At 35.1% G+C, this 57,955-nt stretch overlaps 4 protein-coding genes and 1 non-coding gene across 7 annotated transcripts; 3 read left to right on the top strand and 2 right to left on the bottom strand.

Moving 5' to 3' along the window:
• Positions 1-44: 44 nt before the first annotated feature.
• Positions 45-2,572, top strand: LOC113692968 (putative F-box/kelch-repeat protein At1g15680). The gene is made up of 2 exons (XM_072051635.1): positions 45-1,574; positions 2,283-2,572. Exons 1-2 carry the CDS (start codon positions 291-293, stop codon positions 2,307-2,309), a joined length of 1,311 nt encoding a protein of 436 aa, XP_071907736.1. The 5' UTR covers positions 45-290; the 3' UTR covers positions 2,310-2,572.
• An 18,943-nt stretch (positions 2,573-21,515) lies between these two features.
• Positions 21,516-23,944, bottom strand: LOC113692368 (uncharacterized). The gene is made up of 2 exons (XR_011815862.1): positions 23,515-23,944; positions 21,516-21,941 (listed from the first exon to the last, which is right to left on the bottom strand). It is a non-coding gene; the product is annotated as an uncharacterized protein (transcript).
• A 3,341-nt stretch (positions 23,945-27,285) lies between these two features.
• LOC140008489 (uncharacterized) lies at positions 27,286-29,489 on the top strand. Of its 3 annotated transcripts, XM_072052978.1 has the most exons (4): positions 27,286-27,440; positions 27,739-27,890; positions 28,051-28,280; positions 28,368-29,489. In XM_072052978.1, the coding sequence occupies exons 1-4, from the start codon at positions 27,433-27,435 to the stop codon at positions 29,355-29,357; spliced, it is 1,380 nt and encodes a 459-aa protein (XP_071909079.1). In that variant the 5' UTR covers positions 27,286-27,432; the 3' UTR covers positions 29,358-29,489. The 3 variants fall into 3 exon arrangements, with proteins under 3 accessions (XP_071909079.1, XP_071909078.1, XP_071909080.1); XM_072052977.1 differs by having other exon boundaries at positions 28,051-29,489; XM_072052979.1 differs by having other exon boundaries at positions 27,346-27,470; positions 28,051-29,489.
• A 2,842-nt stretch (positions 29,490-32,331) lies between these two features.
• Positions 32,332-47,524, top strand: LOC113692646 (vacuolar protein sorting-associated protein 53 A). Its single transcript, XM_027211111.2, has 24 exons — positions 32,332-32,664; positions 33,509-33,603; positions 35,022-35,078; positions 35,233-35,383; positions 36,253-36,323; positions 37,565-37,689; positions 38,142-38,302; positions 38,519-38,660; positions 39,347-39,410; positions 40,849-41,022; positions 41,123-41,164; positions 41,590-41,694; positions 41,790-41,849; positions 42,444-42,521; positions 42,702-42,809; positions 42,911-42,976; positions 43,633-43,710; positions 43,797-43,930; positions 44,012-44,105; positions 44,307-44,384; positions 44,598-44,660; positions 45,405-45,473; positions 45,588-45,683; positions 46,919-47,524. The coding sequence occupies exons 1-24, from the start codon at positions 32,607-32,609 to the stop codon at positions 47,210-47,212; spliced, it is 2,463 nt and encodes an 820-aa protein (XP_027066912.1). The 5' UTR covers positions 32,332-32,606; the 3' UTR covers positions 47,213-47,524.
• Positions 47,525-49,183: 1,659 nt separating this feature from the next.
• On the bottom strand, positions 49,184-55,958 carry LOC113692520 (putative clathrin assembly protein At5g35200). Its single transcript, XM_027210941.2, has 15 exons — positions 55,847-55,958; positions 55,690-55,759; positions 55,239-55,336; positions 54,158-54,299; positions 53,983-54,083; positions 53,629-53,712; positions 53,427-53,477; positions 53,282-53,347; positions 53,143-53,208; positions 52,976-53,056; positions 52,201-52,278; positions 50,768-50,947; positions 50,609-50,684; positions 50,406-50,521; positions 49,184-49,748 (listed from the first exon to the last, which is right to left on the bottom strand). The coding sequence occupies exons 1-15, from the start codon at positions 55,946-55,948 to the stop codon at positions 49,410-49,412; spliced, it is 1,650 nt and encodes a 549-aa protein (XP_027066742.1). The 5' UTR covers positions 55,949-55,958; the 3' UTR covers positions 49,184-49,409.
• Positions 55,959-57,955: the final 1,997 nt, after the last annotated feature.

Below are 57,955 nucleotides of genomic sequence, written 5' to 3'. Positions count from 1 at the left end.
ATGTGCCCTACCCGACAAAGTAACAAACTGATCGTGGCGGCTTTTCCTATAATGAGAAAAACAATCGAAACTGTGTATAATGTCTTCCCTTCTCGGCTTGCCGCAACTTGCAGTCCATAGGAGGCTTTTTGGATGCCATGCCATCAATCATCAAAAAGTGAGAATTAGAGCCGTGCCTTGCATTTTGCGTGGAACTGCAAATCGACGGGCCCCATAAAATCATCTAAATCCTCTAGTTCGAGTAAGAAGACAGCATCTGGGATTGTAGTCCCGTTCCTCCGCCGGCGGAGATGGATAGTGGTAGAGAATGTGGTACTGGATTAGCTTCGAGGTCAGGTTTACCTTATATTCCAGAATCGGTGGTGGTTGAATTGCTTATCCGTTTGCCAATGAAGTGTGTCTTTAGATGCAAGTGCGTCTGCAAACAATGGCGCTCCCTGATTGACGCTCCTTCCTTTGGACATGCTTTTGTTTCAAGAATTGCATCACCATTTACGGCTGCACAACCAAAACTCTGGACTCTTCTTTATAAATGTATACATGGGGAAGAAATTCGTCATGAGCACGGGTTTTTCAGGAATTTATTTTCAAATGATGTCGGTGTAGCCTGTCTTACCAAGTCTGATCTTCCTCCTTCCGCACAGACTCATGGAACTGATGTATACGGAATACTTGATCACATTATTGCCATGGACGGTAACGGGCTATTGTTATGTGGCTCAAATTCCGGGTGGGATTTTGGTCGGTATTATATTCTGAATCCCATCACTAAGCAGTATGTTGAAATTCCACCATCAAAGCGTCCCTTTGCTCATTGCTGTGTAGGGTTCATCAGCCAGGTGAAACACAGTGTTGTCACTAGTTACAAAGTAATACGACTTGAAGATGGTGGGGGAAGAACCAGCATCCTCAAGCTTGATATATTCTCTTCTGAAACTGGTGAATGGAGGGATATTGAAATTCCTTTTCAGCAAGTACTTCAACTTTTCCCTCTCTGGAAGATGCCTGTTGTTTTAAAAGAAATATTGCATTTTATGGATAGGAAACTTGGAATTTTAGCTTATGATCCTTATAAAGGTCCTCATTCTTATCGGATTATACAACTTCCGGGGGACATAGACAGAGAATGGAGCAAAAGCGTTGATACAAAAGGTATACTCTTTGATGTCCATCATGGGCATTTGAGATTTTTTGTAGGCTCTAATGCTTATAATGATGGATATAGGGTAAGTATGTGGACGCTCAGTGACTATGAGGAAGGGCTTTGGTTATTGGAGCACCGTGTCAACCTAAGGGAAGCTGCATGTGATAGTTCTTATCTTCGTTCATCACGTTTGGTGCCAATAGCTTTTCACCCATTTGATTCTGATACTGTGTATCTTGGGTATGAAGGAAGCTTTCTCTCCTATGATTATCAAAGTCAACAATTGCTAGAGCTGGATGATAATGTCACTTTACCAACGGATAATGCAACTTTGAGAAAGGAAATCCAATGGTGTTTTGTCTACCGCTTCATGCTTCCCCTGTGGCCAGTCTCAATTCAGGCATCTACCATCAAGGTCCAGGAAAATGAGGTATGATTTTGCTATTCAGGAGTTTTAAGTTTTGCGGATTTGCCACTGACAGCTTTATAGATTTAGTTTAGTTGTCATTTATGTTCCGAGACACAATATTCGGTAGACTAGGAGATATACATGCCATTTTTTTTTTCTTTTCTGTGGATAATTGTGAGTCCATTGATAGATTAATTTGCATATGAATGGTATTTCAATATTTTTTTCATTATTTTATTTTTCTGCAGCTGCATAGTGGGCAAGTGTGCCCTTTATCTAGTTGTCAGTTGTCACACTTAATTGCTGTTGTTGCTTTGATCTCCCCTGTCCGAACAGAAATTATCAGATATTAAGATGCCTAACATTGTAGTTTTGTTTCTTCCTCTATGATCACTATTTTCGTGAAGTTAGATGTTTAATTTGCCTAAAAACAGACTACTTATTTGTTTGTTATTTGACTGCAAAGGGGTTGTAGCCATTATCTTTGTTGATAAGAGCATGATTGTGAGAAACAAACAAGGGTAGGCCATTGACAATCGATGATGGTTACTCTTTCAAGTCCTGAAGTTTTAGGGACACATAATGGAAAAGGGAAAAACTAATGTGTCACTTATGACTTGCTTGTATTATTCCTACCCCTCTTTTATATATGCATTTTTTTTTCCACTCCCCTTTTCGTTATGTGGTTTCTTTATTTACTAAAAGCTTCTTTCTTTCCTCTATATACAGGTACCAAAAGCTAGTTGCTGTCTCTAAAGGTTAGTGATCCTTGAAGTGATTTTGGTAGGACTTTGGTCAGAAAAATTAAGCAGATGATGGTACAGACATTCTCTATTTCATGAAAAGCTTCTATTTCAGTATATTCTCTTAGCTATCATCTTAGTTCACCTTAATTTCGTCCGCATAAATGGGTGCAAGGTCTGAGCTCCGAATCTGCTTCTTCGTCAGTTGTTACTGGCCTGGAATGAGCTATTTATGACTCGCCTGTCGTGGAGATGAAGGATTTGCCATAGATTAATTGTTACTGAAGCATATTTAGAGTGCTCTTCTTATATTGGAAGATGTAATATCTGACTTCTAGATTCCCTCGCATGCCTCGGACATTTGATGGCAACTTTGTCATTCTTAAACTCTGGTTCCTCCAAGATTTAAGCAGTTCCAAGAAAAATTCTGATATGCATGATTTTTTTGTATTTTTTTGGCGTTTTCGATACATGAAAAGCTCCTATTTCTGTATATGCTTCAATGGTTAGTCACTTGGTTGTTTCGAGATACAAAACTAGCAGCATTGCTATACTATGGGAAAGAGGAACGCTAGATTCATTTCCCTTGGATTCCGGAGCACCCTTTGATTAACTTCATCTGAATAAGAAGGCGACGGCAGGGTTTACAAACTTTACATGTCATGTCGCACAGGTTGGTACGGTACGTGGCCCTGAGAAAGGATAGATTCAGAGAACAGGAATTGAAATACGGTCCTTTGATGGTTTTTTAACTACAGGTTGTTCTACTGTTGCTTGCTGTTTGGAGGGGAAATTTTGGACATGTATCCCATATGTAATAGAGGGTCAATCAGATCAGAAACGGGTTAGCAGGTCGGATTGAGATCAGGTATAACAGAAACCTGCTGATACTTGACCTTAACCTGAAATTTTTGGGTTGGCAGATTAATTTCAGGTTGGCAGATCAATTTCAAGTTGATCTGATATGACGTGAAATATAATTTTAATTCACTAATTTACCACTATAGTTTTTAATAGAACTACTTTCACACAAGGCTAATTATATAATCAAGTAACAAAAATCTCGATAAAACAATCCCAAATCAGATTTGAAATAAATTAAAATAATGTAAAAACGTTTTATCCCAAATCAGATCTAAAATAAATTAAGATACTATAAAACTAGAAAATAATATAATACGTTATTTGTCCAAATATAATAATTTCAACTTCACACAAGTTATTAAGTGATTAATGCCTTTGGAAAAAAAAAAAAAGAATAACTTAGTTTAGTTAGATAAAATATTTTTATATTTATTAAATTCTTTTTAATGCTTAAATGGGTTATCGGGTCAACCCATGGTCCTGTGGATAATATGAATTCGACTTATTTTTTTTTTCGGGTTCATCGAGTTTCACCCAATTCTGATCCGAACCCGCCAAACCTTAATCCAAACCAATTAATTTCGTGTTAGATTCGTACCATGTATTTAAGTCGTGTCAAAAATTACCAACCCAAATATATAACATGGCTATTTTTCCAGGAGCAGGGTCCATAAACCAGAACATTCGAAAGAACATGCAATTGTTTTTGCGGTGATGGCTAAGTAAGGATATCCCCGCCCCGGGTCGGCCTCCATGTACTTAGTTTACTTAAACGGAAGATCATTTCTCAAACTGAATACAGCTTCAAAACTATGACGGCAGTTGTTATCTTCCATGTCAGAAAATGTGTGAGAACAATTATCAGTATTATCGGACTAAAGCAAGATATTCTCTGATTGCATGGAATTTCTACCTTCCTTGTGCATTCTCTGATTGAATGGGTCATTATACATACTGCTTTCCACCAAATTTAAGCTTCCCAAATTTTCTTCTATTACTTCTAGTAAACGATTAAAAAATTGTTAATCCCTAGTTTAAACGCATTAAGGGAACGTAGCTGGTAATCTTAAACTTGATGTTTTAGTTGTGATCCCAATTCAAAATCTGGAAGTTAGGCAATGCCGTGAATTCCATTTTGTATTGGGAGTGACCGTACCCATGATTAAAGTTTTTCTGAACCACAGTCGTCCTAAACTGCTAGCTTGGCGACTTACGAGCTGCAGATTTTTCTGCATCGACGACGCCTGTCCACATTTTTTTACCTTCATGGGAAGGAAGTGACGGTTAAATGTGGTGATATCTTTGTCAATCAGGTGTCCTGTCTTGCATTTGATTTGATATATTTCATTAGAGTATGACTTGTTTACTGATTTATTTTACTTTTTTTTTTTTGTATCAAAGCCATTAGCTATGCTAGCAAATTGTGCCATGCTCCGTACGCCAGCCCCTATTTGCTGCTCAATGGGATAGGCATATCAATTTGAAGCAGACGTAAACCTCTCCTCTTTCGTTTACAGTAGGTGAGGATATCATTATTGTTTTCTTCAGTTAAGCTTTTCAAATTAATCTTAATATCAATAACTCTGTATGTGAGTTGAAATAGGTGATAAAAAAATCATTATCACAAGGTATATTACAAATTTATTGGCGTTTTATTTTTTTTTTGGTGTAACCTGTCTTTACTAACCAGTAACTTCCTCTTGTATTTGATTGTTTGTGGCTGTCCAGAGGAAATATAAAGACGGTCCACTAGCAAGTTTTTTATATCTCACCTTTCACTTCCCTCTCTTTACCTCTTTTTGTGTTCTCTGTTGCCTAAATCTTTAAACAAAACTCTGTAACACCCAAGCCGTCGGCTTGTTGGATAGAGAATACCCTTCGGAATGGGCTCAATAAGGTTACATGACCACACTTTTATTGGCACCTAAGTCAATAACATGAGAGATCTTACATTTAAAGAAATTAAGAATTTCTTGAAGCTATTGATGCTGGTCTTTATATTCTTTTTAAATTTGACAGGAATGACATAATTATTCTGTTTCGTGAACTATGAGAAAAAGGGGGGGTTGGGGGCGCTTTGGCAAAATATAATGGATACTCTGTCAAATTTCCTTTTTCAGTTTCATTTGCATGTAGGGATACGCAAAGTAAAGGTACTTTAGACATTTTAACTAACTCTGTTATTGAAGAAGATTTTCATCAATTTGATATTTTGGTCTAATGTTTAGAAGGTCACATATAAATTTTTGAAAGGGTTTGTTATAGTATATCGCCCTACGATTTCTAAGTTTTGGGATTTCAATTTTAGTTACTAGATGATTTCTAATACAAGGGATACTCTGTCAAATTTCCTTTTTTTAGTTTCATTTGCATGTAGGGATACACAAAGTAAAGGTACTTTAATTTAGACATATTAACTAACTCTTTTATTGAAAAAGATTTTCATCAATTTCATATTTTGGTCTAAAGTTTAGAAGGTTATATATAAATTTTTGAAAGGGTTTATTATAGTATATCGCCCTATAATTTCTAATTTTTGGGATTTCAACCTTTGTTACTAGATGGAAGTTTCTCACTATCCACAAATTATTTGCATGATCTCATGCCAAGAGTAAAAGCTAGAAAAAAGAAAGTGATAAAGAGAACAGAACTTTCTAATATGCATTTTAAGTGCACTTATGCTTTAGTTTAGCAAGGGATGGCATGGGTTAGATGGAACAGTGGAAGGGAATATAAATAACAAATTCTGAATTCGAAACCTTTCACTTATGCTAAAAATAAGCTTTTGTTTAACAAAAATGTAGTGCCAAAATCCAGATACAAAATTATTAAAAAAAAAAGAAAAGAAAAGTTTATTTAGCTTTTGTTTCCACTTTTAGTTTCATTTGCAGGTCGGAGTTCTATTTTGCATGTAGGTATAGAAAAAGTAAGAATTTTGGTGCTCACATTTGTCGATTATGAGTTTAGTTTTCTTTCCATTATGGATTTTTCAGAATTGTAGTTTTCTTTCCATAATATTAGAAAAATGGTTAATTGACTTGAAGAACAATATTTTTCCCACGATCAAAAAACACCACCAATGCATGCCAATCACGCACACCAGCAATGTCTTGCCACATTTGCACTACAATATCTTGCATCCTTCCACTAGCCAAGACCAGCAGTGTCGTGCCACATTTGCACTACAATATATATGATCCTGTCATGCACAACCCAATCCAGTGCTGCGTGCTTGACATCCACTATCAAAGCTACTCCAACCAAGTACCTCGTTTCTATGCCCTTTAGTCAAAGAAATAAATAAAAATTTTGAGATTATTAGGGCTAAAAAGACGAAGGGCTTTAAATATGAAGGTTGTGCCTAGTTTATGGTGAACTCACTAGTTTGCTAGTGAATTCTTTTCTCTTGTTGTGTGTGGTGTGCGTAACTTATCCGGGTAAAATATTTTACCTATTTCAATACACTCAAACAGCAAAAGTAAAGGAAAATATTTTGAGTTCAAACAAACAGATCTTTAGTGGTGATGGTTTTCATTGGCGTTTTGGTAATTGCCAATGTATATCAGAGTGAATTTGATGCATGAGAAGCCTTAGTTCATTGATATATTTATGAATTCATATTCAACCTTGTGCATGTTGTAATTTGTCAAAGAACATCAAACTTATAGGCTATCGAATTTGCTGGGTTTATGAAGAAATATTGGTAGGTTTCTTAGCTTTGCTTGTGCTTTCATTAATAGCAAATTGTGCGAAGATTATGCATCAATTGTGTGTTATCATCTACACAGCTTACCTGGGCATTTTCTAGCAATTTGTTACATTTCCTAATTATTAATTTATAGTTTTTTTATGACACCATTTGTATTTGTGAATGTGAATGTAATACTTTAAAGGCAGATTAACATTTATAATAGATGTGTATCTTTTGGCTATGTAGTAGCTATTTAAGTGATTACGTGTTTTGGATAGTTTCTAGTTAAACTCTAAGATTGACTGCTAATTACAATTAAACTAGTATACACTTGGTTATGTGTTTCTCGAGACATTTCTAGTTAAACTCTATGATTGAATGCTAATTACAATTAAACTGGTTACTAAGTACACTTGGTTATGTGTTTGTCGAGACTCTTCAAGCATAACAACCACGTTAATCATGATAATTGGATTTTCAGAACTTCGAAATGAAACAAAACTCTTCAAGATGACAACCAATTTAGTCATGATACTTGGATTTACAGAACTCTGAAGAAAAAAAATATAAAACTAGAGCGAAATTGTGAAATTGGGATGATTGAAAAGCTATGTCATTGTCTAAATATTTTTTGGATTTGAAAATTGAAGGTTGTCTTCAGAGCTATGGTGAAATCAAGAAATTTCTCTGTTTTTGTAAGAGTTGGATTCTAGTCCCTCGAATTGAATGCAGAAGTTCCCTAATTCTTTTAAACATAAAATCAACAACTTAGAGTTCTATTAGATCTAACTAATTGAAACACAACAACAACCTAAAGTTCTATTAGATCTAACCAATCAAAATTCTTGACTCGATATCACAAAATCAAGATTTGGAAGTTTCTATAGCTTCAGAGTCCATCCTAACATCAATTTCAGATTTTGAAGCCTAATTCTACCATTAATAGCTGACCTACCATCATATACTTCTAAAAAAATCTTGCCCATCTAAGAGATTTGCAAGATTGTTAGGGTTTTCTTTTTGTTTCCCTGTCAAACCCTACCCCCATTTCAAATGTATTACATGTGTGTAGTGTGTGTGCATGTGTACTATATTGTAACACAATACATGCAATCTCTTCGATGTACAAACATTTTATGCACTCGCATTTCAGAATCTCCATAATGATATTAGGTTTGGCTAACAAATGAGATTGAATTGATATCGGGTTTGGTTAAGATGGTTCTCAAGTGTTAGTTTCTTGTGACAAGGAGTGTGATTAATTTTGAAAAGCCTAAACGCAGAGAATGCAATTAATATGATTGTATGCATTTGTATGGTAAGTTTGGCAGTGCTAGTGCCTAGCTGTTAGAAGAATCCAATAATATTTCTAACAACTAGTTGGTAAGAAATACTGTATTTACAGTAAACTTATAGATAAATGTTTATATACATTATTTCCACAAAAAGTAATTTTAAATTTGACAATAAATATGAAATAAAAATGTACGGAAGGATTCCATTCAATAATTATTTATAATATGATTGTTAGTTACTATTATAATTTAAGATATTTTAGACAATCTAGTAAACAAAAATTAAGAGATAGAAAAGTGGACATACAAAGAAAGGTAATAGTGATTAGCGAGTTGTTATTAGTTGTATGATAAGTTATTTAAAACTAATTATAAATTAGGAATAACTTAAAATAACATAACACCTTAAGAGTGCTCATACTTTATCAATAGTAAGATGATGATGATAATAATAAGAGCAGTGTTATTGCCAGAGCTAATTATACAATGTCAGAGCAATTTTAACTTCAGAAACTAGTTTTGTCAAGTAGATTTCAAATACTTAGTTACAAAAAAACAAAAGATTATACAAGATGACATTTTTGGAGATTTAATGAGTTTTTTTTTTTGCCTCAAGAATAATTGTAAGGGTCTTGTATTTTGGATTAAGTTCGAAACTAATATCATTTGTCTTCAATTATCTTTTTTGGACATAAATGTACTTTAGGCTAATATCAATTTGGTACTAACTCCATTATTAAAGAAGATTTTCATCAATTTAATATTTTAGTCTAAAGTTTAGAAGGTTACATATAATTTTGAGTAAATCTTATATACACTGATAGTATATGCACTGTCACCGTTTGTTTCATAACATATATGCAAAAGTTAAATTTCAAATTCAAATTTTGCATAGTTGTCATTCATCTAACGCTGACAGTGTGTATACTGTCAGTGTAAGAAAGATTAATCCATAAATTTTTGAAAGGGTTTATTATAATCTATCACCCTAAGGTATGATCTGATCCTCACTTTACCCTCTAACCTTTAAAGTGTGTCACTTTATCCCCTATATCAGATAAAATTGCCCTTCCATTATCTTGATTTTGATTTTTCCTTGTCTTCTCTCTTTTCTCTCTCCTATCTTCTTGGCATCATCTCTTTATTCCAAAGCCCGCAATTTCTTTAGATGAATAATTAATAAAAAAGAAATCATAAGTATTAAAAAAGGGAAAAAGAAACAGAAAAAGACATATGTGGATTAAAGAAAAAAGAAAGGAATTTTAGATGCCCATTTTTCGGGATATGGATATAGAATCTACTTAGAGAGATTAGAAAGGAATTCAATTATGTCTTTTGCACTTTGTAGCTCTCAATTCTTTAAGTTATAATTTGAGAGTTGAAATTCCTCAACTCTATGGCACATTATATTTAAATTAATTTCTCCGGATCAGATAGATGAAGAGATTAATTTTTTAAAAAGTTAACCAAACTGAAGCATGGGTGACGTAATGTAACGATGGTGGTTGTAAGAAATGGCATTGATGGATGACAACTATAGTCGCAAATGATCTAGTGATGGAAGTGGCAATCCATCAAATATAGCTTTGTTTTTCTTTCTTTGAAAATAATGATAGCCAAGAGGGAAGGAAAATAATTTGATAGAGATAGGGATGGAATGACTAAAGAAAGAAGAAAAAGAAAAAGAAATTGACAATGCGAAAAGGAAAGTAAAATGAAAACAAATGAAAAAGAAAAGATAAGAAAATAGAATAAGAGAAGGGTAGCTTGGTCTAAAAGGGGGTGAAGTGATAAAAGGAAAAAGGTTAGGAAATAAAATAAGAATTATGCATACCTAACGGGAATTGATTGTAATTAACCTTTTTTGAAATCATAAATGGCTTGTATTGAAAAGGTGCCAAACTGGACGCAAAAGGCTAAAGTTCAATTTCACCCAACAAACCAATACAAGAGAGTGACAGTTAATAAGGCATAGCCACACATTAATTCTAATAGGGGAGTTACCAAAGGAATAAGTAGTAGTCTGATTTTCATCCAATTATATGACACAATCATTTTAAATAGGGGCATGTGTGAAAACTATAATCACTTGGACATTTACACCCATAGAATAATTTAAATATTTATCGAATTTTGACAACAAAAATTATCAATCGACCTTGGCTTCGTTTGAATGGCTTGGCTTGGTTCAAACTAAACCGGACACATAAATTGGACCAACCACATATAAAATATTTGACCGTTTACAATTCAGGCCAAAAAATAATCCATAGGTTAATTACAAATAATTTTTCTATGATTTCGTGCAAAGACTGAGGATTAAAGAAAAGATTGACAAAGATTATCGAACTTTGTCATTAGTAAGTAAGCTTATATTCTTGTCCTTTGCTTGAAAGGATACTTAAGCTTTTTCCATCTTTCAGCAAGAATTCTTACCCCACAAATCTGGATAGAAAATAGGAAAAATGAAAATAAATGACTATTGGTAAAACACTAAAATCCGGGAGAAGTCTGACCATGTGTCATCGCTACTTTGGTTGGGATAATGGTTGCTGTGTTGTTACTAAAAGGAGACATTGAATCAAGATCTCCTCTATTGCAACGTGGATAAGGCCTCACAAGTTCCGTGTCAAACAAGTTTCTTTGGGTTATAAGTTTCTTTTTGAAACGAGGAATTCAATTTTGATATGTCGAAAGTGACATGGCCCAAAATCAAGAAGTAAAGCAGAAGGCAATTGACAGAAAAATAATGATTTCTGAAGTATTGCGTAAAGTAGTAATATTTCTGATGCCGCAAGCCTAGTGTTCCTGAATTGTAACTATTTCAGATAGGGTATCAAGCATTAGTTAATCATAAGAATTTTACTCCTGTAGGTTAATCTAATACTATTGGATCCTCTGTCTAACTGGGAGTGGAAAAGCTTATATTCAGCAAGATGTGAACTCTCTAATAGAAAATAAGAGGAAAATTTTAAAAAGAAAAGAACATTGGTAAAATGTGACAAACAAAAAAAAGGACAAATTACATTTTAACCCCTTGTGATTTTTGCAAAAATCACATAACCCCCCCCATGATTCAAAAAATTATACATAGACCCCCTGTGGTTTGGGTTGAACTATCAAATAGACGGAAAGTACGAATCGTGACGATTCGTGGGCAAAATGTCCAACTTACCCTAATATAAATACAAAAAGGAAGCAGATGAATTCAGATTCTCCCTTGCTCTGGTCTTTGTCGTCAGAAAGAGAGAGAAAAATATGACCGCCAAATGAAGGAAAGAAAATTTAATCCACAAAATTAAAACCATAGATCTACCAGTGAAGATCAAAAAGTAGCAATGAAAGAGTTTCACAAAAGCTATTGTTGCATTTAGTAAGTTTTTTTTACATCAATTTAGCATATAAGATGCACTTGAGCATTTTGAACAGAAACTATCGGTTGAAAATTTAATAAATCAGTGATTATAATGCTTAAGCGTTGATTAATTTAAAATTTTGCTGCTTTGGGACAACCTGTATTATCATATTTAAGCATAGAGTATTTTATCAACTAGAATTGAACTTATGCATTAAGATTAAGGTAAAAAAAATTGCATTCGAAAGTTGTAAAATCACCGAAATTTCAGCTAAACATGGGTAGAATATGGTTTTGTTAGTTTGAGAAATGTTGATTAGTGTCAGATTTGGGTCAATTTTGGGTGGCTTGATTGTCAATAATATAGAGTGATTTGGTTGCTGATAAAGTTTTGGCAATTTGGACATTGAATAATTTTTGCTTGTCGGCTTGTTGGCCATCATATGGTCCAGTGAAGTATGCGATATGCTATATGTCCCTTTCTTAATCAGATTGTATATTTTTGTAATCATGTGTTTTCATTGAAGTGTGTAATATATGAAATGTCCATTTCTTAATCAGATTGTATTTTTTTAGCTTATCATGTGTTTCACTATTTCTAATGCAGGGTTTGAAAAAAATGACAACTTCAAAAAGACTTACTATAAAATTGCATTTTGGTGGTATATTCATATGAGAACCAGAAACTGTCTATACTGGTAACAATGTTGTCATATTTAAAAATTGTGAGACAAGAAAATTGTCCAAGAATATGTTGTGTAAATTGTATAGTAGGTATGGTGATGTCCCGAATGTGAACCTATATTTTGAAATACCAAATTGTGGGTTGTATGTTGAAGCAGCTGAAATCAAAGGAGATAAAGAAATAGAGTTAATGTTAACTGCACATGAAGGAGTAGATGTTTGCAACATATATGTTGAATTGCGTGATGAAATGTCTAGTCAAGTTGCTTCGGTTAGAGTAAAAAGTCATGTTAAAAGTGCCCCCACTGATGCCCCACAAAATGTGGCATCTGATAAAGATACCCCTAAAAAATTAGCAAACAGAAAGGGGAAACAAATAGTCAAGAAGTCAGTGAGAAGACCTACCAAACTAGCTGGTAACAAAAAGCACAGCAAAGCAGAGGCTAATTCAGCAAAGGAAAAAGCTGAAAAAGCTGTAGAGAAGCAAGATGAAGTTGGAAAACAGCCTGCAAGCGAAGATGATTACGGTGATACTACATCTAATAGTTTAGAAGAGCCTGAGTGGTTGAAAAAGTTATTAGAAGGACCAGGAAATGAGGATATTTTTGCAAACAGAGCAAAGGCTAATGAAATAGAAAATCAGCAGCAGGCAAAAGGCATAGATGAAGAACCAGCAACAGCAAAGCAAACATATACAATGGAGGATCTGCAACTACCAGGCTCTTCTAAGAACAAATTTGAGGAAGGGGAGAATTCTAAAACTAACGAAGAGTGGAATGAATTTGCTGTTGATGATGAAGAACTGCTTGACATTATGTGGGGAGATGATGAAAGAAATGGGAAAGGTAATGGTTGTCGAGATTTTAATGCTGCAGTTGAGTTCAGAAAATCAGATTTTGAGGTGAAAGTTGGGGATAAATTTAAGAACTTACGGGCCTTTAGAGAAGCACTTGTGAAATGGAATGTCAGGAAAGGCTACACCATCAAGTACAAAAAAAATGAAAGAGCAAAAGTTATTGCCATGTGCAAAAAGGGTTGTTCCTGGAAGATATGAGCAAGCCCAATTCAAAATGAAAGAACTTTTTAGATCAAATCAATAAAGGGAATGCATATGTGTGGAACAGAATACAACAAACATCATGCAAATGCAAGATATTTGAACAAAAAATATTTAGACAGGTTTAGGGATGAACCAAATTCATCCATTGAAGGGTTTGTCAAAACTGTGAGGAGAGAGATTATGGTAGACATAAGCATGAGACAGGCTTATAGAGCTAAAAGATTGGCAAAAAATGCACTACAAGAGGATGATATAAGACAGTATCATATCATCAGAGATTATGCTGCTACCTTGTTGATCCGGAATCCTGGTAGCCATATTGTCCTGCAAGTGGCTAGACTGGATGAGAATGAGGTTGCGACATTTGAAAGAATATATTGGAGTTTAAGTGCAATAAAGAATGGGTTTCTAGCTGGTTGTCAACCAATAATTGGATTAGATGATTGCTTTTTGAAAAATTCATTTGGTGGACAGCTTTTGACAGCTATGGGTAGGGATGGCAATGATAACATGTTTCCCATTGCAATTGCTGTAGTGGAAGCCGAGAGACATGACTCATCGAAATGGTTTTTGATGGAGTTGAAAACTGAATTTGGTGTTGAAAATAGAGCTCCATAGACATTCATATCTGATAGGCAAAAGGGGTTAGTCAGTGCAATTGATGCTGTGTTTCCTGAATCAGAGCATAGGTACTGCCTTCGTCATATATATCAAAACTTCAAACAGAAGTTCAAGGGAAAGGAGTTGAAGGAGTACTTTTAGGCAGCTGCGTCTGCTGGGAACATTCGTGACTTCAAGACAGCAATGACTGAATTAGAAAGGGTTGATCCAAAGGTTGGAGAAGCTATGAATGCAGTTGGTTGGTTAAATAGGATTCATGCACATTTATGGTCCAGGTCACATTTCAGCTCCTCATGCAAGAGTGATATTCTTGTTAATAATTTGAATGAGTCATTTAATTTCTTTATACTTCCAGCAAGAGAGTTTACAATCATCTCCACGTTTGAGTGGATAAAAAGAAAACTGATGCAGAGGCTAAATGTGAAAAGGGAAGGCATGCAAAAGTACCAAGGGAACCTCTGTCCAAACATACAAGAACGACTTGAGAAGAACAAGCTGAATAGTAGGTTCTGTATAGCTCATTATTCTCGAGATGCTGGGTATGAAGTGGATTGTGAGACTAGAGGATATGTTGTTGATATAAGATGTAGGATATGCGCATGTGGATCATGACAACTAAGTGGGATTCCATGCTCACATTCTATTGCTGTCATTCAAAATGACAAATCAGAGCCTAAACGCTATGTTGATCATTGTTATAGCAAAGGAGCATACTTGAACACCTACAACTACACTATAGCTGCAATGCCCTCTGAAGAGTATTGGGATTCAAAAGGAGCTGAACAGGTGAATCCTCCAAAGATTAGAAAATTGAAAGTGAGAAAAAGAGAAACTGATGAAGTTAGAGGCACTATATCTACAAGAAAAGGACTTGCTGTGCACTGTAAGAAGTGTTTTAAGCCAGAACATAATTCTAGGACTTGTAAATTCCCAATCCATCCAAAGTCCAAGTTTTATAAGATAAATTGTAGTAGTAGTTAATTTGTAATCAGTGTTACCGTCTCTTTTCTATTTATCATGTCATCTGTACTTAATTTGTTACCATTAAAATAGGTGCCTGCTGGAGCTAGTGATGCTGGAAATGCAAGTAGTGATGTTGCAAATGCTGGAAATGCAACTAGTATTGGATCTGTCTTACAACAGGGTTCAGTTTCACAGGTACTATTAATGATGCTGGTTATTACTGCAATTAACTGACTTAAATTTATCTATTTATGCAGCCTTGTGCAACTTCTGCTGCTAAACCAGTTTTTGAAACTAGAAGATCAACTGATGAACCTGTTTTGGATACTAGAAGAGCTGCTTCTGCTGTTGAACCCATTTTGGATATTAGAAGATCAACTAGAGTCAGAAACCTTGTACCAACAGTTGCAAGTGTGTTTGGAAATTTTGAGGGCTAAGAAAGCTAAACGTGTTTCTAAAATTTGAGGGCTAAGAGAGCTAAACGTGGGAGTGTAATTCAACTAAGTTATTTGTCTGCTTCTGCTTTTTGTTAATATGCTGTTGCTACACTTTTTGTTGAATCTTGGTGTCTGCTGGACTTTTTGATTAGCTACTTATGTACCTTATTTTGTTTTGTAAAAACTGGTTGATGTATTACCAGATTTTTGTGAACTTCTGGACAGCTATATTGTCAAACGAATCCAAAGTTCAGCATGTGAGTACTAAAGCAGGTTCATACCAACTGGAAATCGTGTTTGCTTATTTATATCTATTAACTACCAAAGCAGGTTCATTCATTCATTCATTGAACACAACAGGTTCAGATTTACAACACTTTCATAGCCATAATTTACAGCACTTTCAGATGTAATATTTTCACTTAAACATCAAAACAAGAAATGATAGCACAAATATAGCAAAACAAGCACCCACGCAAATCTTCATGACTCCTAAGCTTTCTTCAATGTTTTTCATTTTTCTCAAATATAAACCATCATCAATGCGCAAGCCTTCCAAATTTGAACTATCAATACTTGATCCTCCACTAAATATGTCTCTCCTTGTAACATCCAAATCACTAGTGTAATTTTGTCTTATTCTCCTTGTTGGATTGTACCATGTGAAAAATTCACAAGTTCTTGTCGCACAAACAAAATATAGCTTTCATTTTGAAGATTTGTCGGATTCAACAATTTTTATCACTGCTTTTCTCCCACATGAACAATGGAAGTATTGGTACTTTAGATCTTCAGTACTTCCACCAGCACTGCTTGAGCATGACATCTAGAATTTATTGAAAAAAAAAATTAATAATCCATTCAAGTTATATTTCAGGAAAAAGGAAAAGACTGCACCTTGATGTTTAACTCACTTTCAAATTTCCTTCATTCTCTATCTTGGTTTGGTTTCTTCACTAAATGTACTGCCTTCACCAATCGGTAGTGGAAAGTCAGCTGCAAATTACTTTCGGAAGCTGGAAGGAGATGAGGAGCACGGATCTAGGTGCCAAAGTGGTCAAAGAAGGAGATGAGGAGCACAGATACATTTTATTGGGTGCGTCAAAGTGGTCAGGGTAATATGGAAATGTTTCTTACTGCTATCAGTATAACAAGCGCGTTTTGCCCACGAATCATCACGATTCGTGCTTTCCGTTTATTTGACAGTTCAACTCAAATCACAGGGGGTTTATGTATAGTTTTTTGAATCATGGGGGGTTATGTGGTTTTAGTGAAAATCACAGGGGGCTAAAATGTAATTTGCCCAAAAAAAACTTAGCAGCATTTTTCCAACCATTTTTTATGTGCAAGTTCGAAGTCTGGATACAAATTGACTCCCAGAATTGATTCAAGTGAAGTAAAATTTTGCAATCTACCATGTTCGTTTCAGATATGTACATCGTATTTGTGTGATCTAGATCATCCTAGGACTAAGAGTGCTATGAAGGCTCAAGAATGTCCTTTTACTATTAGGATTTGCACATGTAAGCTGCCTACAACAGAGTCCCAAGCCTGACCTCTATATATGCCATGAGATGCTTCTTTAAATCATCCTAAGAAACAATATAACTTTGCAAGTACAATCTTGCTTCATTGATTCTGGTCGTTAGATTAAGTTTTCAGGTTTTTTATTTTCTTAGTTTGTTTAATTCTCAATTTCTTATTATGTTTACATTCAACTAATTGCTTTCAAGCAGCCCTTTGTGTGCAAATCATGGCCACAAGACTAGTGATACCACTTAGTATTGCTCATCTTTGTCTCCTCAACCTTTCAACCCGTTTTGCCATCGCCAACCAGCCCTGAAATTAAGTAATATTGATAGCAAACTTTCTGATAGACTCTTAGAGAAAGGGTGCGGTGCCATGGCAATTTTTGGGGTCGGAGAATATCTAGATCATCTGTTAAGTTCTGCACCTTCAGAATTAACCCACAACATCGCTGTTGTCACCGTCTTTTGCCCTACAGATGAAGGGTTTATCAAACAAGGCCGCCTTGGAATGGCAACCACATTACTACACTATCATGTTGTGCCCTTCAAAGTTGATAGGTAGGCACTTGAATCTTCTCCTGATGGCACCCCTTTTCGTACATTCTTCGTTCCCGGGCCTTCTACAGTAAAAATCGTTGTTCCTTATACTAGGAAAGTGTATGAATAACGTCACTATTTTGGATTGGAAAATCTACAATGATGGGAAAGTGATTGTTCATAGAGTGGAAGACTTTTTCGATCCTGATTTCCCTCTACTGCATCCATCTATAGTTGCAAAGGAAGATTCATGTGCTGAATGTAAGGCTGCAAAAGAATCGATTCGCTCGAGTCAATTGATCGATCTTAAGTCAAGCTCGAGTTGGTCAAATCGAACTCGATCTCGAGTTCAAGTATGTGTATATATATATATATTTCATTTTAATAGTAAAATTACATATATATCCATAATATTTTATTATTTATTAAGAAAAAATATTATTTTATTTATTTTTTAAAAAATAAAAATAATTTTTTTAATGTTTTTTAGCACGAGCTCGACTCGACTCGAATTTGAGTCGAACTCGAGTTCAAGTTTTAAATTGGCAGCTCGTCGAATTCAAACTCAAGTTCGAGCTTGATAAAATTAAGTCGAGATTCGACTCGATTAGCCCAAAACTTGACTCAACTCGGTTTGTTTGCAGCCCTAGTTAAATGCAAGAAGAATTTGAATAAGCATTCTAATGAACATCCAATCTCAAGCAGTAGCAGTAGCAGTAGCTCCTGGTTAGTGGGAAAAGTTCATATATCCCCAGTTGCTAAGGTGCTATTGATTGGCCTTTGGCTGCTTTCACTTGGCTAAATGGTGTGTTTTACATTGCACTTACAAAAAGAAGCCATGGTTGGTTTGAAAAATTCTACTGAAGACTAGTCTAAGTATTCTTGCATGAACTACTAGCATTTGGCATATAGTAAGAGTTTAAGTGTCCTCAGATTGTAAGAATTGTAGATAGGTGGTCAATATGACTGAATGGTTGTAGCGATATCACAAAATCAAGATCTGAAATTTTCTATAACTTTAGAGTCGATCCTAACATCAATTTCAGATTTGAAGCCCAACTCTACTGTTAATAGTCGACCTACCATCATATACTTCTAAAAAAGATCTTGCCCATCTAAGTGACCTATAAGATTGTTAGGGTTTTCTTTTTGTTTCCCTATCAAACCCTACCTCTATTTCTCAGATTAGCTCCACTCCTCAGTCACCAAACACCAAATCCTGTAAAAATGGTGCAGATTATGCATATGTAGCTAGCTTCCATCACCATTTTCTTGCCCATGTTGCATTGAAGATAAAAGCTTTCTTAACGCTTTGTCTCTTCCCTTCCCCAACACAAAGTCAGTTGTACTTATACACAAACCCACCCACGCCCTACAGTCTGGTAAAAAAATTTTCTCTCTTTATTGGATTAGAGAATCAAAGACCTTTTTTGTTCTGTGCTATCTTGCATTTTGTGCATTTATTACTGTAACTTCTTTGGATTTTATTTGTGCTTGGTAAAACCCACGATTTTCTTTTAAGAATTCCCGATTTTTGTTTAGCTAGTATTGGTTTGTGGGCTTTGTTTATATGCAATTACTTTGTTACCATATACCTAATATTAATGTATAACTTCCATAATTTTAACAACAATTAAGCAAATTCGGGTTAGTTTGAAGACATTGAAGGGCTTAGTTGGTAATCCCAAACTTGGTCTTAATTGTGCCCCAAGGAACGGGAATTCCATTTGACTAGGAAGTGACAACCACTATACTAATTAAACTTGGTCTTAATTGTGCCCCAAGGAACGGGAATTCCATTTGACTAGGAAGTGACAACCACTATACTAATTTAACTAACTTGCTTATACTTTTGCTTATGTGCTTTTCCAGATCTAGATCTCTACAACCATGACAACTAGATTAGTGACAGTACCTGGATTTTTAGAACTGCGAAACAAAACAGGTCCGAAACTAGAAAATGAGCCTACATATCATGGACAAGAAAGTTATGTTGTTGTCCAAAACATTTTTTGTCTTGAGAGTCAAAATGTAGTCTTTAAAGTTGTAGGAGAAATCAAAGAATTTCTTTGTTTTCATAAAAGTTGGATTCTGGTCCGTCGAAGTGAAGACGGAAATTCCCTGGATTCTTATTGCATTGTTAATCCAGCCACAGAAGAGGTTGTTGAGTTGCCAGCTTATGAATACTCTTTTTTCCCTACTGCTGGATTCTTATTGCATTGTTAATCTAGCCACAGAAGAAGTTGTTGACTTTTCAGTTTATCAATACTCTTTTTGCCCTACTGCTTTTGGTTTTGATGTGAACAATGAGAATTGCCATATTGTAACACACTATGCACAATCTCTTTAACCTACAAACGTTTTATGCACTCGCAATTCAGAATTGTCATAATGATATTAGGTTCAGCTAACAAGTGAGATTGGATTGATATTGGGTTTGGTTAAGACGGTCCTCAAGTGTTAGTTTCTTTTGACAAGGAAGGTTATTAATTTTGAAAAGCCTAAACGCAGAGAATGCAATTAATATGATTGTATGCATTTGTATGGTAAGTTTGGTAGTGTTAAGGCCTAGCCGTTAGAAGAATCCAATAATATTTACAACAACTAGTTAGTAAGAAATACTCTATTTGCAGTAAACTTATAGATAAATGTTTATATACATTATTTCCACAAAAAGTAATTTTAAATTTGATAATAAATATGAAATAAAAATGTATGGAAGGATTCCATTCACTAATTATTTATAATATGATTATTAGTTACTATTATAATTTAAAATATTTTAGACAATCGGAGAAAAGTGGACATACAAAGAAAGGTAACAGTGAAATAGCGAGTTGTTATTAATTGTATGATAAGTTATTTAAAACTAATTATAAATTAGGAATAACTTAAAATAACATAACACCCTAAGAGTGCTCATACTTATCAATAGTAAGATGATGATGATAATAACAATTTTTAACTTCAAAAACTAGTTTTATCAAGTAGATTTCAAATACTTAGTTACCGAAAAAAGATTATACGAGATGACATTTTTGGAGATTTAATGAGTTTTTTATTCCTCAGGAATGATTGTAAGGGCCCTGTATTTTGGATTAAGTTCCAAACTAATATCATTTGTCTTCAATTATCTCTTTTGGATATAAAGGTACTTTAGACTACTATCATTTTGGCACTAACTCTGTTATTGAAGAAGATTTTCATCAATTTAATATTTTAGTCTAAAGTTTAGAAGGTTATATATAAATTTTTGAAAGGGTTTATTATAGTCTATCGCCTTAAGGTATGATCTTGGAATCAAAGAAAACTAGTACGTGATTCTGAGTTTGAGTGAACACACCAGCCTTCAGCCTAAGAAATTTAGTACCGTAAATGGTTGGAAGGTAAATTAAATGAATTCATGTAAACTTGAGTGGCAGTAGTACTGCGTGACGTTACCAGAATTTGACAAGAATGCATCTTTCATTTGCATTGACAAAGACTGTGGTCTTCATATACAACTGATCCGAAATTCAAAATGGCTGTAGTCTTATTTCTTAATAGAATCCTTGATCATGTGGAAGATTCATATGCATAGTAAGTTCGAGTTTAAATAATTGAGTGAATAAATCAACAGACGAATTTTAAAAGGAGACAGTTCTTCCGTGTTTTTTCCTTTTCTTCCAGCCAAAAAGACCAAAATAATTGCCATTCTTTTAGGAACTATCACCGGAAAAAACATTTATATTCCTTTGCGAAATTGCAGAGCGTTTCTGGCAGTACTGCATCCTCTCCCCTAAAAAGAATTGTTGCGATTTGTGGTGCAATTGCCAAAAGAGAACAAAATTATATCCGAGTAAGTACCTGAGATATGTAACAAGGTCAAATAAGATTACTCGGTAATACTTAGATGACCATGCCACTGCTACAACACTTTGGACTCCAACTTCTGATAGAAGAAACCTTAAAACTCTATAAATAACAGATAACAGATACAACATTTACAATTTGATCTAACCCTTAACAAGAGTTTAAGATTAGCTTAGAACATGCACCTCCTTGTTCCGCAGGAACTCATAATAATGTTCTATTCCAGATAGCCAGAAGTCGTCTATTTTTTAGTTGATTAAGATGTCATTTGATCATAAAAGCAGTTAAAGTACAATTGTCATATATACTGCATGATGTCAACATACTCAAGTGGGGCAAATTTCAATGAATTATAAATCCCTTTTGTTGACAAGGCTGCAAGTAGCCGAAAAACATGCTCTTTACTGAAATAACATCAAAGGATATGCTGCCAGAACTGAAGATACTACAGTTATTAAGCTTGCCTTGTCAACAGATTGCTGAAAGCCTTACCAATATACATAGCTATGGAAGAGGCCCAAATTTGCTTGCAACCATACAACGTACTAATGTTGGATTAACGAAGTAGTTAGACTACAGCTGTACCATAATAATCTGAAAAAACAAAGGCAGACACTCTAAAATTTGGTCCACTTTATGATTATGACTTAGAAGCTGAGCTGATATCATAACTTTTGATCCTACAATCTCCTCTGTACAACCATTGATCCTGTGTTGCGCTGTGAGGATCATCAGCTTTCTTCATCCTCAACACAAGCTGAAAAGAACAAAAGAATGCGCAGATAATTGGAAACATAATTATCAATTGCACTAGTGCAGCAACTGAATAACATCAAGCACATAAAACGCTCTCACAACACTTGAAACAAGATGCATATGCTGTTCAATGTGTGTTTGAATCACCACAGGATAAGTAAGAAAATGATAAAAAGCATGAGAAAGGCCTGCAGTATGGAAAAAAGGGGGAAAAAAACACATCAAGAGGAAAGCTCAACTTCAAAAACCAAAAAAAAAAAAAAAAAAAAACACTCATATGGCCTCAAAACCAAAAGCTCTACCAGACAAATTGTAGGCTTATGTTTCTGCTCTCACTCGGTTGATCATGGTAAGGATCTATCTGCAGGTAGTGAGACATTGTTAAGATATACTTGTAACTCTTGGACAAAGAATACAAAACTCCGCCTTGACATGGCGTTGTCAAGGCGGGGGTGGTGTTGTCGCACACTTGCACTTAGCTTCACTTTGGGCATGGAACATTTGTTGAAAAATGCAGACCATCATATTCAGTTCTTTTTGGATATCAAATTTTTGAAAGCTTCAATTTCAATTTTGATCTAAGTTTTGAAACCACTATCATAAACCAACTGGAAGGACATTGCATATGTTTTTCTACTAATTTATGTTTTCAAAAAGTTCCTTCGTTCAACAATATTTAGTGGATTCTTTTAGTTCAAAACTTGGAAAACATCAAATGGGAAAGAAAAGAAAAGCGTAGACAAAGCAAAAGATCGATCAAACGCTTGACAGCCTAATCTTAGCTAGTCTAAACAGAATCTCTCTCAAAGTTTAAGCACCATTAATCACCAAACAGAAACTCTCATTCAAACTGGTGGCACCCTTCAGCTCTCCCAATTTCAAGCCCCCCCCCCCCCAAGGCCCTTCATCCCTCTGCCTCCTCTGGATCCTACTCCTCCACCAACAACTTCCAGCGGGGTATCTTGAGGCGAGAACTGGGGCACACTTACATCACTAAGACCCTATTACTTCTATATTTAAAGCACAGTTCGCCCAAGGACTCCAGATGCTTTCTGTCTAACCTCTAACTTCAATAAAATGGGCATGCAAAAAAAAAAAAGGAATGAAAACCTTACTCTTAGTGAACCTAATTTTCCAGGCTTATAATATATTTCTGACATCAACATTAATACTACAAAGTACAAAGCAGTAAAAAGTAAGAAGAACCAGCAAGATAATCATCATAGGTCATTCCTAAAACCCAATTCAGATCAACAAATGCTCAATCCAATAATCATCATAGGTCATTCCTAATTCCCAATTCAAATCAACAAAAAATCAATCCAATGGAAAAGAGAAAAATCCAGGAAAAGCCCACTTTTATGACTACCACAACAGTCGAATTAGGAAAAGTCAAAGGCAATCTGTCACTACTAAAACCCAATTTTAATTAGCATAGAATCAATCAGAAATCAAGTAACAATCGAAGCCCAGATAACAAGCAGTTTTGCTCCATGCAAATTAATAATAATAAGGGTAGCAGTATCTCTCAAAGTTTTGGTGGGATAGGTAGAGAAAGCACAGGGGTATAATACCTCCACAGCAGAAGCAACAATAGCAGCAAGAGAAGATCAACAACAATTCTCCGCAGATTGCAATCAATTTTTTGCCCTTTGTAGGACGGTCTACACTATTATCATCTAATAACTTCTGCCGATGATCATCATTAGCATTATTACTACTGCTGGTGCCGGACGGGGAATGTTGCTGCTGCTGCTGCTGTTTTTTCTCTAAATTCATACGGTGGAGATTGAGCTCGAGTTTCTTCAAGTATGCAATCTTGAAAGAGTCCCTCAATCTCATCGATGGCCATAGATGCATCTTCTTGTTTTTCCTCAATTTAGCTGCTGAAAGATTGGAACTGGAAGCTGGAGGAGTTTGCTGAAGAAATATCGAAGTGTGCAAACAAAAGCGGGGTTCGGTAACGCAACTCCGAGTTGATGTGACCGGTGACCAAGTCAAACGGGTATGTGGGACCCGGCAGGCAACAAATTATTTGTCTCTTTTTTACTCTAACGTGAAATCTTCTTCCGAAATAGAGAAAAAAGAAAACAATTCATGGAAATTCATTTTTTATTTTTTTTGCCACAAAAAAAAAGAAATAGATGGTGTGCCATCATTGACAACGTTAACAAAAAGGTCCAATGTTAACATTTTTATCTTCTTTTATATAATAGATTTTATTCATTTATGTTATTGGGAGTTAGAGAAAAATTTTTAAAATAAATAATGGTATGTGATTTTGTCGTTTAATTCTTGAAGTAATAAGTTAGATTGAAATAAATAATTGTGCAGTCGAGCATTTTTATATTTTTTAATATTAGCTCCTTAATTTATTTTTCGATTTGCTTAAGACTGGATAATTGAATGGTATTAAAATAATTTAAATTGTTATGATCACGAAGAATAAGATAAATTAACTATCTAGAAGAGAATTTAAAATAAACAAACTCAAGTATAATATACCCTTACAATAGTGTAAACAAATACTTTTGAGTGGAGTCCTAGTATATGAATTAACAAAATAATAATAAACATGTAAGCCATTGCTATTTTGATATAACTAAAAGGAAAAAAAAAAAAAAAGGACAAAAGGAACATGTACCATGCGCTATCCTCGATGGCAAGCGAAACCACGTCGTTAAATATTGTGATTTGGATTCTGGGAAAGCTAAGAATCAAAATGAGATGCAATGGTCCTGTTTGGATTACTATTTTCTGGATTTTTTTATAGAAAAATGAATTGTATCGATTTGATATATATAAAGTAGAAATATGATTGAAAAATGTATTCACGAAAAATTTTTTGTAAAATTTTTTTGGTGAAAATGAATTCTCCAAACCAAATTGGATTGGTAACATGAAAATTAGTCCTAGTACACATTAAGGAGTGGAAATAATAAAATGGGATATCTTGGAGTGCACCTGTTAAGATGGATAGACATTATTAAGTCCTAGCACACAAATATCTACCTTGTATATAAGAATAAAGATGGATAGACATTATTAAGTCCTAGTACACAAATATCTACCTTGTATATAAGAATAAAGGGAGGTTTAGTTCTTTGCCTCCTTGTTGTCACTTGGCTTTCTAATAATTTGACAAGTTGCATAACTCTAATATTTTTCTTGCACATAGTTTTTTTTGCCTTGTATATAAGAATAAATGGAGGTTTAGTCATTTGCCTCCCTTGTTGCCACTTGGCTTCCTAATAATTTGACAAGTTGCATAACTCTAATATTTTTCTTGCACATAGTTTTTCTTGCCTCTTGCATATTGCTTTTTTTTTTTTTCTGCTCTTTCTTCATGCCAAACCGAGCAAGTCTGGCTCCTTTATTCTCCTTCTGAGTCCAATAAATTTTTTTAACCTTAATTATTTGATTAAGTGAGTGTACTGTCTAATTCATCACCATTAGATTAGTTTTAATATACTAATACTACATTACAACCCTTGGATCAATTTTCATTCTATTCTAATTGTCTACATATTATATTAGAAGACATGGGAATTTAATGTAGCACTCCCATTTCTTGACATATGACATAACTCTCATTCGAAAAATCTATGATTTTTCTCCTATTTTTTATCTCCCTACTTCTATCTTGATGGATCAAGACAAAAGATGTACCATACAGGATAAGACAAAAGATTTCAATTGCAAGTCATTTTGCATAACTACAAGAACTTGTATTGTTTTTATATATTGTCTAATCTATGACTATAGAATCAAGCTTTATAGATTAATGAAAAACTTTTAATCCTTGGATATTGATTAATTATGTTTGATTAGTAGCTAACCAACTATTACATTTAAATAGCTCCTTTATGTAATCAATTAAAATCTCTTTTTCTATTTCTTTATAAATTGTTTCTAAAAGTTGCACGGAAAAATCAGATTCCTTCCTTCCCAATTGTATTCAATTGTGCACCTGTTTCATTGCTTGCCTTCATTAACTTCAAGATCAGTTATGGATTTAATAGATGCTATGCTTATTGTCTCCTTGATTTAGAAGAGCTAACTTCATAGATGGAATTTCTTCTGATGCTCAATTTTTCTCATGCTTCTGTCTATTATGTACTAAAAAAGTTTTGCTGTTATATGTTCAAATAAGTTATGAAGGGGGCCAAGGTTGTGCGAGTGCCGAGATACCTCTAGTTGATTGGATAATTTAATGAATCGGCATACTATTCCTTGCAGTGTACGTGTTAAGATGTTGATATACACTATTGAATTGATAGAATGATTTTTGAGTGCTTTTAGTAGCAATAATTGAAATTAAAATGTCCCATACTAGTCAAGAAACAAATTAACTTTTGATATTGCTCATTGAGTGAATATGTAGTATAATGCCTATAAAATCTCATGTGTATGCTATGGAAATCATGACTATATAGTATTCTTAATTTTGGGCTAAGAATGGCTCTAAAATGTATCAGGAATTCCACGTAAAGACATTCTTGCACAGGACAAAGTGCAATCGAGGCGAATGAAGGGACTCAACGTCCTTCGATCGAGTACAGAAATGGCGGTGTTACAGGTACCTAGCAGCGTTTTTGCAGACTAGAACAACATTTTATCCCTCTACTCCAGCGATCATTTTTAAGCCAAGGCAAACACTAAGTGGGTAATATTGAGGATCACTAATTTGTTCTAGCTTCGATCGAGTACAAGTTTCAGGACATGGAATGAAGTACTTCAAGAGTGTGAGACAAGACTGCTTTTTGTCTGTGCAATTAAGTGAACTTCAAAGCCGGCCTGCTTCTCTCGGAGCATACAACTCTAACAAGAGGCTCGTTTTTGACAGAAAAGCCTTTATTACGGGAAACATTTGAATCCAAAGGGGGGGCCGGCTAACATCAAGAGTTATAGAAATTAAACTTGAATCAGGTTGGCTAATCACCTGCCCATCATCGTATCAAGGATGCCGCTGAGGACCAACACTTTGGACTAGGCTTCAAAGCATATCTATGCTATACTACAGCTAACAGATGTAACTCGCGGTGCAGTATCTATATCATTGCTGTCATGGAAAGGCTATGGTAAGCTGTAAACTCAAGAAAGCATGAACGATGTTTTACGAGCAGATGGTTAATAAAAGCAAGAGAGAAGGGCTTGAAATCCAGTCCTCTAAAGCAGATAAATGTCTGTACAGAAATCTGGTCCTCCAAAATTTTCAACTCTCCTTGAATAAAACTAATTTTTTCTTTCTTTGTTTAGGAAATAATAAAATGGTCCTTTTTTTTTTTTATTTTAACTGGGCTTACCAGTTATTTTTCAGGTTTAAACTAACACGGGGGGCGTAATAGGGGTGCATGTTGCAATTAATTAATCGCTATGCAAACGATCCAGAGGACCAGTAACATACATCGAACGACAAACGAATTGTGCAGCAAGCTACTACCATATAAACTTACCACCAGAGAGGTCGGGATTGGGGTATTTTCCAGACAATGGACGGGTAAGGATCTCAAAGCCTAGTCCCTTCGAGGTTTTTTTTTTTTTTTTTTTTGAAATTTTGCGTAGATAATATTCTTCTATTTGATCGAATAAATTGAAATCATCTATAAACTATGCGAAGGGATTGATTCAATTACATTAACCTGTTGATTAGATTTGTCTTCTTAATTTTTGATTTGGCCGTTTCTATTGTCTCCAATCTGCCTACCTTCTATTGTCTCCACCTTACTGGTTGGTGTGTTTGTTTGTAAGGATTTTAATTCTGAGATATTCTAAATTCAACTCAATTTGTCTTTCAGATATTTTATCTGCGGGCCACCTCGGAATTGGAGGACGGAGCTGCTCAAATTCTGTCCCCGTCCTCGTTATGACCGTGTCATTGGCCAATGGTGTGAAGAGTGCAAATCTCTACCCACTCAGAGTCGCTCAATTCAACCTCCTTCATATGGCAGTAAGTTTGTTGTGTGGGTTGGAATTTTACATTAATTTGTGTGAATCCAAATTATCTCTTCTTTCGTTTTGATAAGTTTGTTCTTTCTGTTGAAATGTTAGTCTTAGACAATCCTATTTTGGGGTGTGAATTTTACTGTGTTATTAATTTTTTTTTTCAGGTGCATCGGTGATTGATGGCATGTTAACGCCTGAGGAAGAGGAACCTGTGTTTGCAGCTGATCGTTTAGAGTGTCCACGGCTTAAGCGCCGTCGTCGACTAACACGCTGTCCATCCTGTCATGGAATCTGTCGTCAAAGAACAGATTCCCAGCCCTGTCGTCGGCTAAAAGACTGCAAATCCTGCCCGTGGGAATCATTTCTTTTAGATCCTTCATTGCAGACCATTTCTGTACAATCTGCTAAATTTCCCTTCCTGATGGTTATCAAACCTGGAAAGAAAGCATGCTTTTTGAAAAACTTGGTCTTACCTGTACAGGTGGAGTTGAAGCACCGGGAGATTACGCCCTTTTGTGGTAACTATCGGAGCATTTATGACCAGATAAAGAGGGCCCCCCATTGTTGTTTCTTTTTCCGCTGCTTGTATTCTAGAAAATCCTGGATGTTGCTTTACGAGAGACATCCTGCGTGCTGCCGTAAATTATCTGTCTTGCTATTGTTGAACCCTCTTATAAACCAAAGGATCGATCTTCCTGTCATTGGCCAAGTCATGGTCATTCAAGCCGCATTTTCTGTATCTGATGTAAATAATGCGAATGCTTCTCCTGATTGTGTTTTTGCCATTGTGAATGAAGCTAATTGTGATTATTCTCATAGTGGCAAGTCTGACATATTTTTGGCTATGTGGCGTCCTGGGTGGAAGACATGGGAATTCTGTAAGGCTCAGTATCCTCATCTGTCTCTTGACAACTATATTGGGATGGTGTTTTGCGGAAAACGAGTTCGTTGCTTCACTGTAGATGGGTGGATGTATGTTGTTGACTTGAATGGTGATGAATGCTCCTGGGGGCTTTTGAGACATGTCCACGACCCCGATGAACGCGTAAACAAAGGTTTTCATGTTGTAGTTGATGACGGTGATGACAGTGGGCGTTTAATGCTTACTAGAGGAGGTGGACCTAGATCATACTACTTCACCATCAGTAAAGATAGTAACGAGATACTGAAAATTGTAACTTGGCTAGATGAGGCAGGCAAGACAGTTTACCACTTTTACAGGTTGGATCGGCTGGAGTTGGAATGGATTAGGCTGGGTGATGGTGAGTGGATGGATAGAAGTTGGTTCTTTACTGGTGAGTTCGTCTTTTCTACAGCTGTAATTGGAGGAGCTAAGATATTCAGAAAATCGGATGCTCCAACTGAAAGAGACAGGGTGAAGTTTATCTGTCATGATTTGCTCAGAAATTCTAGCCATAGTCTTGTTGGAGATTTCATCCGTGGAAGTTCTTGGGTTTGCCTGGGGTATTGAACATTTTCTTTGACATTGACTACCAGTTTATTTTGGTTAATCTTTGACTTTTAAACCGTCTGTTGATCATAAAGTTCCCCTACGTCTTGAACTCCATTCTGTCATAATGTTCCGATCTCATTTTTGTGTTCATATCCTTAATTCATTATGTGCTGCTCTAACTATACTGGTGGGATTGGGAACATAGAGAAGGGGTTTTCACTGTTACTCATTGTACCACTAATAATATGGAATACAGATTCAATGAAACCTCTCATCCCAATTTTTCATCTCTGGAATGCCTTGCCAATTGGGACTATTTTATTGCACCACATTTGACTAGTTCACTTTGTTTCCCTTCTTTGAATAAAAAAAGATTATTTATTGCTACTTGCAGGTTTATTTGCTTTGCTTCAGTTTGAACCTTGGTTTTTATTTCCTTATTATTTTTAGGGTCTGCCGCCGTAATTGAAATTATTGTCATTGTAATGCTGTGTGTTTTTGGGTTGGATTCCTCTACTCCATAAGCATTTAGAAGTAAGTTGGCCTATCAATGTGTCTATTCTACGAGATGCCTTTTGGTACACTCTCTCTTGTTTGTTCACTTGAGTCATGGAGTTTTATTTCCTGCACACTCCGGTTTATCCTAAGTGTGCCTGGATTTTGTAATAAGAAGTTGTGATAGCCGAAGGTATCGAATGTTCCGACTGAAAGAAATAGGGTGAAGTTTATCTGTCATGATTTGCTTAGAAATTCTAGCCATAGTCTTGTTGGAGATTTCATCTGCGGAAGTTCTTGGTTTTGCCTGGGCCATTGAAGCTTATGTTGGGCATAAACTTTTGCTACTCTCAAGGATATCTATCTTTAACTTTTTTCTTTGACTCTGTCTACCAGTTTATTTTAGTTAATCTTTGACTTTTAAACCGTCTATTGATCATGTAGTTCCTCTACGGCTTGTACTCCATTCCGTCGTAATGTTCCGATCTCGTAACTCGGCTCAGGCAAAGCTCGACTCAAGTTCGATTAACATCGAGTTCGAGTTAAATATAAATAATTAATTATTCATTTTTTAAAATAAATTTTTTAAGTCGAGTGAACTCGAGCTTGACTCGACTTGAATTTGAGGTTGAGTGATCAAATTTTACATTGACAGATCGTTGACGTCGAGTTCAAATTTTGTTAACATTGAGTTAAAGTTCAACTCGATAAGATCAAAATTCTATTCAACTCAACTCGTTCGCTTAGAATTAAAGCTTTGCTTACAAGCATATTACCAGCGTCCCAAAGTCTAAACTCCTGAGAAATTGGATGGAGTTTTGCATTTTTTTTTTGTTAAAACGATAAGTGATTTTTATAGATTATCAAAACTTTACAGTTGTGAGCAAAGATTCGATAGAACTATACAATCAGTGTACTTTGACACTGAAAAATTCAAAGTTCCTCATCTTGAATTATGTTTAAAGCATATGAATTAATCCTATTACAAATATGATTATGTTCCTTACTAACTAGACAGAAGGCATAGGATGAAGTTTTGCATTTGGAAATCAAATTTGCCACCTTATGAAAGATATAAACCCAAAAACGAGTTTAAACAAGAAGAATGTGAAAGAAACATGTAAACGGAATTGAAGGAGAAAAAAGTAACCTAGGATAACAGACAGAGAAAACAAAATGAGATTAGACCATCTAAATCTGAATTAAATTGCTGATGTGACTTGCTTCAATCTTGTTTTTAGATTTTCTTTTGCTAACAGTCCAAATATTTGACACTACGGTGCCCATATTTCAATGTAATTTTCTTTTTCTTTTTCCCTCTATAGTGAAAGCTCCTTCCAAAATAGAGAAAAAAGAAATGTTAACGGAAATTTATTATTATTATTTTTTGGGAAAAAAGGTTCAAAAAAAGAAAATAGATGGATCACCATTATCTAGGAGTGTGTAATTTAAAAAAAAACCGATTTACCGACTGATTTTGATTTCAATTCGGAACTTCAAAATCGGTAAAAACGGAAAGCATAAAGGAAATCGGAATTTTCGATTTTGAATTGGATGAATTAGGTTTGAATTAAGGATTATGTTTTTCCAAATTGAAAATTCTAATTTCGAATTCATAATTCGAAAACGGTCAATCGGATACCTATTTCAAATTCAAATTCATATATATAATATACAAATGCATATATATATATATATAAACATATATGTAATGGAAAATATTTATATGATATAAAAATACCTCTAAGCTCTAACTACTAATTATATTATAATAATAGTGAGTCTAATTAAGTTTGTTGTATAAAAACAAAAATTAGCATCTAATTTAGCAAATTACGTTATAAACTTATAAGTAATGCAAAATTAGAAAAATTAGGCCGAATTCAATGAATTCGGTAAACTACCAAATTCCGAAATGAAATCGAAACAAACTCAAAATTGGAATTTGTGAATCGAAATTGAAATCAGTTAAAACTTCTAATATTCAAATTCTGAAAATTCTAAATTCATAGTTCCGATTTACCGGAATCGAATTCGATGCACATCCCTACCATCATCAACAATGCTAATAAAAAGGCCTCATTTTAACATTTTATCTTCTTTTATATAGAAGCTTGTATTCATTTATGTTTTTGGGAGTTGGAGAAAACTTAAAATAAATAATTGTATGTGATTTTGTTGTTTAATTCTTAAGCTATATTAAAATAAAAATAATCGTGCAATAGACATCACCAGATTTTCTAATGTCAGCTCCTTCATTTATTCGATTTGCTTAAGATGAGATAATTGTATATTGCTAAAGATAATCTCAATTCGTTTTTAAGAATAAGATAAATTAATTATTTAAACGAGGATCTAAAGTCAATAATCTCAAGCATAATATACACTTGCAATTTTCTAAACAATTACTTTTGAGCGGAGTATAGTGTATGAATTAACAAAATAACATTTTTGCAAATTTTGTTAGCATATTAACACAAATAGCGTATCGAATATTAGCGAAAAAAAAAATGCAAAAGGTTTATATACTACGTCGTTCTCCTCAACGACAAGCGACACGACGTCGTGAAATGACCCGATCTGGATTTCGAGAAAGCTAAGAATCAAAACTGGAGGGAATAGTATCTAGATTGGAGGCAAAATTAGTACTAGTACACATCATTTGCTCCAGTTTGTCATTCTTAGTCTCTAAATTTAGGGTTTTCTTATTCAATTTTTCGGGTTTAATTGGAGGAGCAGACGATAATCAGCTTAAAGAAAAAAAATTCAGAAATGGAAGTAATGGACAAGCAGAGCGCTTTGGATTACATCAATCAAATGTTCCCCACAGGTTTATTTTTCTCCCTGTTTATAGGTTTTTTTTATTTCAAAGATTTTAATTTTCGTGATTTTCTAGTTTAATTATGGATGCCATGATGATTGAAGTGTTTAATTGAACTGTTACTGTGAATTAACTTGATTATTTAATTCTGAGTGTATCATGATTTTAACTTTAGCCACGCAAAATTTGAAAAGTAAGATCAGGGTTGGGGTGTTTTACTTTATTATTTGAATTTTAAGAACAAATGTGGCTGGCTGCACCTAAAATATGGTACTAGTACTGCATTCTAATTTTAGTTCTGCCACTTGAGCTAGCAAACTTGATCTGGAATGAGATTCGATTGGCGGATTTGAATCTTTTTTCTTTTTGCGTTTGGCTTTGGTTTTAATTATTAGACCTCAGCAATTGCAGGGTTTTGTGATTGGGGTTTTGAAGTATTAGATTGCTGCATCCGGTTAGGTGATTTTAAACCTGCTAAATTTCTTTGACCTTGAGAAGAATCTGGGCTTGAAATTGGAAGACAATTGCATGAAAATTAACTTCTGTTGTTGGAGAAAGGGATAATCTTGATGTAGTAAGTAGATTGCAGCTGCGCATTAAGAATGTCATTGAGGAGAGTCGAGATATTTTGGGTTCCCTTCTTTTGAATGGTCTCAAGGGCATTTACAAGATTTTCTAAGGACTAATGAGTCCTCTTTTCATCTAGACTGTGACTTTTGTTATGAGTCAATTTCTTGTCTTGCTATTATTGTGCAAACTTGGTTTTGGAGTTCTGCTATGTTGTTTTATCTAATTGTCAGTTATTTTGCTCTTTCTTACTTATTTGAGTGTGTGGATTGATGTTATAATGCAGAGGCATCTTTATCGGGTGTTGAGCCACTTATGCAGAAAGTACAAAGTGAAATTCGGCGTGTTGATGCTGAAATTTTAGCGGCTGTTCGTCAACAGGTTAGTTTTTTCTCACCATCACCCTCTAGTTGGTTCAGAATATCAGTTTGTATCCTTCAAATATTGTGATTTTTACGACCAAAACCTATATATGAAAATGTCCTACTCTGTATAATAATAAAAACTAGGAGGATACATTCAAGTCATCATTTATATTTAATGCTAGTACATTTTACCAATATATTTAACTGAAAGGTGAGGTTGCTGATTGCTCCATTATGAACTGGGTGAGGATTTACTAGATAGGAACTTTTTATTTTGCACGCAAAGGGAAAGTTTGTGGAATGTTAACGCCAAATACTTCAAGACTCTCCGGGAATGGGATTCTTATTTTCCTTTTTTTTTCTTTTATTCAATTTTATAAAATACATAGATATGGAGCATTTCCACAATTTATAGCTATAATCTGGGCTTCCTCTGCAGTCAAAATGAGTTGCATTATGCCTATCTCAGTGAGTTGAAGGTAGAAAACATTTGCAGAATTCTTCTGCTTATTATCATGGGCTGATGTTTAACTGGACATGGAGATCATTTTGTCTCATGTGGCCCTCTTGGGAACTTGGAAGGACAGTGTTGAGTAGTCTGGCAATAGTAAATTGAGGAAAAGGGAAAACTATGTCAGTTAATATTTTATCTTATGTCAATTATTCTTTCACTAATAATAAAATTTGGACTCTTTTTGTCCTCTGCCTTTTTGAAAAACCATTTATGTTATGCTGTTTTTTCCCTCCGCAAGACCCTTTGTGAAGAAAATGCATACTGCTTGAAACGATCTCCGAGGTGATGCAATCTTTTCTTTTTGATAGAAGTTGTTATTCACTAAAGTTGTTAAGGAATTTGATAACTCAAGATTTCTTGAGAAATTGTAAATCCCATAAATTTTTAGAATTTCTGTAAATCCCACGAATTTGGCACTTTGGGCTGTGGATGGTGGTATATTATTGCTTGAGTAGTTAATCTCCTTGCTGAGTCTGGAAGGTTTAGAGCATCTTATAATGGTATGTGGGTTGTAAAATATACCCAATGTTTACCTGAGTTAAGATGGGAAGCAATAAATTTACCTTCTATTTTCAGTTATACTGTGTTCTGATGGAATGTTTGAGGAGCAATGTGCAGAAATTTTAGTCATGCTGAGGCTTTTGCACTCAACAACAGATATAACTTTGTCAAGTATTAGTTCTTTATATTCATGCTGAATTATGTGTTCTTGTTGTTTTTGCTCCTGCAATTGCATGCTGTTTGTATACCACCAGTTCCAGAATTTGTTGTTTTCGGCTGTAAATTTGGAGAATGAGGAATAATTGGACAGTTTGAACTAGCTTTCTACATTTAATTACTTTTACTACAGCCACTCGCAGATAATTACTTCCTGCTGAATATCTATTCTTGACCTGTGATGCTGAATCTCTTTATTGCAGAGTAATTCGGGAAGCAAAGCCAGGGAAGACCTTGCTGCAGCCACGCATGCTGTGGAGGTTTGTTCGCCTGAATTTCATTCTAGTTGAAACTTGGTTAGCTTAAAACATTAAGCATATCTGGGTTTCTCTCATGACTCGGTTTTGTTAAAGGCTCTGCATTTTTTTTGTTGGCAGGGTTACTAAAGGATTTGTCTCTTTTCTTTTATGCTAGGAACTCATGTACAAAATTCGAGAAATAAAAACCAAGGCAGAACAGAGTGAAACCATGGTGCAGGAAATATGTCGTGATATTAAGAAGTTAGATTTTGCAAAGAAACATATAACAACTACTATTACTGCTCTTCATCGGCTTACCATGCTAGGTTAGTTGCTTTTTGCTTTGATTATATCTGCATTTTCAATTGGAATATTTTGTTCTGGTATGTGTTAAAAATGTGATGTACTAACTGTTGGTTGTATGTTACTATGCTTGAAATTGTTAGTTCAGTTTGGGTGCTCAACTTATAATGTTGGAGAAGTTTCGCTTTAGTTTGAAAATAAACATACCTGTCTACTCAGTATGCCTATTCGTCTCAGGTTGATTTGGGTCCAATGAGCACGTGTAAGATCCTCGCTCTTACATAAGAGTTTTTTCCACTTTGGTTGAATCTGTTCTACTTAAACAAATGTCACATTTAAGCAACATCTTACCCCATTCTCTCTACTTGGTACGATGAATTCATACTTGTTTTTCTTTATGCTTTATAACTTCTTTGGCTGGCTGCAACTGAGAAGGATGACACCCCAGCGAAATAAAGGGGGAAAAATCTATGGACAAGTGGTATAGATATCCTTCTACTTCATTAGGTGTAAAAGTTTAGGAAATAATATGCACATAAATTGACAATTTACTTTCTCACCTTCAGTGAGTTACAGAATCATGGATGAATTGACAAAATATGATTGTTTAATTGATGCAAAATTTTGAAGCTTTATTTACCTTGAAATTCTTTTCTAATTAGGTGATAATTGCTCGGAAAATATCTGTTAGAACACTGTATAGACTTTGGAATGCGTAGTTTACCGCAATGCATCCACAAGAGCTCTTGGCTGGTGGAATGATACTGTATCTGTAATTGGCCTTATGCTTTAGAAATTTACTTTCTGGATTTTTGTTGCATATAAATGTAAATTGTCCAGAAAAAATTTGGATATCAAAATCATAAGCTTATGAATCTCTTTTATGTGATAGTTTCTGCTGTCGAGCAACTCCAAGTAATGGCTTCAAAGCGGCAATATAAGGAGGCAGCTGCACAAGTAGAGGTACTTATTGTTGTTAGAACGTTAGTTTGATAAGAAAGCAACTATTAATCCTTCAGCACCATTTTGTATCATGGTTACTTGTTCATATCTGTGACAAAATCTGTGTCATGATTTTAATCAAAATAATGAACAACAGACTTTCCATGTTATTGTGGATATACTGTCCTACACAATTTTCAAAAGAATGATGAGGTAAATATGTCTAACATAAATTCCCAGCTAACCATTTAAGTTGAAGGGCATGTTAGGAAACTCAACTTTGAGCTGATGCGTCTTGGTAAAACTATGTACAAGACTTACCTTGATGCAGTAGAATGGGAAGGAGTATCCACTTTGCTATTGGTAAATAAATGGATCTGATCTTTTATATTGCAACAATAACTAGTTTTTCTCTTTTATGGGTTTGTGTTCATCTCTGTCCCAGTTAGGAGTTGATGTTGGAACTATCAGATTAACCTATTTTAACCGACTTTGGTACTTGATAATGGTACTTAAGTTGATGATAGCAATTCTGAAGCCTCTGGTTAACTGTCGACAGAACGTTTTTTCATATTGAAGCAGGACTGGATGAAATCAGAAAAGTTTGAGTAATAGGAAAGCAGAAATCTCTCTGCTTCCCCAGCTTTGAAGGAACCACAAGACCGTTGTCTTTAAAAGATGCATTAGTTGTTGAATATATACAATTCCAGGAAATGGCCCATGCCAGCTCACCTAAAATAGAAAAGTTTCAGGGAATGTATATCTAATTGCATCTGCTATGGTTTGTTAAAATGAGCCACAAAATTGCTTGTGCTTTTAATGTATTAGAATCTCATTGATCATGTTTGCACTTAGCTTGTTCTGATACAAGATAGATTTTCTTGTTCTCACTTTATTTGTATGAAAGGTTCTCCCTTGACCTTCTTCCTCGGATAAGTTATTTTCTCTCCAATAAAGTCTATATAAGATTAAGATTAAGCAATTGTTTAGGTGAATTGGCTGTAAGAAATACAAGCACATCCTTAATCTTCAAATATCCCTTGATGTTATTGAGAAGAATTGCTTTCCAGAAGTAGATTGATATTAATAAAGTGTAATTTTCATGCACTATTTGTTGCATGCCTGATTAGACAATTTGTGTGGGCCTTTAATTATACATCGTGCTAAATTGCAGTCTCAGTAGTGTTTCAGCCCATGATGTCAATTTCTTTTGCTCTTAGAATTATTCCTGTTTCTAATTGTATTTTCTGGTTCAATACTAGGCTGTAAACCAGTTGTGTAGTCATTTTGAAGCTTATAGAGATATTCCAAAGATCACAGAACTCAGGGAGAAGTTTAAGAGCATCAAACAAATTCTCAAGTCTTATGTCTTCTCTGATTTTTCCAGGTTCATCAGAATATAAGTTCAAAATCTCTTGTCCCCTTTATGCTGTTTACTGGTTGTTTGTTAGATATGGTTTGAATGAATTAACAGGTATTGGAATATCCTTCCTTTCTGTGCCATCGCATGACAACTTTCTAAACATTTAGATAATGAATTCTTATTTAAGGCAAAAAAGGTATACTTTCTAACAATTTTGTTTTTATAAGATGTATTCCATTGCAGAATCAGTGTTCTAGGGTAAGTCTTTAACTTGCTTGGTAAGTAGAGAAATGTAATTAGATACCTGTTAAGGCAAACATAGGATTATTTTATTAGACGTTGGACTATAAAAAGGTCAAATGTAGGATTCTTGTCACGTTATTTTTATTATTTCTTCTATTAGTTCTGGTTCTTTTTCCTTTGGACTTTTACCATCTACCTTTCACTCCCTCTAAAACCTAATTTTTTTTTTCCAGCTTAGGTACGGGAAAAGAGACGGAGGAAAGCAATTTGCTGCAGCAGCTATCAGATGCTTGCTTAGTTGTTGATGCTTTGGAGCCGTCAGTTAGGGAAGAGTTGGTAAAGAATTTCTGCAGCAGAGAGCTTACTTCATATCAACAGATATTTGAAGGAGCTGGTTAGTCCAAATTTGTGATTTTTTGTTTTTGGGGCCAAAAACTGATCAATTTGTCAAGCCTGGTTGACTTGGCTCTTTGCCCTGCCTCCGGGCCTCTCACTTTGTTTTGGGCTTCTTTTATACAACTGTTGTCTTTTAAATCTGCTTTAAGTAATATATACAGTTTTATATGATGTGTTGCATCCTAAAATCTTTTTCATTTGAACTGTTTCTCAGAGTTAGCAAAGCTAGACAAAGCGGAAAGGAGATATTCCTGGATCAAACGCCGATTGAGAACGAATGAGGAGATATGGAAAATATTTCCTCCATCATGGCATGTTGCTTATTTGCTTTGCATCCAGTTCTGCAAGTTGACAAGGTTTGTTACAAGCACATGTTATCATTTAGGGCTTGTTCAATTTTCCTTTGTTTTGTGAAATTAACTTAACAAGTGATTCTTAAAAAGGCTATCCACAAAATTGAAATAGTGTTTGATGGTAAAACTTTTGGAATTCTCTTTTAGGGCGATTATCTCATGGTGTAAAAAGTGAATAAGAACACATGAAGAGAACTTTGAAGAAAAGGTTAAATAAGGAGCTCAATTAAGAAAATAAGAAGATGTCCTTACGCTCCCCGCCGACCACCCCTCCTCTTGGTTTTATCACATTGACATGTAAACACACCCCATCTGGGTTGTTGTCCGATTTGTCAGACTTGTTAAGTAAACTTAACCCGGAGATGATATCTTCTTACAATTCTTCAATTACCTTGACTATAATTGTTATAATTCTTTGTTTGCTTCAATTACCTTTTTGGACTATAGCTTTTGTTGTCATTAAATTTTATCTATTGCATACAATGAAATAATAGCAAATGGTTTTGAAATGTTGACAAAATTGCAATAGTACAGTTTGTAATGACAATTTTATGGGCAACTGCACACACACAAAAAAAGAGCCTCACCCTACTAATTTAGAAAGAAGTTTGCTCAAGCTTCTCAGGATCTTCTAGCTATCCCAAGAGCCTCATACCCTACTCCTTTTCTTTTTCTTTTTTTTCCCCCAGGAAGCAACTTGTAGATATCCTTGATAATTTGAAGGAAAAACCGGATGTTGGAACTTTGTTATTGGTAAGTTCTTTTTTTTTTTTTTTTAGCAGTTGGTAAGTTACTTTTATCTGGTTATATACGAACTATTACATCATAATTCTCTCTCTCTCTCTCTCTCAAGTTTATTCAATCTGCGTTTTCACTGAACTTCCTTTGTCAAGATGATGGCCTATATGTGCAAAAATATGAAATTGATCAAACAATGAAGATCCTGCCCAAATTCGCTTCTTTCTGTATTAGTCCTACCAGTAAAGATAGAAGAGTAAACTTCTCCCATCTGTCCAGAACATTGACATGGACCTGAAATAGTTCACTAGGCATATTTGCAGGATAATTAGTGTTTAGTTGTTAACGCATTTGTACGTTGTTGGTAAAACAAACAAGTCTTGGGGAATTTGCACCTCTGTATTAAAAGGGATTGTGCTGGTTTGATGTGTTAGTTGTTCTGAAAGTTTTCCCGATTACAGAGCCCTTGCTGCGTTGGGTCAAGTCTGCTTCATAGGGCTGATGCCACCACCTTTTGAGAATTTGAATTATGGAACCCAAAGATCAAAACTTCCACCACCTCTGAGAATTTGAATTATGGAACCCAAAGATCAAAACTTTCTTATATCCTTCCATCAGCACAGTTTGGATTTAGAAAGAAAAAATTGTGGGGGGAAATAGAAATTTGTGTAGTTCACTTTTTGATGTTGGCTTTTGGCATTAAGTAGTGTGGTGTATAGGACCTTTTAAACTCTCTTCAAGCATATTCTTCGAGATGCTTAGTTCAAAGTTGATTTAAATAATAGAAGGTACTTTATTCAATCTAAATTTGATAATCAAATGTGAAAAGACTTAATTTTTCTTTGTAGACTTTGATATTTCATAAATGGCAACTTAAGAAGATTATAATAAAACTGCCCACAAGGGAGTTTGTAATGGGTTTATGATGTTGGATTGGAGGCCAAATGATTTTCTAAGAAGGTTATTGCTGCCAAAACTGTACCTAGGGCCTTGGCTATAATCAGAGTTCTGAAATTGATCTAAACTTCTGCTGTAAGTTTTGTTTCTTCAGGCAGCAGGACAAGCTTTAAAAGCTTAGTCCCTATATCAAAACCTTCCAATCACTGCTGGAGCTTTACATTCACAGGGAGTATAATTCTTAACCAGAAGTCAAATTTTCGAAAGAACCAACTGCAATAGTGTATTCACTTTAACTCATCTAAGATGTGTAGACGATAAGGCATGGCATTCTTCCACATATATGAGGTTTTATAAGTATATTTGAAAAGCCATTCTGTATTTTAGTCACATTTAGACTTCTGTGTCAGACTTTTTTTTTCTCCATTTGTTCTATGGGATGGTTATTGGTGACTGTTTGACCTATTAAAGGTTTTTTGTGAATCTTGATAGTCATATTGGAAAAGATTTGTCTTATTCTGGTGTTTTGATAATCACTTTTTGGTGCAATCTGGAGGCACTACAACGAACTCTGGAATTTGAGGAAGAATTGGCGGAGAAATTCGGTGGTGGTGTCCAGAACAGAGAAACAAAGACTGAAACGGAGGAAGCAGATAGGGGGGACAATGTTTCAGATATTAGAAAGAAGTATGAGAAGAAGCTTGCTAGGCATCAGGGAAGTGGAGAAGAGGTATACACTAGTCAATGCACAATTGTGTTAAGACATCCGACCTGAATGATGATCTTGTTTCATTGACTGCCATTTTTTGCTTTTGCTTTCATGTCATTAGGAGCCAGATGGCTGCAAAGATTTGTCTGCTCCTGCAGCTGGGGTGAGGCTTGATTTATTTTTCATCCTTAAGATGTATAGGAGTTTTACCTTTAACTTTCTGCTGAAAGCCTTATAAGCAATTGTGCAAGATCTCTGTCATATTAGACACCTACACTAATTTCATGTTTACTATTCTTCTCACAGTTGGCAATCATCAGTTCATGTGTTTATGCACAGAGAGCTTTTGAGTAGGTGACATTGCATTTTATAATTGTAATTGATGCAAAGTTACAGAAAGAAATCTGTTTTATTTGAACAAAGTCATGGTTTATATTTGAACATATTGGCACATGTTTGCTGAGTTATGAAAACGGGGAGCTCAACCTCTGACATGATTGTTATGCTTTGTGTTTGATGTCGGACATCATGTCATGAATTGGGATCTTGTTTAGACCTGATAATTTTCCTTGTCAATTGACATGACAGTTTAACTTTCGAGGGATCATTTCATCTTGCTTTGAACCTTACTTGATGGTCTATGTGGAACTGGAAGAGAAGACTCTCATGGAAAATCTAGAGAAACTGGTCCAGGTAATGTAGGTTTTATTTTCGTTTTACCATGGTGTTAGATCCTTCCTCCTCACTTTTCATTCCTTTATTGATGTGAATTTTCTCCTAAATCACAGGAAGAAACTTGGGAAATTGAGGAAGGGAGCCAAACAAATATTTTATCCAGTAGCATGCAGGTATATACTACAGAAAATCAGATTCAACTAGATTTGTGCATATCATCTCCTGTACATACTGTTTGATACATTTCTCCTTTACTTCCACATCCTTGTTAAATCTGCCAATAATAACAATTGATAAGGGCTTGACATCACTATTTGACATATTGTATATAGCTTCTGATTAAGATATAAAATATGTTTTCCATTTGGCATTTTCTTCCTGCTGCCGTGACAGGATTCACTCACTCTATTTACCACTCATCCATTGTTCTTGGAACAATAGATCACATATCTATCTTTCTTGCTACATGGCTTCACCATTTATCCTTTCCACATAGTATGCTTATGCATCTATACTTTTAATGGAGTTAATTTGAAGTTCAATATGCTGCTGGGGATGCTAGTCGAATTTCTGCCAAAAAAATACAAACAAATAATTCATACCTCATTCTTAATATTGCACCGTTGTGTTTACCCGATGAGCTTTTGACTACATTAATACTATCAGTGAAGCACTTTAATGCATTAATATTTTGCAGTGTTGCTATGCCTTTTCTATGAAGAATTTTCAATTATTGCTTTTAATTTGTGTTTCATTTCTTGGTGAAGGTATTTTTGATCATCAGGAGGAGCTTAAAGCGCTGCAGCGCTTTGACAAAGAACCAGACATTATTCAATTTGTTGAAGGTGTATATTTGATATTTTGCTACTCTTCCCATCTCAATATTAATCTCATTGTTGGTGTCAGAGATTCCTCTTTGGATGTTCTGAATTTTTTATGTGAAGTATTTTTGTTTCTTCTTCTATTTACTACTCTGTGTTTAGCCTTAATATTTTTTAGAGGGTATCTTATTGTCTTGTCAATAGGTATTTCAAAGAATTCTTAAAGCATATGCCACAAAGCTTTTTGCTAGACTGCCCAAGGGAGGAACAGGAATTGTTGCTGCTGCAACGGGAATGGATGGACAAATTAAGGTATTAATATCCCTTTTAAAGATCCTCAATTGGCATATGAAGTATAATTTCTCAGTACTTGGTACTAATTCTATCTTACTTCAATGACCCATTACTTGCAGACATCTGATAAGGACGAAAGGGTGATCTGTTATATTGTAAATACCGCTGAATATTGCCACAAAACGGTCAGTTGGGATTTTAGATAGCATTATTTGTTTATAATGGTGTGAGCTTTTTGGTTTTAAGTGCTAATAGGACAAAGACAAAGGTTAAATCTGTCAATAGAAGCTAAATACTACATGTTGGTCGACATACCTTCAGAGGGAATCAAATAGGAAGCATCTATGTTAAGTCGAATTAGAGCTACAAATTCACACATCATTATTTCTTTTTAATCTTTTTTTTCTGAGCTATATTGATATTGGGAATGAGAAATTTTAACCGGTGGGGGATGTTCCTCTTCTAGCTGGTGTGACTGTTGTTTGCTGCTTTATTGTGATTGGCACAATACTGTTATTGTTCTTCTTGTTTTTCATTCCTTATGAGTTGCAATACCTGTCAATGACTTATGGATTGAACTTTTATTTCTTTTCTGCTGCCCGTTACGCAGTATTTCTCTGTTCATATATGAAATTTTCAAGTGAGTATTGGTCTGTTTTTCACAACCAATAGCTTTACTAGAACCGAAAAAGCACAATTTACTCTGGCCATGCTTAAGATATGCCTTTGATAGTAGGTGATAAGTAAGCGTGATTTTTCAAGTATCATCTTATTGTCTTCCACTTCCTTCATAGTGATTCTTTTCATGGTAGTAATATCCTAACACTTTTTGTCGTGACAGTCCGGCGAATTGGCTGAAAATGTGTCCAAACTAATTGATCCTCAATTTGTAGACAAGGTGGATATGTCTGAAGTACAGGTAGTAAAAATTTCATTTATTGAGTACTTGGATTTCTTCAAAGTCTAATATCACTCTGAAATTCTGACAAGGATCCATTGGTGCAGGATGAATTTTCGGCGGTGATAACAAAAGCATTGATAACACTTGTACATGGTATAGAAACTAAATTTGATGCTGAAATGCTTGCAATGACGCGAGTTCCATGGAGTACGCTTGAAAGTGTTGGTGATCAATCAGAGTAAGATTGGTTTCTTACCTAATTAATCTATTTTGACAATAGTTTGGAAGAAATCCAATCACCTTCTAAACTTTCCTGCAGATATGTCAATGGAATAAATACAATATTTAGTAGCAGCATCCCTGCACTTGGAACCCTTCTTTCTTCAATTTACTTCCAGTTCTTTCTTGATAAGGTGAGTGTGAAACTTGTATCAGTTCAGTTTGTATTTTTCATTTTTTCAGTTTAGTCAACTTTAGCATTCATTCTATTGTCTTTTAAAAATATGAACCATCTTCATTGTCATGGAAAGTTCTAGATAGCTCACATTTATTTTTATAGTGGTTTTCCACATGCATTTTGGATTGAACTGCTCATAATCTCCTGTACCATGCAGCTTGCGTCATCTCTTCCTCCACGTTTTTATTCCAATATATTCAGGTGCAAGCAGATATCAGAAACTGGAGCACAGCAAGTATACTTCTTCTTCTTCCTTTTTTTTTTGCCCTCTTGCTCTGTCATGTTCTCTACACTGGTTGGGTCTAATTTATCATCAACACTTTCTATCTGTGCTTATATCTACTTTGTTCGGATCACGATTGTTGTTCTTTAATCAAGCATGTAGTTTTGGGTCCATTTCATGCAAGGAAAATTTTCTGATGTGAAATAAGATTTTGTGCATTTGCAGATGTTGTTGGATACTCAGGCTGTAAAGACTATTCTTCTGGATATTCCTTCCCTTGGAAGACAGGTATCCTGAATGATTGCATTTTTCTAATTAAACTTTAACTTGGCTTCTATAGTCCATTAGTTATGAGCAGCAATGTTTTTGGGATCCCGTGTTGGGAATATTATAATGACCTCTGGACCTCAATCTAAATCATGCAAGTAAAGGAGTGAGAACCTAATATCTAGGTGAAGGTTTCCTACTGTGGTAGGATTTTTTCAAAAAGCATACATCTCTACTCTTTCCAATGAAAAAGCTTACTTGTACCTTGACCCAAAATATGAGCTCAATTGACACCAATTACATCCTCAACATTCCAACATGTAACTCCAAAAAAAAAAAAAAAAAAAAAACTATTGCAGGCTTGTCCATTTAAACTCCTCATGAATAGGCAATAAAAACTAGTTGAGGGTGAAAGAAATGTGCCTTTGGTTTCTGAATTTAGGCGGATCAAGTTAAAACTGAAGATTAGACTATTATAACTAGTTTTGGGCTAGTTGTCTACACCTACAGGAGGTTTTGCCTATCTTTTCCTAATTTGTTCTTTTTTTCTCCGTGTACAAGCCTGCTGCTGATGTGTTAAATTAGCCAGCCTATATTACAGGATATCTTCGATTCATCCTTCATTAGCTAGTTGGTCATGGGACCAATTTGAAATTATTTTTCTCAAGGATCGGTTTTTAGGAAACTTGTCATTAGATTTATGTCATTCCTGTTTAATGAATGTTATAATACCTCTTTATCAAATGTGTTTGTTTCTCTGATTAGACTTCTGGAGCTTCTAGCTACTCAAAATTTGTTAGTCGTGAGATGAGCAAGGCAGAAGCACTCTTGAAGGTCTGTGACTAAATTAGAGTTGAAGTTTTCTACTTTTAAGTATCTTTATCGCGTCGTTCAATAAATTTTTGCATAACATGCATTCCTAGATATTCAATTTCGTTTGTTGTACAGGTCATACTCTCCCCGATTGATTCTGTTGCAGATACATATTGTGCACTACTGCCAGAGGGAACACCTACTGAATTCCAACGGATTTTGGAACTTAAGGTTGAAATCCATTATTACCAACCTTATGATCCATTTCTCCTCCTTTCCTTGCAGACCTATCATTGTTTTTGGATTTGTGAAAATAAAAATGATTGGATTGGAATGTTGGTCTTTGGCTTATAATTTGATTGCGCTAAAGGTAATTTGTGCTTTTCCTGGGCATGTCAAAATGGTCTGCAAGGATATGTGATAATTAGATTTTGATGCAAAGAGTTTGGTAAGGCCTACTAGAAGGTACCAAAGTTGCTTTCTAAGCTGGTCTCTGGCAGATGTTATAACGAATAGATTCCTTATAAGAAGTTTCTGGTATTAAAAAGTGTAACATCTTGGCTAGTTATATATTTATTGGAATGAAACGTGTCTGAAGATTGGAAAATGGTGATCTGGGTTCAAAGGAGAGGTTTTCTGGGTTCTTCAAGTCCCATGTAGTTTCCTGAACTTTTGTTTCAAATTATTTGTCAGACAGGACAAAAGCACTTATTCCTTAAATTACTATCTGCTTGTTTTTTCTCTCTGCCTGCCTGTAGATTGGTGTTTTATGACATGCACCTATAATTTCTTGTGTCTTGTAGTATGTTTTGTGGTATTGCAATGAAAAGTTCTGCACCTTCCTTTTTTTTGTTTGTTTGAATAAGAAAGTGGGGATGATATATTATGTTTGTTTATTCCTTTATTATGGAGATTTAGGTAGCAAGACTAGATTTTCATGAAAAATCAAATTTTCTTTCAAAAAAGAGGAAGTGTTTGTGATAGTCAGCAACATCTTATTATTGCAAATCACTATTTGATCTTTGGTGAAGTTCCACTAGTAAGTTTGGTAGAAAGATAAATCAATTAAAGAAGTTTTTTTATTTTTTTTGGCTAAATGGTGGGATTACTGAGGAATTATGGTGGGGTTGCTGCATTCTTATCTTCTGCATGTTTTGACTTTTACTTGGGGAGTTCGTGAATACTTGTGCTTCTATATATTTTATTATATGAAAAGCCTAATAGCAAGCTTTTTGTCCTTGGTCTGCATTAGTTGAATATATAAGTCTTTTGGTTCATCTCTCAATAAAGCAACATATGCATTTAGTCTCCATAATTTATTTTGGCCAAGCCATCTTCTGTATCATGAGCTTTGGAAGAACATGAAGTGGCCAAAATTGGTTGTAAGGATATTAAATGAATGTCAATTGCATATTTTGGGCTTAACAGTACTGATTTTGCTTGTTGCTTGTCTGATGTTTCGACAGGGTCTGAAAAGAACTGACCAACAAAGTATATTGGATGATTTTAGTCGACGTGGGTCAGGAATTACTCAGCCTGCAATTGCTGGCCCTTCAGCTGTCCCATCTGCACCCCCTCCCTCTGCAGCACCTGCAATAACAAGTCCAGCTGTGGTTGGAAGCTTAATTTCCAGGGAAGATGTCCTTGCCAGAGCAGCTGCACTTGGAAGAGGTGCTGCTACAACTGGATTCAAGAGATTCCTTGCTTTAACGGAGGCAGCGAAAGATCGAAAGGATTTCAGGAAGCTTTTCACCGGATAAGACTGTCATTTTTCCATTGGATCAGTATATTTGTCAACGCCTTTTGTACAAACAATGAACAGCCACAAACTTATGTGGCAATTTTGTTACAAAATTCTTCTCATCTTTTCTATGGATTACGGCTATGTTTAGATTCTTTTTCTGTGTAATACGCTGTCACTAATATCCCAACTGGCTAGATTTTCTGTACATGGAAAACTGAGTCTCAGTGAAACCGTAAATCCCTGTAGCAAAAATGTCAAGATTCTTTTTGGTATGATAGTTATGATCTATACTCTATAGAAAAGCTGAAGTTTCCTTGCAGCTTTTGAAGTCCTGATCCCCTTGTTGAATATTCCAGTTTGTGCGGTGAACAGCATGGAAGATTTGTCTTTTGGTGGCGCGGTGTAGAGGGTTTCTTGATTTATGTGATCTTTGAAGATTAAGATCTATTTCTACGCTCATCAATTGGTCATCTTCTAATTACTGATAGGACCTTCTCCTAAAATCCCATCATTCATTTACTATTTATGTCTATGGGTAAGTTGTAGTTGCAACAAAATAGTTAGCTCGCTGATGGCCAAGTATTTAACAGAAGAGAATTGATCGATTACTGAAGAATCAAGGGGAGTTCCAGTGTGTTAGAGGAGTGTGGAGGGTGGAAAGCTGTAGAATGACAGTGAAATGGTTAGATTTCTGAAGAATCAAAGAAGTGCTATAGTGTGTTATTGGAGTGCAGAGGGAAAAAAGCAGTAGAATGACCGTCAAACGGTGTGTAGAACGGTAATCGGGCAGTTTCAAAGAGATCAGCGGTAGAGAATAATACAGCTGAAAGTGGTTATAGGTTTAGAAGGAGATAGTTAATGTAAACAATCCATGCTTATGTCTTCTCCTACTCTAATACCATACTATGAGGGAAGGGGACAAGCCAAACCACTGAAATTGGAGAAGTTGGAGGAGCCACATACATAGTGGCAATTGATCGGAGCAAGTTTCGAAACTTTGATTTCCTATCTCACAAAGACTTTAAGAGCTTTAAATCAAAGGGCCATTGATTAAATTCAGTAGGGGTGGGCAAAATTATCCGTTAACCCGAAAACCCGTCACATTCGATCCGATCCGATCCGAAAATTAGGATATCCGATTTTTATTATTTAATCGGGTCAAAAGAAGGTCGGGTATCCGCTAAGATGCAGGGCGGGTTAGGGTCACATAATTAAAAACCCGCGGGTACCCGATCCGTCCTGCATATATATGTTTTTTATTTTTATTTTTATACACACACTATAAAATAATAAGTTAGAACTAAATAAGTAATTTTATTGAACAAATTGCATTACAAATATGAGAAACTATAGTTTATTTACAAGATTCATTTGTAAAGGTCATGATCTTATATTTTATAGAAAAAAGTTTAATTAATGTGGAACATATATATTAAAAATTATGTTACTTATTTCAAACTTTTATTGATTTTGAATTCTTTTAATTTTTTTCCTTCATCTTATATACTCTTCATATGCTTGTTTCTTGGTGGGAAACCTTTTTTCAGAAAAAAATTATTAAATCTTAAATGAATGTGTAAAATATAAAATTAAATTGGTATAAATCATTTTTTTTAAAAAAATTAAATGATAAACGGGGCGGGGCGGGTACCCGTTGATCCGACCCTATCTCAGCGGGTACCCGTTATAGGGTACCCATTGATATGCGGGACGGGTAAGGGTCAGAAAATGGCTGACCCGCAAGGTGCGGGTTGGGTCTGCCAAATGGTGAATGGGAGGGGTACCCGACCCGCGCCCACCCCTACTTGAGAGTTATTTTTTGTTAATACAATCTAGTTGAAAGGCAAACGGAAATGGAAATTTTATAATTAATAATTTCTTTTGGAAGTATGAACTGTGAAGTTTATTCAATTGTTTATAAATAAATAGAATAAACAATTTAAACCATTCTGCGCTTGAAGGAATTTTCCGACTGTAGAATCCAAACAAAACAAAGAGAACTTACATTAGATTATTCAAAAACTATTCTCACGTAAATCTAACTCAAAAATGAAAGCCACATTAATCTAGTGGCTGAACAAGTGAAAGCAAGCGGTCAAGCCTAAAATATAGAACCAAAAACTGCACATATTGCATATTTCTTGGCTTCATAAGACTGAGTTAGTTGCACATAAGATTGCTGACTTTATACAGAAGCTGATCCCATCATCAATTCAGATTGAGCTAGCATGGAGTGACTGGCTCTGAGATGGACAAGCGGTGCCCTGATCAACAAAAGGATTCCCAAAGGGATGACTTGATTCATGAACTACCATAACCTGCTGCTCCTGCTGCATGTATACTTCTTGTTTTTGCGCCATATCTGATGTATGAGCTTCAGCAGGAGGTTCTATACTCTGAGCCACATGATGTGGATACTGAGCTAGTTCATAACTAGCATCTTCAAAGGGATTTGATGAGATTCCTGACCCTTGGTTCATTCCACTCGGATTTGCTTTTGCCAATGCAACATCATATAAACTATCCAAGGTCAATCTGTCTAGTCCACCACCCTGAATTTGCTAATATCATTAGAGATTTTATGGCACAAGAAACTCATTCAAAGAAAAGTGCATGCTTCTACCACAAGCATCTTGGTCAAGAAACTCTGACGACAACTTGGTTTACAACATTGACAATCATATGGGTTTCCTACAAATTCAGTACTACAAAACTACCCCAATATTTTTTCGTTAATAAGAACCTAAACATTCATGGCTCAATTAAGCTAGCGATTAACCTCACTCTTGCTTATCCGACTATTACTGAGAGAGAAACCACTCTTCAAAATGGTCCACCTTGCTAATCAAACTGTTAATCAGAGAGGAACCACTCTCCGAAATAGTGCCGGATCATCCATGATTTTAAGCAGGATGTTTGATCGTGAACCATATAACTATCACTGTAAATTGATAAACAAATTTCAATGCTAGTGAAAAAATTAACACTAGACAAACTACTTTTGATTGCCTTCTACGTTTAACATTCATATGTTAAAGATCCTGCATAACTTTTCTTTAGATCAATCCTAACATTCCAACCACTTAGGCCAAAAAGGTCCTTCTGTCCATTAAAAGGGGAAAGAGGAAGCCGTATATGCCCCCTAGGTAACATTGCATTTAGGAGATTTACCGAAAGGCGAAAAGCAATATTTTCCTGGAAGGGCTAACCAGTGTACTTGCTGTAACAACTGCCAGGTTAGAGCTTGGAGCTGACACAAGTTCAAGCTCCCAGCTAGTAGATTGACTAATCAAATCCGGATTGAGAGAGGTATTCAACTGATCTCCTGTAATGCATTGTTATGACTTGTTAGAATAAACATAAACTACATTCTTAACAAAATTGACATCAATAATTTGGGAAAGAAAACAACCAGGTCTTATGATTGCTGAAGGAGCAGAATCTGTGTCCTCCATTGGAGATGCTTCTGGAAATAAATCATCAAGGCTCTAAAAGAAAAGGCAAAGTTTAAAAATCAAAAGATTTAACCATGCCTTCTGGTAGAATTTTTACAAGTTCAAGATGGCCTTACCAATAAATCAGCAACTGGAGGTGTAGCAGAACTTTCAGTATTTTCATTTTTTGAGACCTTATCAGAAACTACAGAGGGGTCTGAACAATTTTCTGCACCATCACTTAGCTCATGATTTATGTCCAAGCTAGAATCTACTGCAATAGTTGCTTTGGGAGTTCTAACTTTGTCATTATCACCCTGATGACATAAGAAAATGGAATACTAAAGTAAACACAAATGAGCTTTTCTTATTAAGACATTTCATTTTTTGTACCTATGCATGTCAAAAACACCATGGCGGTTGATTCCTTATACAGTATTTTAAGATAGTTTTTGTCAGACTTCAAAAGGTAAAGCTATAGGGCAGGGCATTGCACCAATCACGATGCAAGGAAATTGAAGTATAGGAGCTTTTGAGTAGTAATCAAATCAAATTTGGCTAACTTTAAATATATCAGAGCTATTAGGTCTTCACCATTAAAACTTATGCAAAGTGAAATAAACCAAAGCTATAAATTCCAGAAATATTGCAAGTGTAATGCAGTTATATTAATGAATACAATTTTAAAAGAAGGATGGTTAATATTGGAATATGTGATAATAAGCATGTGCAACACTAGTACACTTCTGCATTGCACAGTGTTAGTCAGTGATCCACCGTTTTTTCAAAAAAATTGATAACCAAGCGACAACATAGTGCAAACGTAGGACAACTCTGCAGTCTACCCTCTTGCATTATGATGGAGACCCTAAATTACAAGCGAGTTGCTCGATGAAGTTTACAAGGTACTTATAACAAGAAGATCAGGTTGTTTAACTTTCAAGAAACTTATAACAGATATCCAGCAGTAATTTTGTTGGTATAACTTTGTTAATGGATCTGTCTAACTCAAGTTTTAGCCCAGCTATCTATGACATGAGAAAAAAGAAACTTTAATGACTTGATTTAACAATAGATGCCTCTAATACATTTAAATTTTTCTAAATACTACCTGAAAATTCTAGCACTGAAATTTCTCACTTCAATAGCCTCAACAATCAGTAACTCTGGAATTTTGGCTTTCCCTTTAAAAAAACTATTACATGGCAGGTGTGTCTAGGTAGATGGCCATTCAGGAGTTAAACAGAGATGATACATGACATGATGCAAGAGCAACTTGCACAATGTTGAGTAACTTAAAAAAATTCAAAGCGGACTACAGGGATATCTTTTTAAAAGATCTTATCAGATTATATATCTGGATATCTTTCTGTGATCAGGTAGCAATTAGCCCTTGGATGTAACAGCGAGTATGTGCATAGTATTTGGTCCTCTACTTCCTTGTTGATTGATACTGTTTTCTTGTAGTGGTTGAGGGAGTCCATCCACTTGTTTAAGCTTCATTTTTACATTAATAAAGGAAAAGACTTTCCTCCCCCCCCAAAAAAAAGTAAAAAATACGCAGACTTACCACCCTCCATGGAAGCATCAGAGTCTGTGGGGCATCCTTCACATATTCTTCCATGACTGTCATGAACGACTCTGCGGGCTGCAGCTCAATAGTAAGGATAAACAAACCTCAGGTATTAAGCAATTCACATTAAGCATAAAGTCTAGGTTATGTACCCAAATATTGATTTTTTGTTGGACAATAACTATGTATTGTTGGTTTATTAGAGATCCCAAAGTAGTGAAATTTTCTTATGGCGCTTCCATCTACGTCTTGCGCTGCCATTCTTCCTTTTCTTCTCAAACTCCTTCCTGTCCATCTCTTCTTCGCTTTCTCCTCCCTTCTCCCTTCTCCTACTCCCTTCTCCTATCCTTCTTCATAAATTTTCTATATGCGCACACAACAAGAGAGCAGAAGAGCAGCCACAGAGAAAGATCATGTGAGCCGTGCCTCCTACGGCATCTTTCACTTCCAAAATCTCCCTCTCCACAACCAGCAACACCAGGACCACCATCAGTATCAAACTACCACCCCAAAACTAGAAAAGTGACTGTAGGAGGAGAGAAAGGAATGGATGGAGTTTGAGAAGAAATGAGAAGTGTCACATAAGAAGAAGAAAGAAACAGTGAAAAAAGAACAAAGAAGTAGTCAATGTCTAAGAAATCAACTTTATAGTTGATTCCTCTAAGATCGACTGTAATGTTCACTTCACTGTTTTGGAACCTGAATAGATGATATTTCTTTAATTTCCAATAAATTATCAATATTCAGGCAAACAACCCCTGAAGTATGGTACCTGTTTGATTTCAATGTAGTTTTGTCCTCGTCCAAAATCAAGGCTCCTGCAGAGCTCAAAGAACTCAGATAGCCTTTTTGCCTGCAGGTATTAAATATGTTGTTTATCTGGTTTCTGGAAATGTTATGAGAAGGAGCATCCATGGTAAAGAGAAACTAGCTAAATACCTGTTTCCCTGCCTTCTTGTAAATCTCAAGTGATCTGACAGCGTCATGACGCTGCATCTCAAAAAACTGTGCAACAATATAAGTCAATGCCCAAACTATCATGTAAATGCAGTAGAATTATTGGGATAACATCTTTTACCTTGTCAACCAAATTCAGAGTCCCGTCTGTAATTATCACATATAGCCTAACACTTTCTGCTGCAACCTGGAATATAAAAACCATAAGATGAACATACATCTGAACCAAATGATCTCTTAAAGCAACAACCTCGGATGTTACTTACAATTGAAAGAGCATACTGAATCAAGAAGTTAGGTTGTGATGCTCCCACTGGCTGCCAAGAGGATACATAATCAATGATCCTCTATCCAAGTAAAAATTTTTGTCCATTGACTAAACCTAGTACTAGTGGAGACCGAAAAGGCTCAATAGACAAAAGATAAAATAAAATAAATAAAAACAGCCAATAAGAAATGAGATATAACCTGACAATCAAGGAGACGAAAAAGGAGTTGCTGCAACACAGGTAATTGCTCAAGCAAATCTGACGTGTCAAGAGCCTTGATTCTCTGTCAAAAAGGCATATTATTCATTTTACACTATAGCATTTGTCCCTTATCTGGGATATCCATTGAGTGGACAGTAAGATGCATCAGAATCTATAATCATATGCAGTAGACTTGGACCAAAGCTCAAGTTATATATAGCCTATCCTAGCAAGATCTTTGATAGGAAATGCTATATTTTGTTGTCCTGTTAAACCAACATGAATTTTTCTCACTTTCCAGCTTCACTGTTAACAATAAATTTCAGCACTATAGCATAATGCAATAGCATACCGAGCGATCCTTCTGGAAGTCATATTTCAATACTCGGAAGCATTCGAGGAGTTCTTCAAGATATAAAGCATAACAACGAACCCAAGATGAATTTTCCCACGCTTCACAACAGAAAACTCCAAATTTTTAGTTCCTTGAAAGTTCCAGATCTAAAGAAAATCAGTAGAATGCTCACCACTGGGGCTCGAATCATCCTTGAAGTGTGATAGGTTAAGCAGGTGATTTTTTCTATAACCATATTCAATGAGCTCCTGCTGAAACGTTGCATCAACTTCCCTTAATCCACGATGTATAACTACCAAAGTTTTCAATGCAACCTGAGTAAAGAGCAGAAAAGATATTGTGAACTACTATAGAAGAATGATCTATTTCAAACAAAAAGATGCTTAACAAAATAAAGAAACTAATTCCTATAAAGCTTTGTAGAAAAGAGAAGTTGTAGACTTGGTTGTATGAGTTTATTTATGTAAATTAATGTATAATTACTGCACAAATTCTTAAAAAAAAAAACATATCAGCTTGTATTCCACAACATAGTTACTCCAATTTAACTCTTCTAGCTACTGTTTGACTGGAAATCAAAAACTGAAAAGAAACAAAAATAAACGAAAGATAGTGATTTATTCCCTTATCTATGTTTTGATTGCAGAAAACTTATGGGTTACCCTTTGTTAGCAAATGCTTCCCATTTTTCATTCTTGCAAAATTTGTAGATTTTGTTGAAGTGTTAAAGCAAGACAAGACCATTCTACAACTATCCAAATTTGGTAAATTAATAGAAAACTCCTTTCGGGGAAATTTTCTAGCCAAACGATACCAAGGAAAATGTCTTGCACTTTCCATAGACTGCTGTTTATCTAGAAAGACTTTCCACCTGTACTTTCCTTCATAAATAAAGCCTCAACAATAGTAAATTTATTTCACAAAGCATATCAAATTAACAAGATAAAATTTGGTACATAGGAAAAAGGATTCAAACGTAGCTCATTTTACATCATATGCAACAGACAAGGGAACAAGTCATCTGTAGAACAGTCAAATCAAGGTCAAGGATAAGTACTGATCTTTGGTAGGGTAAACAGAAAATTGTATAGCAAGCATTCGTAAAGATTCACATGAACTATTGGCCTTCTTAAAGCAATCCTACAAGTTTGTGTGACCTCACATATCAAAAGTTAAACGCAGAGAATTTGGAGAATTCTGGGAACGTATGACAGATAATGAAAGTTTAAGCAAGAAGGTGCTAAAGGGCATACTGTCCAAGTATGTGTTTTGGAAAGACGCCTGGCAAGTGCATGTATGCAATAAGAAACATCTTCTCGAGGGCTTGATGCTGACAGCGAGTTGAAGATTGCTGATGAGAAACAAAATAAGCATGTGTCAGCATGCAGCTTCATTCATTAGAGAAAACTGCTAGAGATTGTTTGATTCCCTCAAGAAATTTAAAATTACTAAAATTTAAAGGTCAAAACTATGAGAAGTTTATCTTTCAATCCACAGAATTCAGGAGAATGGAAAAGAAGAGAAAGAACGTTTTATGCTTGTAATTCTAAGGTTATTTGTGTACTCAATTGCCATAAAATTATCAAGTGCAGTATTAGAAGCCAAAATTATTTCAATTTCCAATCTACAAGAACACATCAGAGATACCAACAGCATGTAATGAGAATTAATTAGCTTCACTTGCATGAACAAACTTTAACTCACTTCGTACATGTTTCTGCTTTGGCAATACTTCATCATGGTTTGTGGCTTTGACAATAGCAACATCCAGCTCCTAATGCACAGCATACATACATCTCAAAATTCTTTGATGAAAAAAAGACATAAAATAGTACATATCTTGCATAATATCCGGGATCACCTTGTTTTCGCTGTTAACTATAGCCATTCCAACCTTTGTAGAGTCTTTTAAAGCTCCAAAAGCTTTTCTAAAGTTTTGGGAAGTAACATTTCCAGAAGTCATACTTTTTAAGGGTTACTCCTGGAACAAAATGAGGCTAAACTGAAGAATCCAGAGAACCGCAAGTAATTATCAATTTCACCTCAGAAATGTTTCAACTCTGGATGTTCATAATTTCACTGATATTCAGCTCTCAAAAAGTAAGCATTACATTGTCATTCCTGATCCATCCTGTAATCATCAGGTTGAACACTCTCATTAGCAAATGACAACATAATGGGATCTATTTCAATAAGCAACACAAGAAACAATAGAGCAGGACAGTGAAAGTAATTTTACTTCAAGCATCTAAGTTCAAATTGCAGAATTGAATACGCTAGTCATCAAAACCAGCACTAGGTATCAAATCTGCAATTTATCTCACAATCACAATTTTCTTTGGACCAAGAGTAGATTGGCCTCTCTAACTCAATAGGATTTTGGAACCAACAATGAGGATGCTTCTAGGCAAGCCTCATGCACATATAATCTGAGAGAGAGAGAGAGAGCATATTAAGTGGCATGAGATTTCAAAAAAGCACACTTCCAAACATACACCAAGACATCCTCAAACAGCCAATTAACCAATTCTGCTAGGAGTTTATCATCTTCAGATGTTGCTATGCACAACAATGTACAATTTCTGTGAGATGAAGTGGAATAGAGATTAATGTTTCCACAAGGAGAACCAGGGCACTCATTCTGAAAAGATGTTTATAGGATCTAGTTCTAGAGAAAGGATATTGCCTAAGAAGTGCTTTTATTGAATCAAAAATCCTAGAACTTTTAAATATGACATTTCATATGCTAATATCTCCTCTTAGTCTATTAATACATTTTTTTTATGTTATCATCAGGGAATTGATATCCCAACTGAGTGAGTTCTTAACTAAGATCAATATATTTTAAAAATATGAACGATAATAAAAAATGTTGACTGTTATAATATCTAATAATCCTCAAATAATTATTGCTGGAAATTTTAATAAAAAATGTTTGACAGGCTGATGCGTATTTTAGACTAGGTAATAAACAGTATTAAAGATAATAAAACATAACTCCAGATGGTTCGGGATTAATACAATGTGAATATAATCAATCATCCAGCAGCTATAAAAGAAAATGAGAACAAAAAAAGAAAACTTGGAAATCTCAGATGTGGCGGCAAAAGTTAATGTATAATGATTTCTGTAAAAACTCTTTCTGATTGACTATTACCTAGGAAGGCAAACTCAGAATCCCCAATGTACTGGTTATATCAGTATTTACCAACTTCGGTAACCTGCTGAATCATTCAACTTTACAATGCCCTGGATTAACTTAAAGAAATTGCGGCTACAGCAAGAACTTCTAAAGTCGCTGATAATCAGATCCTATTACAACCAAATGAAAGACATCAGCACAGAAAACCCAATGTAATTTATGCACACAGTGATATTCATATTGTCATTGCTTCTTCTTTTGTTTAGTTGGAAGGACCATGATCAATTAAGCTGCCAAAAGCAAACCAAAAAAAGGAGGAAAAAAGAGAATAACTTTATATTCATAAGAGGGATGTTTTTATTCTTCAGGACTTTTTATTTCCAGAGCCCTAACACTACCTACATCTAAGAAGGTTCCCTTGCCACACATCATCTTTGAAAGAAAATTAACCTCAATTTAAGTAATCTCAGAGACTAATCAGGTAAAACTTCATACGCATCTCTAGAACTTCTAATCTTGATATGAACAGGCTGAACTGTATTCTCTTTTGTAATTTTCCTTTCACTTTTTGTCGACTAAGTTTTTTTTTTTTTTTTTTCATCACAAGGATGTCGACTAAATATCTCGGAGAAGTGGACATTGAAAATTGAACAAAAATCTGAAACCATCAGGAGTCAGATATGACCATCAATGTAGTTGTACCACTGAACTCTCTGGTAAAATTTTCCCAAGATTCAAGAACCAAAAAAGCATAGGTAAGGTTCCTTCAAACTTCATCCACTGTCCTTAAAGGACTCTGGAGTTACCTTCACATTGCTTAGGATGATG

The sequence above is a fragment of the Coffea arabica genome, chromosome 6c, assembly GCF_036785885.1.
Source record: "Coffea arabica cultivar ET-39 chromosome 6c, Coffea Arabica ET-39 HiFi, whole genome shotgun sequence".
NCBI lineage: Eukaryota > Viridiplantae > Streptophyta > Magnoliopsida > Gentianales > Rubiaceae > Coffea > Coffea arabica.
Note: the sequence above shows the minus strand (reverse complement) of the source record. Positions and strands in the feature narration are given on the sequence as shown.

What these genes read in the sequence shown, in the direction of transcription:
- LOC113692646 (XM_027211111.2), top strand. Translation starts at nt 32,607, where the DNA reads ATGGAAGTAATGGACAAGCAGAGCGCTTTGGATTACATCAATCAAATG. An exon ending in CAATCAAATGTTCCCCACAG is followed by an intron (nt 32,665 to 33,508) that starts GTTTATTTTTCT and finishes GTTATAATGCAG; the next exon opens with AGGCATCTTTATCGGGTGTT. An exon ending in ATGTTGGAACTTTGTTATTG is followed by an intron (nt 39,411 to 40,848) that starts GTAAGTTCTTTT and finishes TGCAATCTGGAG; the next exon opens with GCACTACAACGAACTCTGGA.
- LOC113692968 (XM_072051635.1), top strand. Translation starts at nt 291, where the DNA reads ATGGATAGTGGTAGAGAATGTGGTACTGGATTAGCTTCGAGGTCAGGT. An exon ending in TCAAGGTCCAGGAAAATGAG is followed by an intron (nt 1,575 to 2,282) that starts GTATGATTTTGC and finishes CTCTATATACAG; the next exon opens with GTACCAAAAGCTAGTTGCTG.
- LOC113692520 (XM_027210941.2), bottom strand. Translation starts at nt 55,948, where the DNA reads ATGACTTCTGGAAATGTTACTTCCCAAAACTTTAGAAAAGCTTTTGGA. An exon ending in ACTTCCAGAAGGATCGCTCG is followed by an intron (nt 53,713 to 53,982) that starts GTATGCTATTGC and finishes CCTTTTTGACAG; the next exon opens with AGAATCAAGGCTCTTGACAC. An exon ending in TTCAGTATGCTCTTTCAATT is followed by an intron (nt 53,348 to 53,426) that starts GTAAGTAACATC and finishes TTTATATTCCAG; the next exon opens with GTTGCAGCAGAAAGTGTTAG.
- LOC140008489 (XM_072052977.1), top strand. An exon ending in TCAACCTCCTTCATATGGCA is followed by an intron (nt 27,891 to 28,050) that starts GTAAGTTTGTTG and finishes TTTTTTTTTCAG; the next exon opens with GTGCATCGGTGATTGATGGC.